This window comes from Nicotiana attenuata, unplaced genomic scaffold (genome assembly GCF_001879085.1).
Source record: "Nicotiana attenuata strain UT unplaced genomic scaffold, NIATTr2, whole genome shotgun sequence".
Classification (NCBI taxonomy): domain Eukaryota; kingdom Viridiplantae; phylum Streptophyta; class Magnoliopsida; order Solanales; family Solanaceae; genus Nicotiana; species Nicotiana attenuata.
The window spans coordinates 227,423-299,511 of NW_017670570.1; the positions used below are offsets into that span (position 1 = coordinate 227,423).

Here is a 72,089-nt window from a genome sequence, read left to right on the forward strand (position 1 = left end):
TTCTCCTTCACGAATTTACTCATCACGTGTTTGAAATAGCATAATGCTTATAATCCCAAAATAACCTCATTCCCGAACTTATGTTGATTAACTTATGATGAAACTTTCACGTACGAAAACGCGAGATGTAACACCAACCCCATCACGAACCGGTGAACCCGATCCTCCATCTTAGATACAATAGTGGGAGCATACCTGGCCAACAAATCAAACTGAAGACTGTACTCTCGAACACTCATGTTACCCTGTCGAAGGGTCAAGAACCTATCAACTCTGGCCCGTCTAAGCTCTGGTGGCAGATGATGATGAAGAAAAGACTCTGTAAACTCCTGCCATACTGCTAGAGGGGCATCCTCACCTCTGGACAACTCCCAAGACTCGTACCAATTAACTACAACATCTTGGAGTCTATAGGAATATAGCTCAACTGACTCAGTCACAGTGGCTTTCATTACCCTCAAAGTCCTCTGCATCCTATCGATTAATACCTGAGGGTCCTCGTTTGGATTTGCTCCAACGAATACCGGAGGGTCCAAATTAATGAAATCAGGAACCCTCGCACTGATGGACCTATCTGCATGACCAATACCTACTTCCTGACGCCGAGCCTGTGCGGATACTAATTGAGTTAATAGTTGAATAACAACTCTCATCTCCTGACCCGGTGCATCTGGCTGAGGAGCTGGTCGTACAGGGGCGGGCGCTGGAGCTGGTGCCCCTCGGATCTCATCTAGAGAGGGCGGGGTATGTGAAGTCTGAGATGGAACTCACTATGAGACTCTCCCCGAGCCCTGGTAACTCGTGGCGCTCGACTAGTAGTCTCACCAGCCACGAACTTGCCCTTCTGGGCGGCTGTAGACTTCGGAGGCATCGCTGAAAATAGAACATATCGTTAGGAAAATAAATCCTTATATTGCACGATCTAAGATAAGAAGGGAGGATAACATCCTATATGTCCTGTAGCCTCCTTTTTATAAATGTGGTGCACAACACATTCATAAACAAGACTCTAATAGACACGATCTGTAGACAACCCTGGGATAGAACTGCTATGATACCACTTTTGTCACGACCCAAATCGATGGGCCGTGATGGGCACCCGGTGCCTTACTCAACCAAGTACCAACATAACGTATCTTTCGTGTCATGCTATCATAGGTAAATGAGCCGAAAAGTCTGTCATGGGATAACTAGAATAAAGCATGAGGGAATACTTGACATAGGATGACCCAACATGATATACCGACTTATACATATGCCATACGCACCTATAAGGCCGGCATAATCCTTTATACACTCAAAACACAGGCCGATAAGGCCATATAAGTATCCGTATACATGACATCTGTCTACAAGCCTCTACGAGTACATAAATATCATAAAGGTTGGGATAGGGCCCTGCCATACCAATCAATACATGTTCTAATCATACTGACCAAATAAGCAACTCCGGAGCAAATGGAGCGCACCAACCTCTTCCGTTGAGCTGATAGCCTACTTGGAGGACTCTCAACCTGTCTATCGGGACCTGCGGGCATGAAATGCAGCGTCCCCAGGCAAAAGGGGCGTCAATACAAATAATGTATCGAGTATGTAAGGAATGAAAATCAGTAGATAATAGACATGGGAGAAACATGGAGTAAAAGACTCAACATGTAAGTCTGAATAGCTCTGTGAATCATTTAATATATATAATGTCATGCATATGCGCATAAATGCCATACCATACATAGGTATATGCGTACATAACATAATCAAGCCTCTGAGGGCATCCCATCATATCATCTCGGCTACTGTGGGCAAATCATCTACATATACCAGCTGATCAGGTGGTGGTGCGTATATAACGCCATAACCTTTTCCCATATCTCATATACATATAATATACGCGTATATAAAGCCATCTGGTCATGGGTCAATGCACATGTATAAATGAATAAAATGCATAAGAAGTGAGTTAATAAGATTTCTCGGTATGTCATAAGCGCAATATGCCTTTTGATTAATATCATAAAATAATTTTTATCAACTTACGTTTTTCTAAGACCCATGAACAGATGATGGAATAATAGGACACATGGAGAATCAAGAACATAGGCACTTCTAGTGCTTTTATGAATAGAGTCATTTATGAAAGTTGTGCATTTGCTCGTTTCGTTAGTATCTTATGGATCATGCCAAAAGAAAATAAGGGATAGCCTTAATATACCTTAGCCGATTCTCTTAACAATCCCTTTAACACACGTCAATTGCGACGGTGGATCGAAGTAGCGGAAAATCAGTATGATATTCATGAGAAAGATTGCACCGTACTCCCTTAGAATCTCAAATCTCATGCTTTATCGTATTATGAAGTTTCAAATGATCTATTTGAGCTCCATCCGCTAGCATGGCCTTAACATACAACATAATTAAGGTAAGAAGATTTCTCAAAATTATTGGTTTTTGTGGGCCCCATTAGGATGACTAAGCTTTGGCCTAAAGGCCCCTAATTATGCCACCTATTTTAATGACTAAGAGTCGTTACTTGAGCTTGATCATGACTTTCTTGGGTTGCCACGTTAAGGGGGGGGGGGTTTAAGCTTATCCAAAAATGATAATTAATTAGCTAATCTCCCACCAAAAATCATATTACCCAATTATCCACATAATAAAGAATTATCTCAAATTACTTGAAATACTACTCACTTTTAACACACTTTATGTACCCTACTATTATGATCATGTGGTACGAAAACACGAAATGTAATACTATTATTTTGGAAGCGGCTATATTATATAATTTTGCTTTATCTTTGTTTACCTTGAAAAATGTGAGTAACAATTGAATATGATTTGTGATTTTAAAGATATGTGATTTATTTCAGTACTAGTGAATGTACAAATAATATTAAGTTTAAGTAAGAAGAATTGATGAACCAAACCAGTGTTGTTAGAGCAATAAGAACCTCGAGCTCGATTATCTCAGGGGTCTCGAGGTGAGCTAGGAGCAATAAAGTATGAACAATAAAGTAAAGACAATAAAGCTGAAGAACAATTGTTGAGCATGGTAAACAAGAAAAGCAGAATAGAATGTTCTATTGCAAAGAATGAGATGATCTTTACAAATGATTAGGGTCTCCTTTATATAGGAGGGGAAAATCCTTAATACAGTACATTTTCAATTACGGTAAAGAATTCTATTGGTACAGCTGTATAACGACCTAGTACGGACTTGTACTATTTCGTACAAATCTTATCCTATAATTTATGCCCTGACCCACGTGTCCTTGAGAAATTGTACTGCCCTCGAGGCAGATCATGACAGGTCCCCGATTTGCTTCTCGAGGTGTGCTCATCCAGGCCCGGCTTGATTCATACTTTGATCTTCCAGAACTCGGACTTGAAGTGTAATCTAACCTTCGAAATCGAGCTCTTCGATTTCTACTGTATACAGATAGTCCCCACGTTTCTTAGAATAAGATGATAAGAAATGATTTGAACCTCGATTTTCCCGAACCACTCATGATGACATCATGCCTGTGATGTAGGCATTTGAAGTGATCGGAAATGTCATGTCAGCGTGCTTCCCCAAAACGTCAAATATGTTTCAGCCTTTGTCGGCCACTTGCGCCGCCGGTCCCATCGCCGGCTTTATATAAATAAGAGGTTACTTGGCTGAACAAAAACTACACTTATTCCTTCTTCATCTACTTTTAGTCCTTTCCCTTCTCTACCTCTTCCTCTAATCACCTATTTCCATGGTTCAAATCTGTGGCCACAAGGTCACATGGTAGCGACTTTACCAGTTACGCCAAGGCTTCCTTTTTCACAGCTTCGGCTCGAGACAACGAGAGAAAGGCACCGAATCCCTCCCGTATCAGAAGATATGCGAACTTTACACTGCTGCTCATCTCTCTTAACTTCAACCTGGTGTGGCACTTCATTCCTTTTGCTTTCCATGGAATGAGGTGGCACTATTATCTACTAACTTTTGTATCCCACATCAGAACAGAGTTCCGAGGATAAACACTCTTGGATTGTTGCTTGTGCATCTTGCAACCCCTTTTGATTTTTTCCTTTTGCTTGTTCTTTCTTAATGTATTGTGGCCCAAAACTTCAACGGAATGTTCAATCTCGGCTGCTGGAGATATAATTACATCTATCGAGGGCCTTCTACTCTATATAAACGTTTCCAAAGATTTGAAATGGTGCCCCCGAGAAGGGGATTTCCAAAGACGATGCTCTCGAGGACGTGGTCTTAAAAGTGGATTAGGTTCTTTGGCTTTTGTTTTTTTGCTTTTTTGTTCCTGTGTAAGTATCCTTCGTGGGTGTCGTAGCTATACTTTGTAAACATTCCTTGGAAGTATAAAAGGATCCTTGTATAACTTTTGGTCCATGCTGAATTTTATTCTATCTTTATTCGTAAAAGACTCGATTATATGGTTTCAATGGTTAGCCCAAATATCAAGCTCAGGACATAATAAACCCTTAGGTTTTTAATTGATCAATATAATACCCTTCAAGGTTCTTGTTAATCCTTGAGCTGAGCTTAAATGTGAACTCGGAACATCGTGAATCCCGAGCCCGAGTTAGGTGAGAGCGAGATCTTGAAACGGAGTTAATCCTTAGATCTTTTTGTAGTCCCTGAGTGAGAAATTTCTCCAACTCAGGTAGCCCTTGGGCTTTGCAGTCGAGCGGGCATTTGTTCGAAATTGTAATAAGGATAGCCCTTAGGCCTTTTCACAGTTCTCGAGCGAGAAACTCCTCAAACTCGGATAGCCCTTGGGCTTAGTAATAGAATGGATACTCCGCTCGAACTCGACTTATAGGCTGCCCTTTATGATTTTCGACGAATTAATCCTTGATGCCTTGGTCCTGATGCCAATACCGTGACATCAGCGGTTGAAACGACTGAAAAGTTGCTTTTTGTGCGATTTCCAAAATCTTAATTGGAGGCGGATGACGATCGGCCTTTTGGCTTCCCCGGCACACTTAAATGACCTCTATAAATAGACAAATTTCACAACCTTAAAAATTTATTCTCATATTGTTCTCAAAGTCTCATTAGCCTTTTTCAACTTCCTTGAACTCTCCCTTCTCTTCACTATCAACACTCTTCATTTTGTTGGATTCTCCGCATTGTGATGGCTAAAACCTCTAAACCGGTTTCCCAAAAAGAAAAAGCTTCTTCATCTTCTCGATCGACCAAGAGTAAACCGGTAGTGCCCCCTCGTATTGAGGAGTGCATCCCCCCGCCATGTGAAACAACATCTGACTTCAAAATCGAGAAACCTGCATCGACACCAGGCCGATACGAGCCCATGTCTCGATATGTTTGTTTGGTGACCAAGGCCGAGCTCGAGCAAGTAAAGGAGGACTGCAAGTGGGATAACAAAGAAATAGTGATTCCTTCCTCCGAGGAGGACATCACTACATACAGAGCGGGGTACTTGAGCGTATATACCTAACCATTTACATTGGGTACTGCAATTCCGGCTCAAGATCCCATAGATCCAGTTATTCTTGACTTATGCCAACTATACCGAGTGACGCTTGGCCAGATCTACCCCTCCTTCTGGCGAATTGTTTACTTAATCAGGTTCTTTTCGAGCTAAGATGAGGGGATGTCTTTTACCCTCGATCATCTGATCAGACTGTACAGTCCCCGACTTTATCGTGGGGGTTTGATAAAATTGCAACGCTGATCCTTAAAATCTCTCTTCTCTAGTATCGATGAGGACAAAGACCGTGGATGGATGAGCCGCTTCGTCCGAGTCAGGACCTCCGATATGATTCCTGTTGATTGGATGTCGTTCCCCGAGGAGTGGAACATGAAACGTGAGTACGTAGCAGGCTTATACCCTGCTTTCTTTTCTTTTCCCCGGCTTTGTATTTTTCATTGGTCTAACCCCTTTACGATGGTGTAGCCGCTACTTGGTTTCCTGGTAGGGTCCCGGACCTCGAGGGATGGGTCCGAAAGCTGGCCTCCGCCTCCTCTTATTTGGAGCGTTGCTGGCGAGATCTGGCTAAGTGTCGATGGGAGGCCAAAAACCATGGTGAGTTCTCTTGTTTGTTTTCTAGAACTTCTGCCATGGGTTACTTACCTCAAGTTCATGTAGGTCTTGGAGACGCCGTTGATTTGCTGCCGGCCCCGGATGATGAAGAAGAAGTTCTGAAGTCTCCTAAAGAAAGAAATAGAAAAAGAGAATCACCCGCCAATCCCCCGAAGCCTAAGAAGAGCATGGCTCGAAGGTCCAAGGTTGATACGGCAGTCTTATCTCCGAAAACGGTCCAACGCCTTCGAGATCAGGAGGAAGAAGAAGATGATGACTGCCTATTAGTAACCCGTTAAAGGAGAAATGTCGGTGCTTCGAAGTCCATCAAGCCGGTGAAGGTCGATGTGGCGCATTCCAGAATCGAAGAAATCTCCAAGGGGAGTTCAAATAAAGCCCCCGAACTGTCGTGCAGAAAAAAGGCACCTCGCCTAGGATGTCATCCGGAGGGTGAGGCCGAACGGCCCAGTCCCAAGCCTCTTCAAAATAAAGAGAACGCCCCAAGTGTATCATTTGGGGTAATCAATGTAGATGACTCACCTCTTGGCCCCGAGTTCTCCGATGGGCAAATCCAAGATGCTCAGAATATGAGGTCTTCTGAAGTGGAAGCAAGCCATGAAGGACATGACATCTTTCGAGAATGCCTTGCAGGGCTTGAAGATGGCTCCGACCCAGACGCTTATTTCATTTTTCGGTGAGGCTCGTAGACTTTTCAAATAAGTGAGTTTCCTGTTTGTTATGCCTGCGCCTGCGCTTTTGCTATTTCTGAATCTATTTTTCCTCCTTTTTTATGAAGGTCATGGTGCTCCACAAGAAGGCGTTTTCCAAGTCTCGAACCGATCTTGCTTGATGTGAGGCTGAGCTTAAAAAGGTCTCAAAAGAGAGGGACGATCTTAAAGCCCTCTATGTTAAGAAAGAGGTGGAGATTAGCGATCTTCGAGTTGAATTGACACAGGCTTGCCAAGGACGGGTCGAGTATGTTGAGAAGGTAATATAGCCTTTGAGGACCTGTTATGAACTTGCTTGTCTTGACGTCTAATACCTTTAATTTTGCAGTTTTATCAGAAGGCCGACTTGGTGGCGCAGCTTCAGGAGGAGCTTAAAATGAAAGAGGCCGAGACCTTGGGGTGGAGGCAAAGCATGGATAATCTCGCCTTCGAGAAAGAAACTCTTCAAGAAGAGCTGGCTTCCCTTGAACGTCAGTTTCAAAGTGTGAAGGAGGAGAGCCTAGCTCGAGGTCATGACATCGAGGAGCTCAAAGCTAAATCTGCTGCTGAGTTGGCTAAGACCAAATCTGATACGGAGGCAATTATGTCTTCGTAACGAGCCGATGCTGAAGCGGTTAATACTCGGGCAAAAGAGATCTCTTCTGCGGCAGAAGTTAAGTTATCGATCGCACTTGATCATGATAGGCGTCAATCTCGGAGGGCTACCCTCGAGGAGGTGCAGGTTCGTGGCTTTGATATCTCAGCCGATATAGAAAGGGCGAAGATTTTGGAAGAAGAGGCTGTCGCTCTGCTTTCTGACGAGGATGATTCAGACAGGGCTCCGAGAGTGGGGGAGATGAAGGTGGAGTCTCCGAGGATGAGGATTCCGAAGAAACGGCTCCCGAGGATGCAACTGCTGAAGATGTGACTCCGAAGTAGTTTTAGGTTTCCTTGTTTTGTTTTTTTGTAGGTATCCCTAGTGAAAACATCCCCTGTAATCATCTTTTGGGAATATAATAGGAACTCTTCATCTCATTTCCGACCTGTACTGGATTCCATATTGTCTTGATTTATGGAATGCCTCTTTTGCATAATTTGAAAGATTGGCCCTGAAATGGGCTCGGGTCCTTAGATCCTTGTTGATAGAAATAGTAATCGTTGAGCTAAGTTTAAATTGATCCGACTAAAGCTCGGGATACCGTGACTCTTGAGTCCGGGTCGAGTGAGAACGGAGTCTTGTATAATACGTTTTCAACCCTTAAGCCTTTCGAAGTTGGCCCTTAGGCTCTTATATATCGGCCCTTAGGCTCTTTAAGTTGGCCCTTGGGCTCTTATATATCGGCCCTTAGGCTCTTTAAGTTGGGCCGATTCGGCCTCTTTGAATGGATATATAATTTTTCCCTCATTTCGGCTTAAAAGACTTAGTGAAAATTTAATTATGCCTTAACATGTGTTTTTTGCACCCGTAGGTTTTTTCGAAGGTTTGACATACCGGAACCTTATTAGTAATTTGTTTGTGTAAGCATAATCGAATACCTCTTGAGGTATTTCCGAAGGCTGATGTTATAGAAGCCCTTGGATTTTTCGAGGGCTGAATTTATCGAAGCCCTTTATATTTTGCTTTTGCCGAGGGTAGCCGGATTTAATCGGTTTTTACAAAGTGTTTGAAGGCGTTTAATTTATAACGGAAGTCGGACGTCTCCGAGCCGCATTATTTGGCCGTAGCCTTTATATGACCGTAGTCTTTTGTATGGCCGTAGCCTTTATATGACCGTAGTCTTTAGTATGGCCGTAGCCTTTGGGTATGTCACTTGGACTTGTTTCCCGATAATTTTCCGAATTTGTTCGAGAAGTTAGTCCCCGAGTATATTGGCCTTGGCCTTTGTTTCGAGGGGGTGCATCTTTGAGGTCTTATTAATCCGAATTTTTGATGACTCGGATGTACTGACTGTCGATGACAGTCTCCGGGTATTCGGGGTGCTTCTATGCTTTGGCTCTTAAGCCGTTTCCCGTAGGATGTAGAGTTCGTGTAATAGTAGACTTCTCTGAGTCACCAAGTGTTTTTGATATTAACAGAATTGATACATGTGTACATGCTTTGTTGTCGGGGCTTGACTACTATATGGACACGGTTCATCTGACCGTTTGGCCCATTACAAAGTTTTCCTACCGAGGTTCTCTTAGGAATGAAGTATTTTCCTTGAAAACATAACCTTCAAGGGTGATGATTTTCCTTGAAAATATAACCTCCGAGGGTGACGCCCCCAATATCTGGGGTTGATTAAAAAGAAACCTTGGATACTATCGAGTTTTCCTTAGGCAGCACATAGTTGTTGCCTTACTAAAAACCTTGCCGGTAAAACCCATTTGGGACAAAATGCGAGCCAAGGGAAAAAGAGTGCAACGCATGCTTTAAAACCTAAGGCCTTCGTGTAAGAAGGGGTGTCTTCGAGATCACAAGCCTTTGAGAGCTTCTATCGTGCCGAGCTTGTAAGATCCTTTACCAACGACTCCGGGGGCTTAATATGGTCCTATCTTGCTATCCATGATCGTGATATCTTCGAGAGCCTTGACCTGGTCGGGGATGATTCTGATGCCCCGATTTGACACCATGAAGCCGAGAAACTTACCCGTGCCAACTCCAAAGGTACGTTTCTCTGGGTTGAGCTTCGTGTCGCATTGTCCCGAAACGTTGACTGTTTCCTGCAAATGAATTAAAATGGTCCTCTACAGGGACCTAACCAGTCATATCATCAATAGAGGCTTTCGTTATTTTACCTGTTTGTTCTTCGAACATCCTGTTGACTGTATGTTGATGCGAGGCTTTTCGAACTGAGGGCCTCCCTTTTTGTTTTACTGGTTTAAACCCGGTACTGTTCCTTAGCCTATGTGTGGTGATTTCCGGCGGAATCCCTGTCATATCTAAATGGGACCAAGCAATGCAATCCATATTATCAATAAGAAACTAAATGAGTTTTTTCTTGAGTTTGGGGGTTAATCCCGTTCCCAGGTGTACCTTTCTCTTGAGTAGTCGGCCTGGTAGCATCGGGCTTCTCGGGAACAACGAAGGTTCGAGGAGCTAGGGAGTTCCCTTCTTCGCCTTCGGTTACCTGTTATCCTGCTTCTGTCTAGGCTTGGAGCTGTGATTGCTACTTAGCTACCTATTTGCTTTCGGGGCTCGATTTCTCCGAGGTCAAGGGTTCCAGTATCGGCACCACTTCCTCGATTGCAAACATCTCTTTTACAACATGCTGTTCTCCGTGGACTGTTTTCACTCCTTCCTCTGTCGGGAACTTCATCATCTGATGGAGAGTCGAAGGCACTGCCCTCATGTTGTGCATCCATGGCCTCCCGAGGAGTGCGTTATACCTTATGTCACCTTCGATGACATGGGACCTGGTGTCTTGTATGGTCCCGGCTACGTGTATTGGCAAGATAATTTCTCCCTTCGTTGTTTCACTTGCCATGTTGAAGCCATTCAACACCCGGGACGTAGGTACAATCTGATTTTGCAGGCCGAGTTGTTTCACGACCCTCGATCTGATTATGTTCGCAGAGCTACTTGGATCCACTAAAACACGTTTAAACTGAATTTTATTTAAAAGGATAAAGATTACCGGGGCGTCGTTGTGAGGCTGGGATACGTCCTCTGCTTCCTCGTCGCAGAATGATAGAGCGTCCTTGGGCACATAGCTCCGAGTCCGTTTCTCCTTTGTGATGGATACTTTGGTACGCTTGAATATAGGTCCCTGTGGGACATCGATTCCACCGATGATCATGTGAGTGACATGTTTTCTTCAGGTTCATTCTTCCTATTTGCATCTCTTTCTCGGAAATGGTTCTTAGCCCAGTCGCTGAGAAATTCACGAAGGTGCCCCTCGTTGAATGATTGGGCTACCTCCTCTCTAAGCTGCCTGCAATCCTCGGTCCTATGCCCGTGAGTACCATGATACTTACACATTAAGTTGGGGTTCCTCTGAGAAGGATCAGTCTGTATTGGCTTGGGCCATCTAGTATCTCTAATTTTGCCAATGGCTGAGAGGATACTCGAGGCGTCGACACTGAAGTTGTATTGTGATAATCTGGGCGCCTCCACCGGTCCCGAGTGCCTACCAAACTCGGTTTTACTCACGAGTCCCCGGGATCTTTGGCCTCGATCTGCTCTTTGATCATTCCGAGGTATGTTATGCCTTGAAATGTTCCTTCGATCTTCGACGTACGGTTGATACCGTTCTTTGTTGAATCTTGATCCCCGGTCTGTGTCCCTCGGGGGCTTGGCTGCGAATCTGTTAGGATGAATTGAGCCCGAGGGGGCTCCCAACTGATCGTCCTCGACCCTAATTTTTGACTTATAACGATTGTGCACATCCGACCATGTCACAGCTGGATATTCAATCAAGTTCTGCTTTAGCTGTCGAGATGCAATCGAACTTCTTTCATTCAAACCTTGCATAAAAGCCTGAACTACCCAGTCATCGGAGACCGGTGGTAATTCCATTCTTTCCATCTGAAAATAGGACACAAACTCCCTTAGCATCTCGTCATCCCATTGTTTTATTTTGAAGACGTCCGATTTTCTTGCGGCCACCTTTATGGCCCCGGCGTGTGCTTTCACGAAGGCGTCCGCCAACATAGCAAATGAATCAATAGAGTTAGGAGCTAAGTTGTGATACCAGATCATAGCTACTTTTGATAGTGTTTCCCTAAATTTTTTCAGAATACTGACTCGATTTCATCGTCATTCAAGTCATTTCCTTTGATTCCACATGTGTATGAAGTAATATGTTCATTAAGGTTAGTTGTTCCATTGTATTTCGGTATATCGGGCATGCAAAACTTCTTGGAAATGGGCATTGGAGCCGCATTTGGGGGGAAAGGTTTTTGTATGAATTTTTTTGATTCCAGACCTTTCAAAATCGGAGGTGCTCCTAGTATCTGGTCGATCCTTGAATTGTATGTCTCCACCTTTTTGTCATTTTCTTCAATTTTCTTTTCTCCGGACTCGATTCTTTTGGTTAGTTATTCGAGCATTTTCATAATAGCGGGGTCAGTCCCCGAGCTATTTTCATCGGGCCTTTCTAGCGTTGGTTCAGCATGCCAAGTATTCACTGGTTCGGCTGTGTTTGGATTTCTATTCTAAAAACTCTGAAGTTGAGCGACGGCGACTTGCTGAGCTTGTAGCATCTCGAATATCACTTGGAGGCTGACTCCTCCTTCTTCCACTCCTCGTGTTTCCTGTCCTCCAGCTCGGGCTTCCCTGTGCGCATTCCTTACGGGGCCTGTGCCTGCTGTCGCGCCCCCTTTTTCCCTTTCCTCGCGGAGGGAATCGGGTTTATGACATTTTGGTTGGTACAACTCTTTCCTTTTGGAAAGGGGGTTTGCGTTTTTGAAGAGTCGCCACCTAACGATTTAAGGTGTGTTAGGGCACCTATAAGGTTCATTTGGTAACCAGAGATAGGGTAAGGGCTTAAAATTATCCTAAGGGGAAGGTGTTAGGCACCCCTCAGGATCCACTAGTGTGGTTCCCGGCCAGACAGTTTTTGTGAATTTGTACAGTTAGCAAATAAGCAAGTATGGCTCAAATAGTAGGGGATTTAAGTTTAAACACACAAGTGTAAGAAAAGGACTGATGAAGAAGCTAGGTTTTGAAAAGGATTACAAGTTAAGCATATTTGCGAATATAAAGGGGTGTCCTAGGTTTGTTTATAATATGGATCACATCAGTACAATGCCCGGTAATCACTCCTTAGAAAGGGGCTATGTGTGGCATTAGCGCACTGGTGATCATATCTATATCTACCCTTTCCCGCCCCGTGAAGGTAAGTAAAGCGAGGATTGGTCTCGAACCTTATTGCATCCTGTTACCCGTCCCTTCCTATCAGTCCCAGAGGAATTTAGGACTCCTATCCAATAAGAAGGAGGTTCTAGGCAGACCCTCAGGTTTAATGGCAAAATACTAAGGCGACATACAAAACAAGTAGGACTGCAATTAAAAGGGAAAACACAGAAGCAAGTAGAAGGCTCAGGTATACCTCCACAAATAATGCACATAGACAGCATGAGTCATACACAATTAAGGTCCACATTCAAATCTTAACAAAGCTTTAAGTGATAACAGTGAATCAGATTTGCCACATGACTCAGAAAAGAAGTCCGAATCAGGTTTGCCTACTGATTTTAACAATTGATAATTAAACACTGATCGCAGAGACGGTTCTGGTTTTATTTAAAATTAATTACCTAAGGCTTGCCTAGGAGTAAAATGGTATGCAGCAGTTATTCAGAATTATTAAAAGATAGTTTGGAAATTATTTCACCCTAAGAGCATGCTGTTCTAGGTGTTATAAAATGCAAGGATTGCTACCAGTTATTTTAAATAGGATAATCAAGTGTGAAGCTGTTTTTACTTCTTTTATAACCAGCAGTTTACAGTAAGTGTGAATGCGAGTACGGATGAAATCCTAAAACATGGTATCTAAGATGCATGTATAAAACTCATGATGCAGAATTCCTAGAGCAGGATTTCTAAATGCATATGGCAGGATTGCATAATTTCCTAAGAGCAAGATTTTTAAATGCACATGGCAGGGTAGAACATAATAGATGATGTTGTGAGGGTGTACATGCTGAAACAATAAACATGGGATCTTAAGAGCATGATTTCTAATGCATGTATGAACCCTAAGCATGGTTTCTATTGCGCAATCAGGAACATAAACCTAATAACATGTTTTCTACCCTTAATAACTATAGCGTGCATATTTACCCAATCCCTTTTCACTAGCCAACCCCAATATTTGTTTACAACAAGTTATTACAGACCAACATTGAAATGAATTACATAAATAGCAATGAAAATAAGAAGTTACACTATAGGAAGCCTGATAAGGACTTCCTCCCTGAGTTATGTAATAAATCACTTCAAGTGCCAAGATTTGCTCTATAGTCTTTCTCATATCCGGGTGTGTCAGAGTACCCTAAGGATCTCAAGGGATCCCGGGCAGTGCTCACACCCATATTTCATAGCCAAGACAGAGTAAGTGCAGTGTGGAAAGGCCAACTTTCATGTGTCCAAGTTCAGAGGGAGCTCAAGGGTCCCAAGGCAAGGCTCACACAAAAGGGGCAGAACCTAGTGGTCTAAGAGTATATGTGAGAGTGCTTGACAAAGAGTAGAGTTGGAAACAGTTTTGAAAGGGGAAGGGGATGGGAGCAACAACAACAAGCACACCCACAGAACTAGTTTAAAGAATAGTACAGTTTCAGAAGTTACAAGCAGGGAAGTAGGGGTTGGGGACATAGAGGGCCCAAAACACATAAACATGGCTGAGAAGAGGTGCATATAGACCACCAAGTGCAAAGAACAAGTAGGGACTGATTGATCTTCAGAACACAGACAATTACTTCAAGGAGTTAACAAGGGAATCATGCTTGAAATTAGAATAGTAACAAGACATAGGGACAGGGTATGGGAATAGTCATTCATGGGTCTATTACACATAATTAGTCATGACTTGGTGTTAACCAAGTACATTAGGAGACATACTAGTTAAGGGACATAAACAGGCACTCAAGTAGACAAGCCGATTACATTTGACCAAGAGAGGGCAGAACTTAAGCATGCTGAGTAAAGCAATAGACAAGAAGTGTAATTAAACAACATAAGTCATTAAGTTAGTGCAGAAAGAGGCAGGGATTGACAAACAATGGAGAACATAGAGTTGAGTTTCAGAATTGAACAAGGAACATACCAGTTAAGGAAGCAAAGTGCAGAAAAAGTAAAGCAAGTAGAGTTCCACAGTCTAGCCTTGGCTTTCAGCCGGCTAGGCAAGCAATAGCACAAGTAGTAGAAAGAGAAGAGAGAGTTTTGAGTGTGTATGTGTGTGTTCTGAACTTATTGTTCGTGTTGTTAATGAAAGGACTTAGGGTATTTATAGCTTCAAAAAATAGGTCGAAAATAAGGTAACAAGTACTGACTTAGCATAATTATAGAAAAAATACGAATCAGAATCAATTAAAGACCTGGACTTCCTTCAATTAGGGAGCCATGGTTCAAACGGGTACAAGTTGTATCAAATAAGGAAAAGAATTGCTTGCAAGACTAATTTTACCGTAATAGGAATAGTAAAAGCATGTAGCATGTAATAAGGACTAAGTACAGAATAGTTTAAACATAAGGAAAGTGCACGTTAATTAACAGCATATTTGTGCATATCGACAAGGTAGAGTACAATTTGAGTCTGAAAAATTAGTTCAGAGAATCACGAATGAGATTGAAAATCACAGGGAGTCAGCACTAACTAAGGAAAGTATCACGAAAGTAAGGAAGCAATTTCGAAAAATCAGTACATAGTTACAAGGAAAATACCCAAATCAAAGATGTAGGTTTAAGGAGATTACATAGAATCAACATAAATTACGTGAACGATCAATAAAACAAATAGTCAGACCTATTACACGATAAATAGCACGGGTTTGGACAAAATCAAAGAAACCTTAAGAACGCATTAGAACAGGAAGCACAAGAGCATATAGAACACATATAAAGCCTAGAATGTTCATGATAGTCATGCAAACACATCGCAAACAATTCAAACTTCGAATCGAACCCAGAAGCATTAGGGTTTCTTGACAAAAATGAGCAAAAAAGGAACGACTCGGGTAATGTTTAAACATGCTAAAAATCAAAGTAATTACTAAAACCAGAAAGAAATCGTTTTTGCAAAAAGGGTTCTGAAACCCTAGTCTGGGAATGAAGAAATCGTTTGCAATCGGAGAAACATTTTGAGGAAAACAGGTGAAAACCTTAAGAAACCCATAGATCCATCACAGGTCTAAAAAGATCGGAGGATTTATGGCTAGGTTCTTTTCAGAAAAATAGCAGAGACAAAGAAAAATCGGTTAAAAACTCATGGATACACCTAAATCTAAGACAAATCTAAAGGGAAGTGGAAAATCTCAAGATTGAGGGTTTCAGAGAACCCAAAGAAGATGAGAAAATATTAGATCGTTACCGGTCTTAGCCGGAAAAGCCATGGATCTGACTCGAACAGCCATGGATGGAAGTTGAGCAAGATTTGGACTAGATCTCTTCGAGATCTTTCCGCGAAATCACAAAAACGGGCAACCAGGAGACATAGGAGACAGGTATACGTCTCAAACAGCCATGGGAATCCATGGATCGAGTGAGGATCAAATGGGATTAAGGCTGGTTTGGGTGGTGGCGGCTAGGGTAGATTTAGGTCTCGGAGAGAATTGGAGAGGAAAGGGGATTCTAGGGCGGCGGTTTGGTAAGAAATGAATTAGGTTAGAGGGTCATTCAGGTTAAATAAGGTAAGAGGGAATAGGGGCCGTTGATCTTAGAGATCAACGGCAAGGATGAGAAGGGTAGGTGGGGACCCGGGTTTGGGTATGGGTTAAAAGGGCGTGGGTCGGGTTTCAATTGAAATTGGGCTGGGAAATTGGGGTTTGATTTGGGCTACAATTGAAAGCCAATCTGGCTATATTTTAAATAGCCACTTTTCCCCTTTTTAATTTATAAAAAATAGTAAATAGTTTTTGACAAATAATTTATAGTACTAAAAATGATTTAGAATACATAATTAACAATTTAATAATACAGGATCCAATTTTATGCGTATAAAACATAATTAAATCTAAAAAGGCTATTATTGTAATTATGTGCAATTTAGCTTTAAAAAATACTAAATAAAATTGTAAAAATATGTAAAAAATTACTTTAGCCATATTTTGGCATAAGTATAGAAATACAATAGGTGAATTATCAAAATAATAATTTTGGAAATAATTATTGCGGATTTTATGGATAAAGAGGGAGAAAAATAAATCGATTTAAACCCTTAAAATTATGGGAAAAATAATAAAAACCTTGGGGCATGCTTATATATGCATATATATGCTATTTTGAAGGTTTTTTGCATATTTAAGATATATAGGGAAAAATTGGGTATCAACAGCTGTCCCTCTTTACCCGGGAAGGATGAAAGAGTTTTCGGCTAAAGAAATGATGGCCAATTTTGACCGAGCGAAACGATTTGGGAAGATTTAGGCTGCACCCTGGCTTCCGAGCTACCTACATTTTACAGGAATCAGGCCGTATGTAGTTCAGGATTCACCTGTGGAGTATACCGATGAGGCGATTTCAAGAACGAACGCAACATCTAGGGTTGTGTGTGTGGATGGTTTACGGGAATGGATAGGTTTGATATGGCTGAGGGAACTGGAGCGGGATCGCTCCTGCCAGGATGGCCGTTGTTCATCGGTTTACCTGCAAATAAGCAATACAAGCATATATTGTGCGTAAATTTAAACATGATGCGAATTCCCGTTGGACGATGAATGTTGTCTTTGGAAGATGAGGATGATGTCCTTAGACCATGATATCCTGGTCCATGGGTTGTATGATAAAGGATTCGCGGGCCATGAAATGATGTTCTCGGGCTATGAGGATGGTGCCTCCGAACCATGACGCCTTTCAATAATGATATGCAAAAGATTGAAAGAGATCCTCAGGCATGACATGGTGTTCTCGGGCTACGAAGATGGTGCCTCCGAACGATGACGCCTTTGGATGAGTTGGCGATATTTCAGCCCATGAAGGATGCAGTGTGGCGATCTTTCAGCCTATGAAATGCAGTATAGGGCGATCTTTCAGCCATGCAGATGTAGTATGTGGCGATCTTTCAGGCATGCAGATGCGGTATGTGGCGATCTTTCAGCCATGCAGATGCAGTATGTGGCAATCTTTCAGCCATGCAGATGCGGTATGTGGCGATCTTTCAGCCATGCAGGTGCAGTATGTGGCGATCTTTCAGCCATGCAGGTGTAATATGTGGCGATCTTTCAGCCATGCAGATGCAGTATNTGAAACCAAAGAATCTTTGACAAGAAAAAGTGTGAAGAATAACGTGTGTTATCAGAAAACTAGCACTAAAATAATCACTATTATCTTTAGCCCCACGGTGGGCGCCAAACAGTTTACCTCGAAAAATGTGAGTAGCAATTAAATATGATTTGTGGTTTAAAGATATGTGATTTATTTCAATACTAGTGAATGTACAAATAATATTAAGTTTAAGTAAGAAGAATTGACGAACCAAACCAGTGTTGTTAGAGCAATAAGGACCTCGAGCTCGATTATTTCAGGGGCCTCGAGGTGAGCTAGGAGCAATAAAGTATGAACAATAAAGTAAAGACAATAAAGCTGAAGAACAATTGTTGAGCACGGGAAACAAGAAAAGCAGAGTAGAATGTTCTATTGCAGATAATGAGATGATCTTTACAAATGATTGGGGTCCCCTTTATATAGGAGGGGAAAACCCTTAATGTATAACGACCTAGTACGGACTTGTACTATTTCGTACAAATCTTATCCTATAATTTATGCCCTGGCCCGCGTGTCCTTGAGAAATTGTACTGCCCTCGAGGCAGATCATGACAGGTCCCCGATTTGCTTCTCGAGGTGCGCTCATCCGGACCCGGCTTGATTATTACTTCGATCTTCCAGAACTCGGACCCGAAGTGTAATCTAACCTTAGAAATCGAGCTCTCCAATTTCTACCGTATACAATCTTTTTGTGATAAGTTATCGTTTTGAACCCATAAAGTTAAAAATATAGCACATTTCTGTTAGAACTTTTTTACCCTCATCACTTGAACTCATGACGTTTGATTAAGAGTAGAAAAATTATACTCATAACTCGAACTCGGGTGCTTGATTTATACCTAAGACTAGAAAAATCATAATCAGTGTTACTTGTAGTATCGTAGCATAATTGGTTAGCTCGTTTCTATCTAGTGGACCAACCGACTATAATTCCAATAAAATCCCATGTATTTTACGTGTAACATATGACCCCTTTTTAAATCTTTTTCAATAATATAAACTATACTTTTTCTCTCCTTTGTCTCCTTCAATCATCAAAGCTAAACAAATTCATTGCTGGAAAAAAAAGATCAAATCTTGGAAAAATGGGTTCATTGATGAATGAGAGCGAAATGGAAAGGATAGGAGATGAGCCAAAGGAAGCAATTTTATATATTAATGGAGTTCGTCGTGTGTTGCCTGATGGGTTAACTCATTTGACTCTTCTTGAGTATCTTAGAGGTCAGTTAGTTTTTTGAGCTTTAAGTTTTCTGTATAGTTTCCATAATTTACTTATTTTTTTTTTGCAATTTTTGATGATTGCAAACAGTTTAGTTTTTTGGGGTTCTCTTTTTTTCTTGTCAGAAACTTAGAAAGAAATGGATAATTCAACTTCATAATCGGATTAGTCAGTAGTAGTTATATAACTCAAAAAGGAAAAAAAGATTGAATCTTGAGCATATTTTGCTGTCTCCTTCTCTCTCTTGCAATTATGATTGAGTTAGTAGCTCTGTGGAGCTGAGGATGTCAAGTTTAAGTGGATGGATTGAAAGGGAAGAAAATCTGAAAATTAATAGTACTTCAGTGTTAATTTATATTATTAATTTTGTTGATTCATTTTTTGTGTGATTGATGATGATTTGGATGTGTTAGTTTTAGTGTACTAGTTTATTTATTGTCATTATTAGCTGTTGAGGTAAATGAAAAAGAAATGAAGTGTATATAAGTTTGTGGCTTGCTGTCTTAGCAATCAAATGTGGTTTGTACTTTCCCTTTAGTAATGCAATCATACCCATATGGTGTTAAAATTTTGGTGAGTCCAGTTTCGAGTTGCTGCAAAGTTGTTGCGTTATGTGGCAATCAAATGTTTTTGTACTTTCCCTTTAGTAATGCAATCATACCAGTGTGGTGTTAAAATTTTGGTGAGTCGAGTTTCGAGTTGCTGCAAAGTTGTAGCGTTATGTGGCTGTTAACTGAGTGATTTTTGCATTATCTTCAGAACTCAGCCTCTATGTTTTGCCCAATTCTTCAAGAATTTGTACTTTATATTTCTGTTCAGATAATTGATCTGGATTTCTATGCGCTCTCTCTCTCTCTCTCTCTCTCTCTCTCTCTCTTAATTTGTTTTGGTGGTTTCTCTGAAGTTGCTCTTTCTCTTTGGCAATACAGAGATAGGCTTGACAGGCACCAAGCTAGGCTGTGGTGAAGGTGGGTGTGGGGCGTGCACTGTGATGGTCTCTTATTTTGATCAGAATTTGAAGAAATGTGTGTGAGTCTCTTTCCATCTCTTTATCTATTGAATGATTTTCTTCTGAACAGTTGCGTGATTACCCTAAGAGCCGAGGAAGTAAATTTTTAGTAGATTTCCTTTTTTCTCAATTGATTTTGTATCCTTCAACAGACGAGTTAAGCTTTCTTGTAAAGCTGGAGAGGTGGAAAGTCATACACTTTAGCATTCTGTATTAGTTCAGGGAGACTAAGCTGTTACAATTTGTGGACCCTTGGCTTCGGCCTCACCTAATACTAGGTTAACCTAGAAGTCAGTGTGAAGGTACATGACAAAATGAATAAAATATTCTTGTTTCTCATGATTCCTATGCAATGCTTTGGCTTGTACTTAAACTCCCCTCCCAAAAGAAAACACACACCGCCAAAAAAGAGAGGCCGCTACTACCAAAACTTGAAATGACCAATTATGTGCAAGATAATATTCTTCATTTTACGATCCATAGAGAATGAGCTTGTTGTAACACTGTTAGTACCTTGGACTGTGATACTATTTCTTAGTGGAAGTTCTCTTGGAGAGTGGAATGCGAGTCTTCAGCGAATATGTTTACTTAGAGAGTAAAGAGAAACTAGTGGAGAATATGGATAGTTAGGAGATTAAAGAGAACATAATGGTGATACTATTACTAGAAATAATCTGGTTAACAGGAAGTCCGCTTGATTTGATTGGCCCCGAGTGCATCCATTCAATTGAGCTAGTATATGACCATAATAAATTTTCCATAAATCATATCCGGTTTCTCAGTTATATTTTCTCTGTAGGCACCATGCGATTAATGCGTGCTTGGCTCCTCTATATTCTGTGGAAGGGATGCATGTCATCACAGTGGAGGGAATCGGGAACCGCAAAGCTGGATTGCATCCAATTCAGGTGTGTAATTGGCTTCACATTTTTGATTTTCATCGCATGGTTTTCCAACATAGTTTGTGAATGCAAATATTATCTTTTTATGGATGATGGATGTATGCGATCTTCTTTTTAACTCCTCTGCTTTGTCCATTACATTCTAAAGGAATCATTGGCTCGCACACATGGCTCACAATGTGGATTCTGCACTCCTGGTTTCGTGATGTCCATGTATGCATTACTACGATCATCTAAAGAACCGCCTTCAGAAGAGCAAATTGAAGAAAGCCTTGCAGGAAATTTGTGTCGATGTACTGGTTATAGGCCAATTATTGATGCATTTCGAATATTCGCAAAAACTAATAATGCTTTATATGCCAACACATCTTTGCAAAGCATTAGTAGTGGTGAGTTTATCTGTCCTTCAACGGGTAAGCCCTGTTCATGTGGGCCAAAGGCTGGAAGTAGTGAAGAAAATATTGAACAAAATTTGAGCAATGACTGTGACTGGCGTCCATTTTCTTACAACGAGACTGATGGAACCACCTACACCAGCAAGGAACTTATTTTTCCTCCCGAACTTCTATTAAGGAAATTGACTTATTTAAGTTTGAGCGGATCAAATGGACTGAAGTGGTATAGGCCCTTAAAACTTCAACATCTGTTGGATTTAAAAGCAAGATATCCAGATGCCAGGTTAGTTGTTGGAAATTCAGAGGTGGGAATTGAAGTCAGGCTTAAAAGAATTCACTATCCTATATTAATATCTGTTGCATATGTTCCTGAACTTAACCATATAAGAATTGAGGATGACGGCTTAGAAATAGGTGCTGCAGTGAAATTGTCACAGCTCGTGGAGGTATTAAAGAAGGTAAAAAACGAGCGTCCTGAGTATGAAACATCATCATGTCGAGCTCTCATTGAGCAGATAAAGTGGTTTGCTGGAACACAAATACGGAACGTTGCATCAGTTGGTGGGAATATCTGCACTGCAAGCCCAATATCAGATTTGAACCCTCTTTGGATGGCAGCAGGAGCAAAGTTTCGAATAATTGACTGCAAAGGAAATGTTAGAACATGTTTGGCTAAGAATTTCTTCCAGGGCTATCGTAAGGTGGATCTCGCAAGTAGTGAAATTTTACTGTCAGTGTCGTTGCCTTGGAATAGGCCATTTGAATTTGTGAAAGAGTTTAAGCAATCTCATAGGAGAGATGATGATATTGCCATTGTCAATGCTGGGATGCATGTCTGCCTTGAAAAGAAAGACCAGAAATGGATTGTTTCAGATGCTTTGATTGTATATGGTGGGGTTGCTCCTCTTTCATTTGCTGCATCGAAAACTAGTGACTTTCTAATCGGGAAAAAATGGAATAAAGAGCTGTTATATGGTGCTTTGAAAATTTTAGGGGATGAAATTGTGCTGAAGGAAGATGCACCTGGCGGGATGGTTGAATTTCGAAAATCATTAACGTTTAGTTTCTTCTTCAAATTTTTCTTGTGGGTTTGTCATCAAATGGATGGACAACCATCGTTTCTTGAGAAAGTTCCAGCTTCACATGTTTCAGCTGTAGATTCATCTCTTCGACCATCCATTAGTTCAATTCAGGATTTTGAGATCAGGAAGCACGGCACTTCTGTGGGTTCCCCTGAGGTTCATATTTCGTCAAGGCTTCAGGTGACAACATTTATAGCTTGAAAATTATACGTAATTTTTTTTTTGTCTATCCGAGTACTATTTAGATTTTGGAGACAATGAATTGAATAAAATTCTAGATTGCGTGTGGACAGATAAGAAGAAAAAAACTGCAAATATTTTAAAGAGTTCTTGATTTCCTAGCATGGCACGAATTCTTACACCATAATAGACATAGTGGCTGGGATGACCTTTGTACTAATGAGATTCCTGACGTCTCTATTATTATGCTTCCGCTACTCTGATGAAGAACAAGCACACATTCATCTCTTATTGGTTCATAACAAAACCGAATTTTGGGTTTTTAGGTCCTTGCTGCTGCTCCTCTCCTGTTTTATGTATTGAGATTGAATCTGTACTAACAGCATAGGGAACATGGTGTCACTTTTGAACTTTTTTTAATAAGATAAATCAGCTTTATTATTCAGAAATTGTGTTTTGGGTAGTGATGTCACGTTTTACTTTTATCCTCTTTATTTGTTTTGTGGCTTGTGTAGGACGTTTTACTTTTTCCTCTTTATTTGTTTTGTGGCTTGTGTAGGAGCATATTTCTAGTGATAAACGACGTTTCCCTTTAAGATTCTTGGATCCCATAAGCAAATGGATTACTGTAACAACATTGGGTCCCTTTATTGCTTCTGCTTTTGCTTTGATATAGCTCTTCCTTCTGTGAAGAAAACTTTTTCTATAATCATGACGTTTATAATGTACGAGCTGGGCCTACACATAGGTGTTGGTATTTTTAATATTGTTTGGCTATTTTGAACTGGCATACTGATGAAATAGTTATCCTTTATCAGATCTGTTTGGCCAAAATTGCCACTCATATTTTGGCTGGATAACTTGACCATTTTCAGGTTTCAGGAGAGGCAGAATATACTGATGATGTGCCAACTCCACCCAATAGTTTGCACGCTGCTCTAGTATTGAGTAAAAAACCTCATGCTCGTATACTTTCAATAGATGATTTGGGAGCCAGGTCCTCTCCTGGATTTGCGGGTATTTTCTTTGCCAAAGATGTACCTAGTAAGAATATGGTTGGACCAGTTATTACTGATGAGGAACTTTTTGCCACGGAGTTTGTCACTTGTGTGGGTCAGGTATGATGTTATGCTCAGAGATTTTCTTTTCACCTTCTTTTGCAAATGTTAAGTGGATGAATACTATTCTTTTGTAGGTTATTGGAGTGGTTGTAGCTGACACACATGAAAATGCAAAACTTGCTGCTAGAAAGGTTCATGTCGAGTATGAAGATCTACCTGCAGTTTTATCAATAGAGGATGCTATACAGGCTAACAGTTATCATCCTAATACGGCAAGGTGTCTGACAAAGGGAGACGTCGAACAGTGTTTCCAATCAGGACAATGTGACAATATTATAGAAGGAGAAGTTAGGGTAGGTGGTCAGGAACATTTTTATTTGGAGCCTCAAGGGACTTTAATATGGACAGTGGATAGTGGCAACGAGGTGCACATGATCTCATCCACCCAGGTACTTCAACTTAATTCTAGTAATTCTCTCTTAGTTCCTCAAATATATCTAGGTTTATAGGACATTTGTTGTGGTGTTGGGCTCTTTATTTTTTCTCCCCCATAACACCTGTACTTTGCTTGTTTAGATGTAAGTGTTAATAATCCTTTCAAAAAAGGTGGTAATAAAGGAAAATGCTAGTTATCGGCCATTGAGTTGACAAAGTTTGTCTCCATAAAGCCTTGATCCTAAGTTAATTTCAGTTAATAAGTTGCTTTAATTTCAGTTAATAAGTTGCTAATATACCCAAAGAGCAATAGTTGTTAATATATGTTTAAAAACCACCAGTGTACCCTGCATGTGTTTGCCATACTTGAAATTCTCAGATGACACATATTTGACCATTATATGCATTTTAACATGCTTATTCTATGACTACTATTACTTTTTGACACAAAGTCAAAAATGTTTCAAAAGCTATCTTTAACTAGAAAAGGCGTAGTTACCCTACTAAAGTTCTTGGTTTTGCTCTACAGACTCTTCCTTTCAGACTCACATGATGTATGAATAATCAACCATAATCATCTAAGTTTGGCATTGTCAGTTTAGATAATATTATCTTTGACTTCGGTTTTTGATAGTTCCTTAAAACTGGTTAAGATTTCTTCCAGCTCATTATTATGCTGTGAGCCAAGTTTGGTTTGCCATGTGGATTAGGTTAAATCCAGCTTAAAAGGCTACACAATGTGATTTACTTGTTAGGGAAGGGCGAATGTCTTTGCTGCAAATTCTGTGACGGAATCATTGTTTATCTTGCAGGCTCCTCAGAAGCACCAGAAGTATGTTTCTCGAGTTCTTGGTCTTCCAATGTCAAAGGTGGTTTGCAGGACTAAAAGGATAGGTGGTGGATTTGGAGGCAAGGAAACAAGGTCTGCTTTCCTTGCTGCTGTAGCTGCTGTTCCATCATATCTGTTGGATCGTCCAGTGAAACTCATTCTGGATAGGGATATAGACATGATGATAAGTGGGCAGCGACATAGCTTTCTTGGGAAGTACAAGGTGAATAGCTTGTGGTCATGTAATACGCAGCTAGATGCATCCTAAGTGGCGTTTTGTGGCACGAAAAAGTTTGTTTAACTCATTCACTTCAGTGGTATTAATTGCTCAAATGTTTGTGTGGAACACATGATTTAAATTTGAATTATTGTGACTAGTATCTGGTGAACAGCTTTTGTTATTTGAGTGTGTCAAACCTTTTGGGATGCGTTAAAGTAGTAAGTTTATCATATATATTGGGATAGACAAATATGTATACTTACCAATTTACTGATAGACATTGTTGGGCTGCATAAACAGATATGACTTAGGATTGCGATGTAAAAAACAACAATTGGAAAAGAAATTGATTACTTACACCAGGTAAGAACTCGTTCAGTTCTTTCCTCACCTGCTGTTTGTTTTTGTTACATGGCCCACTCAGTATAATATTTGACATATATAAATAAGTGGACTATATAAACCTCCTCAAGGGAAGGTGATAGAAAGGGCATGATCTAGTTTTATTTGTTTTCCTAATATGTCTTTGATAGACATTGCTTTACTGTCGTTTTCTATTTTGATTTTTATTAGCATTTTCTTTTGGATTTGTGGAGAAACAATTTTAATGTTCTCTATTATTTTCAGGTTGGCTTTACAAATGATGGGAAAGTACTTGCCTTGGATCTTCGTATCTACAGTAACGCTGGAAATTCATTAGACTTATCACTTGCTGTACTCGAACGTGCTATGTTCCATTCGCACAATGTCTATGAAATACCAAATATGAGGGTTAACGGGAATGTCTGCTTTACTAATTTTCCTAGTAATACAGCTTTTAGAGGATTCGGAGGCCCACAGGGTATGCTAATTGCTGAGAATTGGATAGAGAGGGTTGCCGTGGAAGTTAACAAAAGCCCAGAAGAAATAAGGGTATGCCTTGTTCTTCTGATGATTGTCTTGATATTCTTTCGTCATAAAGGATGCATATCAGCAGCTCCTCTGTTCCATGTTTTCTTTAGTATTGTAGGTTATGATGTATATGAATTGTTTCTCTTTTTCATTTTTCGACCAGGAAATGAATTTTGTTGGTGAAGGATCAGTCTTGCATTATGGTCAAAAAGTTGAAGACTGCACCTTGGGACGTCTCTGGAATGAATTGAAATCTTCTTGTGACTTCATTAATGCTCAAAATGAAGTTGAAAATTTCAATCGCCACAATCGGTGGAGGAAGCGAGGTATCGCCATGGTGCCAACCAAATTTGGAATATCTTTCACTACAAAATTTATGAACCAGGTGAGTTGGTGTCTTTGTTGTACATCCTAGAGTTGCTAACTGGGTCCCTGTTCCATTGACTAGTAAAGCTTTTAATTATTGCCTCTTTTTTTCTGGACTCTGCGTTCACCAAAGGTTTGCTAACCAACTCAAGCGGCTGGATATATTTTTAAGCTGCTTCTTTTAGTACCAATGAGCATGATAATAACCTGTTAACTGACTGCTGTAATTGGTTAGGTTCCACTTTCCTTGTATAGGTTAAACAGAAAATAATTCTATTACTATATTAGAACCAACAGGCCACCGCCTCCTTTCAAGTGATTAAAAACATATAACTCCGACTGACCTTACAAAATTGCTAATTCTACCGCTTGCATTTTGTGATTTTCTTGATAAGAAAATCACAAAATGCACTTTGATTTGCTCATGTAACATTTCATACCCTTAAGTCCCAACTGTTTATTTTCCAACCATTGCACAACTGGATAACTCATACCATTCTCAGTAAGTTCCGATATCCAATAGTTGGCTGCTTAAGTTTTAAATTTGTTTCTGTGCAGAAATTGTTTTGTCTTCCCTAGGTTAGACCCATGGAGATGAAGTGCACCTGAATAAGATGAGTAGTAGATGAGAATAGTTCTACAGGAGATATAGGTTTCGTTTCTTTGTAAAGAGCACTTTGTTGGATGTTGAGTGTTTCATATTTTCGTTTCTATGAAAAAATTAATAATCCCAAAAATCTGTGTTGGTTATTTACTGACTGATTGACTACAGGCGGGTGCTCTTGTTCAAGTTTACACTGATGGAACTGTGTTGGTCACTCATGGGGGTGTGGAGATGGGCCAAGGTTTGCATACAAAAGTTGCCCAGATTGCTGCATCTTCCTTTAATATTCCTCTAAGTGCAGTATTCATTTCAGAGACAAGTACTGACAAGGTATGGTGTGACATGAATATCAATATATCATTGTTTGAAGGTTCTAACTTTTTGTTGGTGAATAAACTGAAAGGACACGTGGAAATAATGTGGCGTAAATGTTTTTTTTTATTTCTAAAGTTAGGCTGCGACGAGGGACAGAGACGAGATGGCAATGAGAGAAAATGAACCTAACCAGAAGCTGAATAACTAATATTAAAAACTTGAAAATGTTCCGCATTATATTCAGTTTCTCTTATGTTGAGCTTTAATACTGCCTTCAATTGCTACCTAAATTTTTTGAAGAATATAGTAACTAATTGGAGAAGGCAAAACTGACCTTCCTCCGCCATGAGGTGGTTTTGTTCCTTGGTTTTGGGGTGGGGGTGAGGGTCTAGCATATCATGTTGTTTAAATCAAATTCCTTGTGTTTCATGTCAATTTTGTTTTGCAGTATATGAAAATTATTAGTGCCTGTCTCATCTGCTTTTTCCCCAATTTAGGTTCCTAACGCTTCACCAACAGCTGCTTCTGCCAGTTCTGACATGTATGGAGCTGCAGTACTGGATGCATGCGAGCAAATAAAAGCACGAATGGAGCCTATTGCATCCAAGTATAACTTTAACTCGTTTGCTGAGGTATCTCTTCTTGTCCTGGCTTTTAAATAATCTTTCTCTATTTTGTATGTGGTTTTATTTCATTCCTTATCTCGTCTTGCCTATCATTTGAAATATGATGATGACTCATACAAGAACAAGGATAGAATATGGCATGAGGAGGAAATAATAAATATGCACTACTGGTAAATTTCGTTCATTTAGTGGCTTAATGGGTACAGTAAGTGATGCACCCTCCGTTTCATTTTATGTGTCTTAGTTTGACTGGGCATAGAGTTTAAGAAAAGTAAAGAAGACTTTTGAATCTTGTGGTCTTAAACTAAAGATGTGTATAATGTACCAAAATACCCTTGATTCTTTTGGTCTTAAATATGCGATATGGAATGTTGGAGTGAAAGAGTTACTTAAAATAGAAAGAGGCATTCTTTAGAAACAGACAGTAAGACACATAAGTTGAAACAGAGGGAGTACTAAATTAAAGAGAACAACATACTAAGCTGTTGTCAAATCAGTTGTGGCTGGTGATCAACCTTATGATATTGTCTGTTTAGTTTCTTTTTCCTCCTCTTCGTTTTCTCCATTTTGCTGGATCTTTGAATGCTTATGAAATACTATTTCTAATCTGACCTCATTTTTCAGATAGGGAGGAGTATATGCATATGTCCTGATACAACTTCCTTTCCCACATTCAAATTAACTTAAAATCATGACCACCAAACAATGGTTTCCTTCTAGTCTTTGACACGAATAGACTGAACTCCTTATGTGCTAGTCACACTTCTTCAGGGTTAAGAACCAATTGTGAATAAGTTGGCATGGCATTTTATCATTTGGAAGAAGATAATTTATCTTTATCACTGTAAAGTATATTAGAGTATTGAAGACCTTAAATTTGTTTTATCTTTTGCTTTTAAGTTTTACCTAACTACTTGAGTTTGAAAAGTCCGAGGAACTGAAGCGTACGACCAGTACATATGCACTTGAATGAAAATAAGGGATGTAAATGCTGTAGTTTAGCCCTGTCAGCCGGTGAGGAGGTATTAAGTTCCAGGCATAATTAGTCGACGCATTTATCCACTATTTCTTCATAGCCTTGTATGGGCTAGTTTTGACCAGGCTTCTGTGGTTATTTCTATATGATCAATAGGGATTTAAGGGCAAGGAAAGAGGCAAATATTTGTGAATAATACAAGCATGCCTATAGCTTTTCCAGGGTCATGGGAGGATGATGTATGCTATAAGGGTTCTTAGGTTGCCGAGGAATCGAAATGTCGAAACAACAAAATTTTGCAGTGGCTGTGTCAGATATCTTAGGTTGGAAGAGAACGAAATGCTATATAATAAGGAGTGCATGGAAGATATGACGTGTGCGTAAAACCAAATAGATGTTGACTGCACAAACTATATTGCTTTCAAGTTCTTAAATATTCCAGCCTCCTGCATTTGAAGTCAAAGGATCTAATTCTTCCACACCTCGTGACAGTTGTACTAGGCATGCAAAATTTGTAAAGGAGACGACAGGAGGCACTTAAAAAAACAGGTGGAGAAGGGATTTGTTCATCTAGGAGGGCAGATTGTATTTAGTATAAGATGCAGTGAATATGGCAGCTGGTGGAGGACTTAGCGACATGGTTATGTAACAAGAGAGAGTGGTAGAAGGATCTTTTTAGGTGAAATGCTGCTAAGCTGTGAACTTTAGAAACAATATATTGATGAATCATGACATTCCTAACATGAGATTATAGAAAGGCTGGATTAATGAGTGACCTTTTCAGAACTTGACCTTTAAAGAAAGAGCTTTTTCACTTTAATCACCTGCTTTATTCCTTGGCTCACTAACAAGGCTGATGTTTTAGCTTTGGTAATTCAGTACATAGTGATCAACACAATATACTTTATTTATCTGTCTTAAATTTTATTTCTGCCTCAAAACTGGACTCTGAGATATTGTACTTTGTCTTTTTCTACTGATTTTGATGATGATGATAAAGGACATTGACCATTAATCAACATGTCTTGTTCTTTGGTTTACTATCAGCTTGTCAGTGCATGTTACATGGAGAGAATAGACCTTTCTGCTCATGGGTTCTACATTACACCTGATATTGGCTTTGACTGGAAATCTGGAAAAGGCACTGCATTTAGGTACTTCACCTATGGTGCTGCATTTGCCGAAGTTGAAATTGACACATTGACAGGCGATTTCCATACTAGGAGAGCAGACATTATCCTAGACCTTGGATTCTCTCTCAATCCAGCAATTGATGTTGGACAGGTCATTATTGCTCTCACCGTACTGTTTACGTGTAAATTCTGAATTTTTCATTGCTTAACTAGCCCGCTTATTGACATAATTTTATTTTTATGAATTTAAAAGTAGACTATTGATTAGTAATGCTGAAGTAATTGATGATTGACGGTCTGCAAGTTGTTGCTTTTGCCAGATCTATCTATGTGCAGGGGCGGATTTAGGGGGGCGGAATGAGGTTCACCTGAACCCTCTTTGCCGGAAAATTACACTGTATATATAAGGCAAAATTCATTTTGTGTCTCTATATATCATATTTTGAATCCCCTTGACACAACCCAAACACATAACTCAATGGTCAAAGGGGGTTCAAAACCTTTTTGAGGTTGCTGGTTCTATTCCCACTGGTCACAGTCTCTTTTAATTTTTTAACTTTTTTCTTTTTGAACACCCTTTGAAATCCTGCCTCCGCCACTGTCTTTGTGTACATAATATTTCCGTTTCATTGTTTTGAATGGTAAGCAAGAAGGAAGAACATAATTGAGATTTCTAAAGCATACCTCCCTTTCCTGGAATTGAGAAGTTTCCCATTTGTTTGTACTGCACTCAGTTGGGAACTTCTCAGATCTTTTTGTTTCCTTTTCCTAATGTTCAGATATTTACAAAGATGACCTGCATATATTCTGTCTAGCGCCATTAGTTACCAGTTGTAGACTTCCAGCTAATTGTCCACCTCACTGGATCTTGTATCTTCCAATTTGAAATGGCGCCTGCTAATGTTTGTGCATACTCCTTATACTTTATGCAGATTGAAGGAGCGTTTGTACAGGGTCTTGGATGGGTAGCATTGGAAGAACTGAAATGGGGCGATAAAGCGCACAAGTGGATTCCACCTGGCTGCTTATTCACTTGCGGACCTGGAAATTACAAGCTTCCATCTTTGAACGATGTGCCTTTCAAATTTAATGTCTCTCTTCTGAAAGTAAGTTCCACCACCATCTCTTTCTTGACATTAGGTGTCTAGATTTTCTTATTCATTGGCTAAAAACTTCTATATCATTTCCTTATTTGTTACTCCCTTAGTTCCAATTTATGTGAACCTGTTTGACTGGATACGGAGTTCAAGAAAAACTGAAGACTTTTGGAATTTTTGGTCCTAAACAAGTCAAAAAGGGGCTCAGAGTATTTGTGTGGTTATAAAAGCTTTTCATTAAGCGTAGAATTGTAAGTTTAAGCTAAATTGTTACCAAATTTAGAAAGGGGTCATTCTTTTTGGAACGGACCAAAAAGAAAATAGGTTCACATAAATTAGAACATAGGGAGTACTTTTTTTTCCGTTGTGTTCCACAAAACTTGGTTAAGCATAATACATCATCGGTGAGCTGATATTCACTGTTTCTTGAACTTGCTTAAAATTTAGGTAGATTGTTATTGGTACTAGCTGCTGTTTATTTTTCTTGAATATTTGTCGTGTTTTCACACAATACTCTCTATTTTATTTGGAAGTCGATATGCTTTTGCACATGAAATCTTGACTTTGCAGTTAACAATTTTCTGTTGACATTTGTTAACAGGATGCCCCAAACACAAAGGCTATCCATTCATCTAAAGCAGTAGGGGAACCGCCTTTCTTTCTTGGCTCAGCTGTCTTATTCGCAATCAAGAACGCCATCAAATCTGCAAGGGCGGAAGCTGGTTACAGTGACTGGTTCCCTCTTGATAATCCAGCCACTCCAGAGCGTATTCGAATGGCTTGCACTGATGAATTTACGAAGTTATTAGTGGAGTCTGATTTTCGGCCAAAGCTAAGTGTTTGATGGTTGAACTATACTTCCAAGAGGAGTCTGATTTTCGGCCAAAGCTAAGTGTTTGATGGTTGAACTATACTTCCAAGGTGAAAGGCTTGGAGCTTCTTGTATGCCTTCTGTACATTTTCCTGTAACATATTATGTAACACTATGGTAACTTGTTAAATTAGAATGTAATTTTGATATATAAGTGGCTTCATTCAAATTCTTGTGCGGCGCGAATCTGAATTTATCGGTCCAATGAATTTCGAATATTGGATAGTTAAAATAAAAAAAAGAAGTTCAGATCAATCATTAGAAGCTGTCCCATGCCATCCAACCTAAGTCTTGAAGAAAACAACATAAGAAGAGGGCAAAGCCTATAAGCCTCCTGGAGATAATTGTCAATGCAAATAATCTGGACACAACAAAACAGCTTTTAACACCCCATACTTTAGACAGAGTCCCACATTGGCAAAACACAAGAGGGATGTTGGGTATATAAGTTGACAAATCTTAGACCCTAGTGACACGTTTTAATCCGATGAGGACCTAAGCCCAGAGCGGCTGTCACATATGGTATTAGAGCCACTCTTCGACTCGGTTAGGCCCTCAGTGTTGAGTCTAGGCAACTTTTGCTTAACTAATTCGAAACCTAGACAAATTTAATAAGATATTTGCATAGAGCATGAATATTAATGAAGTGTTTTTCTGAACTTTTAAAGCCGTCCTTGGAAGTTCTTCATAGATATGTAAACAACAAAGAATCAAATTAAAATGTTTATATGGTCATGACATATTCAATAAATTAAATTTATAGTTGGTCCTTTTCTCTTTTCATGCCGAATGCACATTTGGCTAGCTCCATTTGCCCTTTGCATATATGGCAATTGACTTGGTCTCACTTTAACCATATTCACTATTGATGAACAAGTCTACCAACTAGGGGCTGTAAGCTTCATTGTTCACTAAAATATTGTACCAAAACTTGATGAGAAGACTATATAAAGGGACATTCTCCATCTTTATGCTCATCAAATTCAACTCATTCTCTTCATACCTCTTAGAAATATGGCTTCTCTTTGGCCAAATGTTATATGGTTTATGGCAATACTTTTCATATCCAAGAATGTAGAAGCAAGTCATAAACCCTATGACTATTCATGGAGAAAATATTATAGTTACAAGTCATCCCCAAAGTCAGCACCAGCATCTGCACCTTCTAACTCTAATCAGTCACCACGTCAACCATCTCCATCACTACAACCACCAAACCAGAACTATTATACTTCGCCACCATCACCTTCAGAATGGTTCTCTCCTCAGCCTTCCGCAGTTCCTTCACCTACTTACAATGACAAGAATACTTCAAGTTCACCAACCATATCGCCATCTCGATACAAGTATAGTTCCCCGCCCTCACCTTTAGGGAGGGCTCCATCCCCGTATCATTATTCATGGGCATCATCTCCTCAATCATCGCCTGTACTTGCGCCTTCTTACCCTAACCAGTCCCCACCATCGCCTTCAGAATGGTTCTCTCCTCAACCTTCCTCAACACCGTCGCCTTCTTACTATGACAAGACTCAAAGTCCACCGACTCCATCACCATTTCCAAATTACTATTATAAATCGCCACCTCCTCCATATGTTTACAACTCTCCACCACCGCCATCACCATCCCCGCCTCTTCCTTATTACTATAAATCTGCTCCCCCACCGTCACCTTCTCCACCTCCTCCTTATTACTATAAATCTCCTCCCCCGCCGTCACCTTCTCCACCTCCTCCATACGTTTACAAATCGCCACCTCCACCGTCCCCTTCTCCACCTCCTCCTTATTACTATAAATCTCCTCCCCCACCATCACCTTCTCCACCTCCTCCATACGTTTACAAATCGCCACCTCCACCGTCCCCTTCCCCACCTCCTCCATATTATTACGTGTCACCACCCCCACCATCCCCTTCGCCTCCACCCGTTTACTATTACAACTACCCACCACCACCTCCATCTTACTAAAATTTTCACATTATTCTCTGTTCCAAAAACATAGCAGTATACTATTGCCAATTACCTCCGTTTGAAGTGTTATTCTATCTACTTTTCATGACAGCTTTCTTTTATTTGTCCAACAGATCATCTATCATTTGCATGTACTTCTTTTGATTCTTATTTATTTCAATATACGTATCGGCCTCCTCTTACTAATTTTGTTGGTATGAGATAAAAAGTTGTTCTGAAATGATGATCTTGTAGTTCTTCTAATATCTGCGTTTGCACAATCACAGCAGTAATAAACAAAATAATGGGCTGACATAAAATAATAAAATAAATTCAAGAAACCTAACTAAATGAAAATTTATTTTAGCTGTCACATTATATTTGTCTGGCTACAAAAACTTGTTATTTGTTATAAAACAATAAAAGAAGAAGAAGAGTATTGCACAGAAAAGTAGAGGGAGAGAATTCTTATTGATTTGGGATGAATTACAATAGAATAGAACCCTCTATTTATAGGGAGAGGGTGACTTAGCCACCAAGTAATAAACCCTAGAATCTCTCTAAATATAGATATTCACCATAATAAAATTCTATTTATAACACCCCCCCCCCCCCTTGAATGTCTATTCAACGGATAATGTGCCTCGTTAAAACCTTAACTAAAATAAAACCCAGTCGGAGAAAAACTCTAGAGAAGAAAAAAGAGTACACATATCTACAATACGCCTTTTGGTTGCCTCGTTAAAAACCTTGCAAGGAAAACCCAGTGGGACAAAACCTTGTAAGGGGAAAAGAGTACAACGCGTATTAACTCCCCCCTCATGAGAGCATCATTTCACATCCTTAAGCATTTGCATTCCAATCTTGTGCACCATCTTCAAAAGATCTTTGGTAGATATTTGATAAACAAATCAGCCATATTAACTTGAATGAATATATTGCACCTTGAAATCATCATTCTTGATAGAGATGAATTGTCTTCATATGATCTTGTTGGAATCGTCAGTTCAATATCTTCATATAGAGGTGAAAACTCTTGCTATCATATTATCATGCTTATAGCTATAGCAAGATACATATGTGCACAAATTGCATTCTATATGCTTTAAGCAATTTAAATCCTTCAAGGATTTTTAAGTCATATAAGCCATATAATAGACTTTAGATGCATATCAAGTTTTCATCTCATGCTAGACATATAAGATATCGAAAACTGATTGCACATACCATTGACTTTATACTTTCAAGTGTTTGAACTACATGTTCAAAACTACATGTGTTTCATATGAAACCAATTCTATTCGAATTGTTTCTTCAGACTTAAGATCCTCATATATATATATTTAGCGCTATCATAGATGTCGTCGACAAACATTTTATATCAGTTTTAATATTTTTTCATAAAGACATAACATAGAGATCTCTTCATTCATATTTTCAGGTACCTGAATCTCTCTTGAGATTTTATGAAGTGTTATGTCATGTGATCTTCTAGATCACTTGCCTCCTTTATTATGATCATTTTGATCATTTGCTCATCTTCTTTATCAAGAAGTTTATTTGAAACCGATTTGTCTATATGCTTTAAGCGTACTATAGAATTTGTCCTTCTAGGACTTATTCTAATAGGAGCATTTGCAATGAGAATATAGTTACTTTCTTTGGGTCAGCAAATGCGTCTGACATGCTTTGCAATATATTGCAAATGAATTATCCTTTTATGAACTTCAAGTTCATATTATTTTATTCGGGGATATAGATGTATAAATGATAATTCATTCCATGTAACTTTTTCTCAACTGTTGTATCTTGTCTCCCCCTCATGTTAGAAAAACTAACTTGTTTTCCTCAACTTTGAGAACTCATCTTTGTGCGTTATGGTATTAATCAAAATATACCCCGCACATCAATAATAATAAGATGAAATTATTTGGTTCCTGACCCTGAACCACTTGTGAGGGGAGAAAATAATATAATTTGGTATATAACGTATACCCAATTGATATAGATAACTTTGTTCTCATAAGCAATTATTTAGCTATTAAGTGGAGGCACTCAATAAATCATTTTGCTAAACCAATTGTGATGTAAACCAACTTATCAAGATGAACTATCTTGAATAAAAAAATCTGAAAATTATGCTCTAAATCAAATTATTGAGCAAGTTACCTCGCAAACACCATGTTGCGGGTTAATAATAATCGCACATGTAACCATCTCATAGATGCATTTATGTGGTATACATGGCAGGTGAACGGGCCCATATTCACCTTTGATATTTCCAGCATTCATGGGACTCAATCCCAATTTTAGTTGGTCCATTAATTAATGAGAACAAGCAAAATAAGAGGATTCGTAAAGAACTTTCTAGTTCTTTAATATTTACCCACGTGAATTCTCTTTTATTTTTGCAGATCATACTTAAATTAACATGGCTAAACCAATTATGCCAACTGCATAAATTATCGATATTGATAAAGTTCGAATTTACACCATGACGTGTGCAATTATTAATAAACTCCAAGTTTATTTTGATGTGGGTTTTTATATCAATAAACATCCACTTTATTGTGGTATTCTTTTATTTGTGTAGTACAAAATGGAGAATAAAGCGGGTAACTTTTCACATACATATTACCCCCAAGTTGTAGTAATAGAAGATATTAAATCTTTCCTTTATTTATAGTCTCAATATAATCAACCGCTTTCGCGTATACTTTGGAAACTGAATAAGTTTCTTTGAGACTTACTACAACAATTTTATTTCTCCAAAATAGTAATAATTGGCTCTTCCAGAGCTCTCAATTAATTTGGTACTACCACATATTCATCAACATCAATATGGTGAATATCTCTTTTAAAGAAAAAGTCATACCATTATGGTTATGGTCAAAGTTATATGCAAGATCTGTTTCTTGCATTACCGTGTACATGACCAATGACCATTTACGCTATAATAATGACATTATTTTCTTATATCATCTCAAACCTTCTTCTAGAGGTGAGTGTGGTATATTCACTACCACTAGCACATTCATATTCTTCCAAAAATGAATATGTATTAATAAATCACATGTTGTCACATTCACATCATGAATGGACCATAATCATTTATATGTGCTTTAAAAAATCTCATGTCGAATCGACGACAAATATTACTTTCACAAAGTGAAGGATTATTTTGAGAATCCTTGTTATTCCCATTATCACAATAATGACGATTATAATTTCGTCTATTGCCACGTCCACATCCATTGATACCTTCACGGTAATAATTTTGTCTTCTTTCAGACTTATCACATATTGCTATCACATTCTCTTAAGGGAATGAGAATGGAGCAAATTTAATGGGACTGGTTTTCACTTCTTGTGCTCACGATCATACATGACTTTGATCATGGCAAGACATAGAAATTTTACCACTTCGGGTAGTTATAATTTCTTACAAACTCCTTTAGAGTTATAATCAAACTTTGTTGTCTTTGCTTGTATATAAAATCAAATTATAGAATTTCAAGAGTTTAAAAGAGAAAAATAAAGTAAAATACTTACCTTAAATCCAGAATTTAATCATGAAGGAAGTTCATGGAATAATTGACAATCATTATGCTCAATCCCAAAACTTCTACTCAATTGGTTAGAGTCTCGTGCTGATAACGTGTTATAAAACAATAAAAGAAGAAGAAGAGTATTGCACAGAAATGTAGAGGGAGAGAATTCTTATTGATTTGGGATGAATTACAATAGAATAGAACCCTCTATTTATAGGGAGAGGGTGACTTAGCCACCAAGTAATAAACCCTAGAATCTCTCTAAATATAGACATTCACCATAAATAAAATTCTATTTATAACATTATTAAGGATAAATAAGAAATTGAAATTGAATTGCTTCTAAATTTAGAAAAATATTATTCTTTCGGAACAGAGTAAAAAGGAAATACATAGAATCAACGAATGAAGTATTACCCTTTACTTCGCATATGAAAAAAAAGGCTAGAATACAAATTAAAGGTGAAAATTTAAGTACAATCACTAAAATACATGGTGCAAAATTGTGAAACTTTTAAGACTACAATGTGAAAATATCTACCAAACACATTGTCTAAATGTTATATAGGTTAATATAAGAAAAATATTATAAATATATTATATTATGGATGTTTATTTAGTACTTCTTTGTAAATAAGCTTCCTGAAGAAGCTTATTCATATGGACTCCGCCGTAAATATGTTTATCTGTTTAGTACTTTATTAGAAATAAGCCTCCTGAAGAAGCTTATCACTTCGGCACTCCGTTATGGATAAACCTTACCCCCGATAGAAGATTATCTATATCTAGTACAATAACAGCTTACAAGCAGCTTACAATAGCAGCTTACACAGCAGCTTGCAGTTGTTTAACCAAAAAATAGAAATTTCGGTCAAAGCCTATTTTTAGAAGTACTCTGGTTGCTGATAATCAAGGAATCGATATTCTTGTGGTAAGAAAGAAAATTATAATAGCAAAGTAATTAGTAGGAAGTAAAAGTAAATAATTGTATTCTAATAATAATCAGAACGTATCCATACAAATGACATTTCTTTTCCTTATATAGTCATCGCTAAGTACAACGTCTTTTCCCTTTTATGATCGAGTCATTATGAGCATTAATGACATTAATGAAACGTTATAATTGGTAATCGTAACTGTTTCGTGAAGATTCTGTAACGTTTGTAATCATTCATGCTCATTAATTGAATACCAATGAATCTGCCCTTTTTATTGTCTTGGTTCCACCGGTGCCTTTTCAAATCGCTAAAGAGACTCGAGCAACCGTTTCTTCTCGTCTCTTAGACATTTTGCTCGTACCTATTAAGACTCACGTCTTTTTTAATACCCTTCTCCAGTTGTCGCTTTTCTAGTGATCCACATGTCTTGCCATGTCAGTCACTTAATTAATTCCATGTATAAATTTATTTTTCCCAATACAGATAGTACCCCACTTACCAATTATTCAATAATTGAATATTTGGGAAGTGGATCTCATTTAAGGCGGGAATTTTTGCCGCCGTTTCTCATGTACCATTGTACCTTCTTCTGAACTGATGTGTCGTATGCCACTTCCATTTAATGCATGTGATATGTGGCAATCATTGATTGGATCTGCAACCCTACAGCGAGTTTTAGGGCTTTTTTTGCGACTGCATCAGTCACGAAGTGACAGTTTTCATAATGACGTTTCCATCATTACCTTTGATAGGTTTTCAATATCTTTGCCTCATGTTTTGACGATCTAACAAACTTAATGTCAAGAACCAGATATGGAACCTGACTCACTTGGATTACACTGCATCTAACAGATTCCAGCCAAATGTGAACTTCCTTCAGCTTCAGGAGGTAAGAACCCAAATAAGGACCTGATACTCTTGTGGGTTCCTCACGGCAGTACAAAGTCAATTGGACGTAACTGGAAATAAATATTCTGCTGCACTGCACTGTTTCCAGAGCCCACTCATTCTCTGACCAACTAAAGTGCTCACATCACTTCAAGTGATGTGATCAAGGTGTACCTACAATGAGTTTATACAAAACATCATTCAAGTTACTCAGCTCAAGACAATCTGGGCAGTGTGCACAAGAACCAGATTAGGAACCTGATCCCTTGGTGCTCTCCTGACAAAAGTACAAGTCAACTATACAGCTGGAACGCAACTGCAGAAAGTGAATGTCCGCAACTGTACAAAGAGGAACACAACAGGGACCTAGTCCCTTAGGGTTCTCTGACAGAAGTACAAGTCAACTACAGCTGGAAAGCAACTGCAGAAAGTGATTGCCTGCAACAGTGCAACAGTCACTTTCCATTGAGATTGGACATCACCATTGTGAATTGACATCACTAAGGTAATGTCTTGTGTAGTATAAACCTCATGCAAGGTACAAGATTCAGCTTCAACACTTGCAAATACAAAAAATGAAAGTTCTCTCAAGTGCTCAAGAACCTCTCTCAAGAACAAAGCTGTTGCAACCTCAAGGACCTGATCCAAGATTGATGATATCTTAAGTCCTTAGGGTTGTTGAGTCTTTGTTATGTGTTCTTCCTTGTAACTCCTATCCGGCTTTCTTAGAAGCGTTGATTAGGAAACCTTTGTAAAACCGTAAACTCTCCCCGAGTTTATGTTGTGGCTAGGATTAGTCATAAGCAAAAGCCTTTGTGACCGTAGTGTGACGAAGTGGCTTGTGGTGGAAACATCACAAGTTAGTCAAAAGTCTTTGTAACTAGGATAGTTATGGAGTGGCTTGTAGTCGGTGCATCACAAGTTAGTTGAAGTCTTTGCAATAGGATTTTGCAAAGTGGCTTGTAATAGGGTTTTTATAAGTTAGTGAAGTCTTTGCAATAGGCTTTTGCAAAGTGGCTTGTAATAGGGAGATTGCAAGTTAGTGGAGTTAAAAGCCTACAAGAGTAGATCGTGGTTTACCAGCATTCACAGCAGAACCCCATGAAGGATCAGGTACTCTACTAATTGGTGGACTCACACAAACTTAGCACTTTACCAAACTGATATAGGACCAGATCGCTATACAGTTTGGTTCATCAGTATTTTCAGAGGAAACACATAGAAAACCCGTTTCTCTATACAGTCTGGTGGACGCACAGTTTCTAACAAGTGGTATCGGAGCAGGTTCTTTCTAAAAGGCTAACACCTAGGAAGGATCCTCATGGCTGCTCCACCAACTTTTGAAAGGAGAGAACCAAAGAAGGAAAAGTACCTGGTACTTAAAGCTGATAACAATGATTCGAGTGAGGAAGACAGTGACATGGCCTACTTAACCAAAAGGTTTCACAAGATGGTCAGAAGAAATAGAGAAGTGCTAAAAAGGGACAGATCTAACAGATCAAAGAACTATGATCTTTGTTACAAGTGTGGAAAGGCCGGACACTTCATGAAAAATTGTCCTCTCTTGAAGCAAGAATTCTCCAAGAACTTTAAGAGAAAAAGATCAGCTGACAATATGATGAGACAGGCTCTTGCAGCATGGGGGGATTCCTCCAGTGAGAAAGATGATGAACCTGGTACTGGTGATAGTTCCATGATGGTAGTTGAAGGCGAGGAGATGAATATGACTCAACTTTTGCTTTAATGGCTCAATCAGATGATGATGAAGACGATGACAACAAAGAGGTAAATTTCAGGGATGTTCAAAGAAATCTGAAATCCTATTCTCCAAGAAAACTCATGTCTTTAGCTAATGTATTAATCAATGCCTTTCATAGTCTTGTGGAGGAGAGGGATTCTTTGACCTTAGAATTAGCAGAATCTGAACAAACTAAAGACGACTTAGTGGCTGTAGTTACTGACCATAAAAAAACCATTAAAATTTTCAGAAAATAAAAGAATGATCTTTTGGCAGAAATTACAGACCTAAGGGAAACAATAGTGAAACCTTGGACTAAGTTAAAACCTGAAAATTCTGGAAAAGGAAAGGAGATAGCTAGTGAGGAGCACATTAGGCTTGAAAATGAGTTGAAAGCTGCTAGAACTAGGATATGTGGTGAACTCGAGAAAAATAGGCAGCTTCAAGCTGAATTGAAGAGAGTAAAAAGTGATCTTGAGAAATCTCTCGAATGGACCTGGTCCTCAGATGCTGTCACTGCCATGTACTTCAACAATAGTGGAAACAGGCAGGGAATCGGGTTCCAAAAGGGGAAAACTCCTTACAACCCTCACAGCAAGTACGTCACAGTTCCTGATAACTGGCTGTGTACCCACTGTGGGAACAATGGACACTTCAAGAAAAATTGCCAGGCCGGAGCTCAATCTGTTCAAAAAAACAAAGTGTTTATTGACAAAGTGACTACTAACAAGGGACTAGGTACCGCTCGCAAGAAACCAATGTTGCCTGCATGGACTAGAAAAGCCCTTATCCATCCCTTTTATCATAACAAGGGATCCAAACTAGTTTGGGTTCCTAAGTCTAACCCATAATTTAGATGTGCAGGGAACAGTGGGAGGAAGCGGACTGCAATAGATCATGGACAGTGGATGCTCAAAGCACATGACTGGAAATACCATGGATTTTCTCTCACTGAAAGCCCTGCAAGGAAGGGATGTACCCTTTGGAAAATGGAAAGAAGGGGTACATTCCAGGTATGGGGAAGAAAACAAGGTAGAAGTTCGTGTCTAAGCTGGTGATATGAGCTGCTTGAATGCAGTTGATAATGATTCAAAGACTTGGCATAAAGGATTGGAGGGATACAAGTTTCTCACTTCTAGATATATTGATGAAGAAGGACCTGGTCCATGGTCTGTCAAATTCAAAGTTCAAAGAACACGAAGCATGCAATTCCTATGGGAATACTGAGCAGGAGTGAAAAGAGGTGCATGATCAGACCTCTCCTGAACAAAACCCCCTATGAGTTGTTGACTGGAAGGAAACCCAAGCTGACTCACCTAAGAAAATTTTTGGTACAAATGTTATGTTCTCAACAATGGAAAGGATCAGCCTGGTAAATTTGATGCCAAGAGTGATAAAAGAATCTTTCTGGGATATTCCTCTTAAAGCAAAGTCTACAAGGTTGCAACAGAAGGAGACAGGTGAAGACAATGCAACGTCTTCTTTCACTTCTCAAGAGGAACCTGGTACTTCAATTACTACCACTGAAGCTGAAGAAAGAGTTGGAGATGCAGTGCAAGGCACTCCCCAAGTGACAGAACAAGGAGTGCAGGGAAATCCATTTAACTTACCTAGTTTCTCTACCAATCAAACTTCAGTCCCAAATTGGAAACACAAAAGCTCCCATCCACTTGACAATATAATCACCCCCTTGATTCTGGAGTTTAGACAAGATCAAAAACCAGAAATTCCCTAGCCTCTCAGCATTTCTATCCCAAATAGAACCCAAAAATATCAAGGAAGCCTTGAAGGATGCAGACTGATTACTGAAATGCAAGAAGAACTACATCAAATTTGAAAGAAACAAGGTATGGAACCTGGTACCTAGACCCTCAGACAGAACCATCATAGGGACCAGGTGGGTATTCAGGAACAAGCTGGATGAACATGGAAATACTACAAGGAACAAAGCAAGGCTTGTTGTCCAAGGATACAATCAGGAGGAAGGGATCGATTATGATGAGACTTTTGCCCCAATAGCTCGCATGGAAGCTATTAGGATCCACATTGCCTTTGCTTCACATATGGAATTCGCCCTATTCCAAATGGATGTGAAGAGTGCCTTCCTGAATGGTTTTCTCAAGGAAGAAGTTTATATCAAGCTACCTCCAGGTTTTTGAACGTCATGTATGTCCTGAACATATATTCAATATTGGATAAGGCACTGTACGGATTGAAGCAGGCCCCTAGAGCCTGGTACGAGAGACTATCCAAGTTTCTCTTGGAAAATGGCTTCACAAGAGGAAAGATTGACATTACATTGTCTTTGAAGAAACAGGGAAGGAACTTGCTCATTGATCAGATTTATGTGGATGACATCATATTTGGAGCTACAGCTAACTCATTATGTAAAGAATTTGCTAAACTCATGGGAAGTGAGTTTGAAATGAGTACGATGGGGGAACTGAATGTCTTCTTGGGTCTTCAAGTGAAGCAGTCCATAAAGGGAACGTGTATCAGTCAGAAATGCATCAAAAAACTCTTGAAAAGGATTGATATGGAAGCATGGGTATTATTGGATCTCTACTCTACCTTACTGCCAGCAGGCTATTCATTGTATTCAGTGTGAGATTACGTGCAAGGTTCCAATCAAATTCTAAGGAATTTCATCTGAAGGCTGCTAAGAGAATTCTGAGATATTTTAAGGGCACACAGAACCTGGTTCTGTACTATCCTTCAGGTGACAATTTCAGCCTTATTGGTTATGCTGACGCTGATTATGTAGGTTATCTGGTAGACAGGAAAAGTACATCTGGAATAGCTCATCTCCTTAGATCATGCTTTATCTCATGGGGTACAAGGAAACAAAACTCAGTAGCTCTCTCAACAGCTGAAGCAGAATATGTTGCAGCTGCCTCGTGATGTGCTCATTCACTGTGGATCAAGAAAAAATTAGAAGATTTTGGTGTATACATTGATTGTGTACCGCTTCTATGTGTAAACACCTGTGCTCTCAACATGGCAAAGAACCCGGTTCAACACAAGAAAACCAAGCACATTGATGTCAGACACCATTTTCTCAGGGACAATGTGGAAAAGGGTCTTATTTGTATAAGATTGTGTTGCACAGAAGATCATATTGCAGATATCCTCGCCAAATCTCTAAGCAGGGAACACTTTGAGAAACAAGATGGCACTGGGATTACTTAAACCTAATTGAGAACCTGGTTCTACAGACATGACTACGATAGTCACACTAAGTTAAAATTGGCTAAAGTGTTTTCTGACTAGGCCTAACTCACATCTATACCGTTGCAGGTAAACACGCATGATGATCATAGAAGCTAAAGGTACAGTGTTGAATTCCGGAGGAGAGTTGCAAAAACCCTTTACAAAAACAGGTCAGGAACCTGGTTCCTGCACCACAGGTTAGTAGTAATGTGTTTTTCGCATGCTTGTTCAAAAAAAAAGGGTAGCAAAATTAATTCAACTGCCACATCATCCGACTTTTCAGACCAGCAGTTCTAAACCATTGTCTCCCTTTGCATCTTTTTAATTTTTCCTTTAGAACTCTCTACCACTTCTCTCACCATGGCCAACAAACAATCGTCTTCTTCTCCTACCATCAACATCACTCCCACATCTCCACCTCCCTTAACACCACCACCAGAAACCCACTTCTTCACTATCCCTGATACTACTGTACCCATCAGTACTTGAACTCCTCCGTTCTAGGCTCAGCGGCTCCCACGGAGTCACCAGAAAAGGAAGCGGCACTAAATATCATTGCTATCGCTGTTAAGAGTCTTATGAATGAAGGAGCCTCCCCTCTGCCTGAATCTCAGGGGGAAGAAACTTCATTCTTAGGGGATAAAAGGACTCTGGTGCTTTTCGAGTCTCCGGTTCATGACACCGTCACAGAAAAACCTGTTGAAGAACCTGATTCTCTTTCAGCTGAAACAAACCAGGCAGTTGCTGAAGAAAGAGGCTTTTGAGTCTGCCTTGCAGAAGAGTAAGCAGAGTATTAAGAAAAAGAAGAAGAGGTTGATGAAATAGGGGGAAGTTGTGGCTGACAAACACATTCCAGTGGTTGAGGTTGATAAAGAAGTTGTGGAGGAACCTAGTTCCTTAGTGAAAAGATCTACAAAAGTTTGTGGTTGAGAAAGATTTGTTTGAAAGTGACATTGTGGCTGTTGCAAGCAGGAACGGGAAGGTTGTTGAAATGTCTAGAAAACAAAAGTGGGAAACTGTGGGAGGACCTGGTTCAATAAAGACCATTCCAAGTGACAGTGGCCTTGGGCAGGAGAGTCTGAGCACTCAGAAAAGTCTTGTGGGGATGCACGTTTGACCCGGCAATCTTGGAGATGGCAGGTATGCGACAAGTTCTGGACTTAGGCAACAAGTAGAGAACCTGTAGGAGAAACTACTTGACTAATAGCTGTCTGCAAATGCCCGCATGGACCTGGTTCTCAAAACCATTACAGCCTCCTCTTCCAAGCCTCCTCTTCTAGTGCCCCCTAGGATCCTCTCCGTGGCCAGTTATCTTTTGCATTGATGTTTTGTGGCTGTTGTTTTCTTTTTGTTTGTCTTTTTGCGATGGCATGTTGGATTTCACCGTTGTTGCTCCTGTTGAAACAGTTTAATTTCTTATAAATGAAACAGCTCTTCTTTTTCCTGTACAATGCTTGTTTTCCCTTTTGCTTCTTTTTTCTATCATGTTGTGTGCACATATGTGGCATGTGTTAGCTTTGTTAGACTTCTTTATGCCTTTTTGTCTGACTGTGTCTTTTTGTTGATGTCAAAAAGGGGGAAATAGAATTGATTAAACTGAAAATATAGCAAGTAATCAAGGGGGAAGCATAGAGTCAGGGGGAACATATGCGGTTGCTCTGGTACCTTATCTGGTTAAGTCAAATAGTCATCAATGTCAAAAGTTTGTCATCATCAAAAAGGGGGAAATTGATGGGCTTAAGGTCTTTTAATCTATGTTTTGATGATAAAACAAACTTTCTGTATAGAACCAGATAAAAGACCAAGAATGATAGTAAAAAGTCGGGGGGAACATATGGGGAAACATATGTAAGTAAGGGCATAAAGTTAGGGGGAACCTGTGGTCTCCTGTTATTCAATCTGGTTCTCTGAACTCTAACTTCTCGTTTTCAATGCTAAGTTTGTCATCATCAAAAAGGGGAAAATTGATAGGTTTTCAATATCTTTGCCTTGTGTTTTGATGATCTAACAAACTTAATGTCAAGAACCAGATAGGGAACCTGACTCACTTGGATTACACTGCATCTAACGGATTCTAGCCAAATGTGAACTTGCTTCAGCTTCAGGAGATAGGAACCCAAACAAGGACCTAATACCCTTGTGGGTTCCTTACGGCAGTACAAAGTCAATTGGACGTAACTGAAAACAAAGATTCTGCCGCACTACACTGTTTCCATAGCCCACTCATTCTCTGACCAACTAAAGTGCTCACATCACTTCAAGTGATGTGATCAAGGTGTACCTACAATGAGTTTATACAAAACATCATTCAAGTTACTCAACTCAAGACAATCTGGCAGTGTGCACAAGAACCAGATTAGGAACCTGATCCCTTGGTGCTCCCCTGACAGAAGTACAAGTCAACTATACAGCTGGAACGCAACTGCAGAAAGTGACTGTCCGCAACTGTACAAAGAGGAACACAACAGGGACCTAGCCCTTAGGGTTCCCTGACAGAAGTACAAGTCAACTACAACTGGAAAGCAACTGCAGAAAGTGACTGCCTGCAACAGTGCAGCAAACAGTGCAGTAGACAGTGCAACAGTCACTTTCCATTGAGATTGGACATCACCTTTATGAATTGACATCACTAAGGTAATGTCTTGTGTAGTATAAACCTCATGCAAGGTACAAGATTCAGGTTCAACACTTGCAAATACAAAAAACAAAAATTCTCTCAAGTTCTCAAGAACCTCTCTCAAAAACAAAGTTGTTGCAACCTCAAGGACCTGATCCAAGATTGATGATATCTTAAGTCCTTAGGGTTGTTGAGTCTTTGTTATGTGTTCTTCATTGTAACCCCTATCCGGCTTTCTTAGAAGCGTTGATTAGGAAACCTTTTTTAAAAACGTAAACTCTCCCTGAGTTTATGTTGTGGCTAGGATTAGTCATAAGCAAAAGCCTTTGTGACCGTAGTGTGACAAAGTGGCTTGTGGTGGAAACATCACAAGTTAGTCAAAAGTCTTTGTAACTAGGATAGTTATAGAGTGGCTTGTGGTGGGTGCATCACTAGTTAGTTGAAGTCTTTGTAATAGGATTTTGCAAAGTGGCTTGTAATAGGGTTTTTACAAGTTAGTGAAGTCTTTGCAAAGTGGCTTGTAATAGGGAGATTGCAAGTTAGTGGAGTTAAAAGCCTACAAGAGTAGGTCGTGGTTTTTTTATCCCCTTGTGTGGGATTTTTCCACGTAAAAATCCTCTGCCTTGTTTACATACAGCTTTACCAGCATTCACAACAGAACCCCATAAAGGATCAGGTACTCTACTAATTGGTGGACTCACACAAACTTAGCACTGTACCAAACTGATATAGGATCAGATCACTATACAGTTTGGTTCATCAGTATTTTCAGAGGAAACACGTAGAGAACCTGGTTTTCTATACAGTCTGGTGGACGCACAGTTTCTAACAACCTTTTTTGCATGACGGTTGCTTCTGCATATAAATATATCCTTTGCCTTTACTTTCACGAAAAAAATTTCTTTAGTGTTCTTTATTCTCATCTTGTTCTTGTTCTTCAACACGTTCTACTTCTTCATATAACTATGTCTTCTTCAAATCCTGATCCTCGAAAAGTTCTCATTGTAGACGAACTTCCCCTTTATTCTGCTCCTACTAGAAGTAGGACAGGTGGTAGGTTGCGTAGTTTAGGGTCTGTTTCTGTACGTGGTTCTTCTTCTTAACCCAGTTTTACTCCTCCGTCTTCTTCTAGAACTAGGGCTTCTTTTTCACATAGATCTTCTACTAGAAATAGAGATTTTAGTGAACCCCTTCGTGAACCTACTATCGACGAGATTATTCCTGCTGACCTTTCCTTTGTCACAGATAGAGAATCAATTAAAAATCAGGTTACTTCCATGACTTCTCACGATCGCGCTGATGTTTACCCTTCCTAGATCACTGAGAACGTGAATCTCTTCCTGCTGGTCCCATGTAAGGTTCGTACCTGTTCTTACCGGACCTTTTTCAGTTTCTGGTCGCCTCGAGCTTACTCTGTCACCCCCCCCCCCCCGTGACTGAATGATAGTATTTTCTTCTATCTGCAGCTTCGTGCTATACCTGTTATAAACATCATTCCAAGTTGTTGCAGGGAATTCTCGTAAGCTTTCTTTGAGTCTCGTTGTGGCTTTTGAGCTTTTTTCGTTCAAATTACTTGCAAATGCCATAGCAGCCCAATTGTCAGGTACACGTGGTAACATCATTCTTTCACATTGGAATCTCTCCACAAATTCCCTAAGTAGCTCTGTATCTACTTGTTTTATTTTGAAGATGTCTTCCATCCTCTTTTCAACTTTTTGAGCTCCCGAGTGTGCTTTTATAAATGAATCTGCAAGCTCAGCAAAAGAATCAATAGAATTTTCAGGTAAAAGAGAATACTATGTTAGTGCTCCCTTTGTGAGTGTTTCATCGAATTTTTTGACCAGCACTGATTCGATTTATTGCTTAGTCAAATCGTTGCCTTTCACGCCAGTTGTAAATGCGGTCACATGATCTCGTGGATCGGTTGTCCCATCATACTTCGGGATATCGGGCATCTTAAACTTATTTGGAATAGGCAAAGGGGCGGCACTTGGCTTCCAAGGTTGTTGAGAATATTTATCCATATCCACTCCTTTGATTATAGGTGGAACACCAGGTATCTGCTCTATGCAATCGTTCTGCTCCTTGAGCTGTCTCTACAAAGTTAGTACTAAACTTTGTAAATCAGAATTAATTGGGATACCTGACCCTCCATCGCGAGATTCGCTAGGAGTTCCTCCGCTGCCCTAATTGGCGAGTCCTAAACGTGGATTCTCTATGGTTGCGGTGTTTTTTGGAGGCGGAGTTGGTGGTACAGTTGGTAATCCGCTAATGAAAGCTTGAAGAGCATTGATCACATGTTCTACAATTATTGCTTTAATGTATCATCAACATTTTGATCGTCCCCTTGTTGATCATTAACATGTGATGTTGATCTGTCAGGTGAGTTGTCTCGGGAGTGTCGAGGAGTATTTCAAGGTGAAGGGACTGGGGTGGCATTCTCTTGTTGATTTTGTTGGCTTAGCTGGTCTTGCTGGTTTTGTTGGTTGTTGTGGTTAGCGTTTGACATGATTTTTTGGCAGAAAAGTGAATTTGGAATGCGAAAAGATTATTAGATTCCCGACAACGGAACCAATTTGTTTAACCAAAATATAAGAATTCCGGCCAAAGCCTATTTTTAGAAGTACTCGGGTTGTTGATAATCAAGGAAATCGATATTCTTGCGGTAAGAAAAAAAATTAGAATAGCAAAGTAATCAATAGAAAGCAAAAGTGAATAATTGTATTCCAATAATAATCAGAACGTGTCCATACAAATAAAATTTCTTTTCCTTATATAGTCATCTCTAAGTACAACGTCTTTTCCCTTTTATGATCGAGTCATTATGAGCATTAGTGACATTAATGAACGTTATAATTGGTAATCGTAACTGTTTCGTGAAGATTCTATAAAGTTTGTAATCATTCATGCTCATTAATTAAAGATCAATGAATCTGCCCTTTTTATTGTCTTGGTTCATTCCACCGGTGCCTCTTCAAATCACTAAAGAGACTCGAGCAACCGTTTCTTCTCGTCTCTTAGATATTTTGCTCGTACCTATTAAGACTCGCGTCTTTTTTAATACCCTTCTCCAGCTGTCGCTTTCCTAGTGATCCACATGTCTTGCCATGTTAGCCACTTAATTAATTCCACGTGTAATATTTATTTTTCCCAATACAGCAGTAGCAGCTTACATAGCAACTTCCTTTCTTTCTAAGCTTATCACTTCAGTACTCCGTTATGGATAAACATTATCCTCGATAGAAGATTATCTATATCTGGTACAACTACAACTTACAAGCAGCTTACACAGCAACTTGCAGTAGCAACTTACACAACAACTTCATTTCTTCTATTAATAGAGGAGATTTCAGTTTATTATGTACATCAGTTTGAAGTTGAATAAAAATTTCAATCTCTCTCTATACTTGTCTTCGGTTTATTTACTTTATAGTCTTTATTTTATAACACGTTATCAGCACGAGATTTCCATTTTGAGCATTTACTTCGAATTTAATTTCTATTTAAGTGTTCATTTGATGTAAGGCGACACTCTTACGTCCGTGGTTAGATCTTATTTATTTCGAGCATCATAAGGCGAATTATATCCTTGAGGTGGTCAGCTTCTTTTCTTGGCAGTAGTGATGTGGATATCACATATGTCTGGAGTGGCCAAATTTGTGTAAAGTAATTTGAGCCTTTTGTTTATATTTGATTTAATATCTTTATCATCGCTTGCGTGGTTATATGCTACGTATACAGTACCTATTTTGGTATTTGTTTTCATCCTAATTATCTTAATAAAGAATTACAATGGATAACATTGTTAAATCCACTTAAACTCTAGCAGAGTTTGCAAGAAATATACAACCACCAAAAGTGGTTATGTTTCGTATATCTCATTTCAACTAAGTTTTGTTAACCGCCAGAAGTGGTATATGCCTATGACCACCAGAAGTGATAATTTAGGCTTTCTATGGTTATAATTGAAGATAAGCTAGAGAAATATTCTCTAATATTACATGCACACCTCGATTTGCTCCTGAAGTAGTAAATATTCTAAAAGAGGTTGAAGCATCACAATTTGATGTGATTAATGCGTGTTCAGATAATTATGTTCAATTTCCTGAAGGATGAGATTTTTTTATAAATATTAATTCATTCCCGGAAGTGAATGTGACAATATTAATAAAGCTCGCGAATATGAATGCGCTTGATGTAAATATATTACAGTTCACCTCCAAAAGAGGTAATATAATTGAGAGAATATATACTCAATATTTCGTATTTTAAATTTGCTCTTGAAGAAGTAACGCAATTGAAATTTCCTCCTAAAGTAGGAAAATTATGAAGAGATATTTTCTTGTGCTTAAACAATTGTTTTATATTATTTATTTGGTTATGATTTTCTCTCGTGATACTAAAAGTGTTTGAGCAATATTTGATAGTACAAAATGTATCAACTGTTTGTCTAGAAGACACACGACACCAGTAGTGTCTGATAAATATTTATATTTTGGATAATAAATGAAGGCTCTCGAAGAGCTTATATACAAATATGTCATTCATATTATATGATTATGGTCAAAACATATGTTATAGTAAACCTGAAGCTTACTAATACAAATGGCTATCATATTGAGCCTACAAATGACTGGAAGATTGAGAATCTTCATATTTCCACAATCATAGGGGGTAAAATAATATGTATGTGAGAAGTTACCCGCCTTATTCTTCAATTTGTACTATATCATGTATCACACTAAACCAGAAGTTTAATAATGCAAAAGCAGTCACAGTAAATCATAAGTTTTACTGAGGCAAAAGTAGCTACAGTAAATCGGAAATTCGCTGATACAAAAGTAGCCACAGTAAATCAGAAGTTTACTAATGCAAAAATTTATGCCATAGTAAACTAGAAGTTTACTAAGAGATAGCACATGCCATGATAAACTCTAAGTTTTCATTTGCCATTTTTAAATGAGCTATTTGAGAATTCAGATAAGCATATACTAAAGAACTAGAAGATTCTTCAAGAATTCTATTGTGTTGCTTGTTCTCATAATTAGTTGATTATACCAGCTAAAGTTGGACTAAGACCCCTGAGTTCTGGAATATATAAAAGGTGAATATAGGCTCATTCACCTATCATGTGAATCACTTATAGATGCATATATGAGATGGTTATATGTATGTTTATTGTCAACCTGTATTTTGGCAATTAAGAGCATAATTTTTAGATTATGAAATTAAGATAGTTCATCTTGATGATGCTGGTTTATATCCAAGCTAGTTTAGCATTGAGTACCTCCTATTAATGGCTAAACTATTGCTTATGAGAAGAAAGCTTCATGTGTTGGTCTAAGATTTTCTAAATTGCATGCAACAGCACTTGTATGCATCAGACCAATAATATATGATAAGTCCTCCCCTCACAATTGGTTTAGGATCAGAAACCAAATATTTTTATTATCTAATAACTTTTGATGTGTGGTATATGATTAGTTTCTCTACCAAAATGCACAAAGATAGGTTTCCCAAAGAAGATTGGGGATATATGTTAGTTTTTCTAACATTTGGGGGATGAAATAAACAGCTGGAAAATATGCTATATGAATCGAATTATCATTAATATGATCATCACTTAGAAGATAATTCAAGTCAAATGCCAGAAGCATTTGCTGATCCAAAATTAACTATTATATTTCAGCTGCAAATGCTTCCATTAAAATTAAAGTCCCTGAAGGATAAATTTGTCACGACCCCAAATACCGGTCGTGATGGCGCCTATCCCATTACTAGGCAAGCCAGACCAACTATCAACCACAACCCATATTCATTTAATAATTCATTTGCTAACACGGTTTAAATACCAATTATCATAATACGTGTTTAAAATAACAGGAAAACATATGTGGAAATCAACAAGGCATAGAAACTACACAGCCCAGACTGATCTGGTGTCACGAGTCTAGAGCCTCTAATACAAGTCTGAACAACCTACTACATAGATGGTCTAAAAATGCGGAAAAGTAAAAGGATAGAAGGGAGAAATCGGGGCCGCGGACGCCATGCAGCTACCTCGAAATCCCCGGCAAGTGCTGGAAAAACAGCTGAAAGCTCTCACTCGGCCTCTCGGGCACCTGTATCTGCACACAAGGTACAGGGAGTAAAGTGAGTACTCCAACCCAGTAAGTAACTAAAGTAAATAATGGACTGAAAGCAGTGACGAGCAGTTCAAAACATATATTCTAAAATCAGTTCTGTCATAAATTCATTATTTTTAGGTGAACACTTGAAATCACTTACTTGACAATATGTCCAACAGAGGCTTATTTATAAAAAAAATGAAAACAGTAGAAATATCATAACAGGGGCCCCTTGGGCAAGAAGTCACTCGAAATATAGCCCCTCGGGCAACCTCTCAGTCACACGTGACTCAACTCTAGTCACACAATACTCACTATCAGCACTCGGCTCAGTATTAACTCATAAAATAACCGCTGCGGCGCGCAGCCCGATCCGTATATTTATAGTCGACTACGCTCACTGGGGGTGTGCAGACTACGGAGGGGCTCCTACAGCCCAAGCGTCATATCGTTGCGGCGTGCAGCCCGATCCATATAAGTATCGCTGTGGCGTGCAGCCCGATTCATAACATATACATATAATATCGTTATATGATTTATATATATATATATATATATATATATATATATATATATAATCCTCACGATTAGGTCCTCAACCTCTCTCAGTCATTAGCCTCACAACCTCTCGGGCATGACAACAGATATTAGGGAACTCAGCCCAAACAGTCCTCACAGTAGGAGTAGAATGATAAAACCAGTTTAAAACATTTAACAGGTCAAAACAGGACTGAGGCTATGCTATTAACAAGTAAAGTGAGGAAAATAGTTAAAAATGCCCCTAAGGGTTGCTACAGATCGGCGCAAAGGCCCCAAACCTGGCATAAAGCCCATAATACATTATAAGGATCCAAATTCCAGAATAATATATCGTTTCCAAATATAAGACGCGACTTAATAGTCGCTACGAGACGGACCAAGTCACAATCCCCTACCGGTGCATGCCCACACGCTCGTCAGCTAGCATGTGCGTTACCGCATTTATCAAATCAAGTCAAATACCGGGGTTTGTACCCTCAGTTCCAAATTTACAATGGTTACTTACCTCAAACCGGTGAAAATACTACTCCGCGACGCCTTTGCCTCTCGAATCGGCCTCCACTCGCGTTGAATCTAGTCAAAATCAGAGCGAATACGTCACAATATGCTAAGGGAACAAAGCCCAAGCGAAGACAATCGAAAAATACCAAAAATCCCGAAATTAGCAAAACCCGAGCTCTGGGCCCACTTCTCGAAACTCAGAAATTTTCACATCAACGGATTCCTTATCTCCCCACGAGTCTATGCATATAAAGAACACCAAAATCGGAGCCCAAATGACCCCTCAAATCCCAAATCAAAACCCCAAAATTCCAAGCCCTAGTTCTTCCATTTTTGTTCAAATTTCCATGAATTCCTAGGTAGATTTCACAATAGAATTGAGTTTTAGTTCCGAAATTCTTACCTCCAAACGTTTCTCCTTGAATCCCTCTTTAATATCCTTCAAAAAGCTCCCTAAATGACCAGCTATGGAGGAAAAATGACCCAAAATCGCGACTGATATGACTTAAAACATTCTGCCCAGGCCTGACTCCCCCTTCTTCGCGAACGCGGTCAAACCCTCGCGTTCCCTAAGCACAAACTTACGTTGACCACTTCTTCCTCTACGCGAACGCGACACGACCAACGCGAACGCGATGCCTTGCTCAGACCACTCTTCGCGAACGCGCTTGCCCTTCCGCGAATGCGGTGACCAACTACCCAATCCCTCCGCGAACGCGAAGCCCCTCTCGCGAACGCGAAGGCTTAATTTCTGGCCTTCCTCAAATCATTCTACGCGAACGCGATGCCCACTCGCAACGCGAAGGTATAAATCTCTGCAACAGCTGAACTTCAAAATCTGCAACTTCTCAAACTCCAAAATGGTCCGATTGACCACCCGAAACTCACCCGAGGCCCCCGGGACCTCAACCAAAAGAACAAACACATCCTAAAACCTTATTCGAACTTGTTCCAATCATCAAAACACCTCAAACAACACCAAATTATTCAAAATACATCGGATTCAAGCCTAAGTTCTAAAAATCTTCCGAAATATGCTTTCGATCAAAAACCCAACCAAACCACGTCCGAATGACCTGAAATTTTGCACACACATCCCAAATGACACAACGAAGCTACTGCAACTCTCGGAATTCCATTCCGACCCCAGGATCGAAATCTCACCTACCAACCGGAAATCGCCAAAATATCAATTTCGCCAGTTCAAGCCTAATTCTACTCCGGACCTCCAAAACCCATTCCGATCACACTCCTAAGTCACAAATCACCTCCCGAAGCTAAACGAACCATCGGAACTCACATCCGAGCCTTCTAAAACATAAGTCAACATGCGGTTGACTTTTTCAATTTAAGCCTTCTTAAAAGAGACTAAGTGTCTCAAACCTTATCAAAATCATTCCGGATCCAATCCGTCTAACCCGATACCTGTCACGACCCCAATCCCGGTCGTGATGGCGCCCAACACTGATGCTAGGCAAGCCCGACCAATTAAATACTCTCAACCCAAATACGTAATCCGTTAACAAATAATACAATTAAGATGTCAAATGTCAAGGTTCCAATCCGAATCTAAATAAAATAGTACGAAAAATAATAACGAATATTCCAAACATTTCCCAATAGATCTGGAGTCACGAGTCTAGAGCCTCTAGGTGTAACAGAGTAATATATCCATAGTAATAAAGAAGTCTAGGATATGGAAAGACAAATAAAATAAAGGGGAGGAGTTGGGTCCTGCGGACGTCAGGCAGCTACCTCAACAACTCCTGAAAATAAACTTCAAGAAAACAGCGAACAGCTCCACTAAGTCTCCGGGGCACCTGAATCTGCACACATGGTGCAGGGAGTAAAGTGAGTACTTCCAACTCAGTGAGTAATAAATATATATAATGGCTGAAAGTAAGAAATTCCGAAATATCACAATATAAAGCTATAATCAGCGATTCAGCATAAAAAGGTGGAACAACAACAATACCAGGACAAATAAGACAAACAGGTATAAATGCATGAATCCAATGCAATGCACATGACAGCTGCGGCGCGCAGCCCGATCCATTTGGGTACCCGCGCTCACTGTGGGGGTTCAGACTCCGGAGGGGCTCCTACAGCCCAAGCGCAATATCATCGTAACATTCGTTACGGCGTGCAGCCCGATCCACACTCAGTCCAGATATATATATGCATGCAAGCCACTCGGGCACAGTCAAATTGTTCATTTTTAGTTTCAATTATTAGGAATTATAGAGCTAAGTGTATAAACCTTTATTTGTTTACTAATCATTTCGAGGCAGTGTCTAGCTCAGGACTGATATCATGAAATATGCTAAGCATCATGGAAACAGTGATAAGGAACCCTGAAGGATGCACATGATAGGCACAAAGCCCCAAACAAAATTCATAAAAATTCAAGTAGGAGGATTACCAAACAATTTCTAGTCAGGAACACGGTACGAACATCAATCGGAACGGACTAGGTCACAATCCCCAGTCACAATCGACCCCGCACTCGTCATAGAGTACGTGTCTCGCCTCAATATAGCGTCACAATGTGATATACCGGGGTTTCAAACCCTCAGGTCATCATCTACATCTATTACTCACCTCAAGCCGGCCACAAGTCTAGCTCGCTATGCCTTTGCCTTTCGAATCAACCTCTTCGCATGCTGAATCTGATTAAAACCACAACGAATACATTATAATAGGCTAAAGAAACATAACCCAATCGAAAAGACTCGAAAAACACCAAAATTCACTAAGTTGGCAAAACCCGAGCCCCGGGCCCACTTCTCGAAAAATTACGAGATTCACATCACCGGATTCCTCGTCTCGCCACGAATCCATACATATAAAATTCACCAAAATCGGAGTCCATTTGACCCCTCAAATCATCAATTTAAGCTCTCTTAAGTTTCAAGCCCTAACCTCCATTTTTGGCATTTAATCCCTTAAATTTCAGTGTTCAATCCATGATTTTTCACTATATAAACATAATCCGAGTCCAATAGTTCATACCTGATGAAGTCCCTTCGAATTCTCTTCAAAATTGCCCAAGAAACCGCCTAAGCCGAAGTCCAAAATATTTTTCTTCTCTTTCAAAATCGTGAAAACACTGTTCACTTAAACCCAGACCGTTTTCCGTTTCTGCGGTTATCATGCCGCACCTGCGGTCACCGCATATGCGACCAAACGATCGCTTCTGCGATCTCACTTAAATTTCTCCGGACCGCTTATGCGGTCTAGAACCGCTTCTGCGGTCGCCACATTTGCGGATCCACATCCGCTTCCGCGGAAATTGCCAAGCCCTCAAGGACCGCTTCTGCGATCGCTCACCCGCTTCTGCGGAACCGCTTCTGCGGAACCGCTTCTGCGGTCCATTTCAGCAGAAGCGGAAATACCAGATGACAGCAGCAACAGACCTGCAACACAACTCAAAACCTCTCGTTCAACCACCCGAATTCACCCCGAGGCCCCCGGGACCTCAACCAAAAATACCAATACATCCTAAAACTTCATTCAAACTTGTTCTCATCCTTAAAACACATCAAACAACGCTAAAACCATCAATCACATCGAATTCAAGCCTAAGTTTCTTAAAAACTTCCGAATTACGCATTCGATCAAAAACCCAACCAAACGACGTCCAAATGACCTGAAATTTTACCCGCACATCCAAAATCACCTAGCGAAGCTACTGCAACTCTCGGAATTCCATTCCGACCCCCGGATCAAAATCTCACCTACCAACCGAAATTCGCCAAAATTCAATCTTCGCTAATTCAAGCCTAATTCTACACCGGACCTCCAAATTCAATTCCGATCGCACTCCTAAGTCACAAATCACCTCCCGAAGCTAAACGAATCACCAAAATTCAGATCCGAGCCTTCTAACTAATAAGTCAATGTTCGGTTGACTTTTCCAAACCAAACCTTCCTTAAAGAGACTAAGTGTCTCATTTCCTACCCAAACCAATTCAATTCAACTCTAACTCACCCGTTGCTGATAATAAAACATGAAAGAGTAATAAATGGGGAAAACGGGCTGTAATGCATGAGACGACGGGTTGGATCGTCACACTCAAAATACAGATGAACAAAGCAAATAGAAGCAGAAATGGGGGAAACGGACCGGTAACTCATGAGACGACCGGCGGGGTCGTCACAATATTTTATTGCACGCATAAAGCGTAGTAAATCTATCGGTTCCAAAGGTAACAGTCCTTGAAAAATGATAGGAAGAAATGATCAAAATGATCATAATGAGAAGGAAATGATCTCTAGAAGATCCCGCGACATAACACTTCATAAAACTCCAGAAGAAGTTCAGGTACCTAAAAATAAAGAAAGTGATGAGATCTCAAAAAGTTATGTCGCTTAGGAACCGATATAAAATGATTGTCAATATATTTGGTATAATATAGTGCACAATATTATAAAAGATTGTGAGGATCGTACCTGTAGTCCAGACTCTTGAAGATGTCATGCCATTTAAATGCAAGTCATAACCTATATGCTCATTTGATTAAATCTATATGAAGATCCAGGAAGGATTTAAAATGCTTGAAGCATATAATTCAAAGTCTCGAGAAATGTACTCGATCAAATTACAAAGATCTTTGTATGGTTTAAATCAATCTGGGCGCATATGATATAATCGCCTCAGTGAATATTTGCTGAAAGAAGGTTACAAAAATAATGTTATTTGTCCATGTATTTTTATAAAGAAAATGGCATTAAAATTTCTTATACTTACTGTTTATGTTGATGATATATATCTTGTTGGAACTCCAGAAGAGCTCCAAAAGGCAATTGAACATCTTAAGAAAGAATTTGAGATGAAGGATCTTGGAAAAATGAAATTTATATTGGTATGCAAATTGAATATTTGGCAGACGAGATCTTCTCCATCAATCTGCCTACACAAAAAGGGTCTTTAAATGCTTTTACATGGACAAAGCGCACCCATTAAGTACACCAATGGGTGTTCGATCATATGTGGTGAATAAGGATCCGTTCCGACCTCCAGAAGAGGATGAGGAACTTCGTGGTCCTGAAATACTCTATCTCAGTGCAATTGGTGCACTTATGTATCTTGCTAATGCTAACAAAGGTGGTGCAAGTCATATTGGTTAAGCAGATGCAGATTATTTATCCGATCCCCATAAAGCTCGATCTCAAACTGGGTATGTGTTTACATGTGGAGGTACTGTCATATCATGGTGCTCCACAAAGTAATCTGTTGTTACTACTTCTTCAAATCATGCTGAGAAATAGCTATTCATGAAGCAAGTACGGAATGCGTATGATTGAGATCGGCGATTTATTTTATTCGAGCAAAACATGTGTTGGAATATGATAATAGACCCACAATATTATACGAAGTTAGTGCTACATGCATAGCCCAATTAAAGGGAGGATTGATTAAAGGAGATAGAACGAAACATATTTTACCAAAGTTATTCTTCACACATGATCTACAGAAGAATGGTAATATCGATGTGCAGCAAATCCGTTCAAGTGACAATCCAGCAAATTTTTCATTAAATCTTTACCAACTTCAACTTTTGAGAAGATGGTATACAAGATTGGAATGTGGAGACTCAAATATTTGAAATAAGGTTTTTATCAGGAGGAGTAAAATACGCGCTATACTCTTTTTTTCCTTACTAAGGTTTTTCCTACGGGGTTTTCCTTATAAGGTTTTTAATGAGACAACTAGTTATGCGTATTACTAAATATGTGTACTCTTTTTCCTTCACTATGATATTTTTCTCACGGGGTTTTTCCTAGTAAGGTTTTAATGAGGCACATTATCTTTTAATGAACATCCAAAGAGGAGTGTTATAAATATATTATATTATGGATGTTCATTTAGTACTCCATTGTAAATAAGCTTCCCGAAGAAGCTTATCCATATTGGACTTCGCCGTAAATATGTTTATCTATTTAGTACTCTATTGGAAATAAGCCTCCTGAAGAAGCTTATCACTTCGGTACTCCGTTATGGATAAACATTACCCTCGATAGAAAATTATCTATATCTGGTACAATAATAGCTTGCAAGCAGCTTACACAGTAGCAGCTTACACAGCAGCTTCCTTTCTTCTAAGCTTATCACTTTGGTACTCCGTTATAGATAAATATTACCCCTGGTAGAAGATTATCTATATCTGGTACAACAACAGCTTACAAGCAGTTTACACAGCAGCTTGCAGTAGCAGCTTACACAACAACTTCATTTCTTCTATAAATAGAAGAGATTTCAGTTCATTATAATAAAAATTTCAATCTCTCCCATACTTGTCTTCGATTTATTTACTTTATAGTCTTTATTTTATAACAAAAATATATAATTGGTTTGACATATTTTAGGTTTCAAGAATTCTACGTAAGCAAATCACGTCCTTCTACAACTTAGAAATTTGGCTGAACTATTTTTAAATATAAAAAAATTAATAAGAAATTTTCTTAAGGTATTAAATATTAATGAGTGTTCCTTTTTAACTTCTGAAGCCGTCCTTGCAAGTTCTTCATAGATATACAGTAAACAACAAGGTATAGAAAATGGTTATACTGTCCTGACACGTTTAACAAACTAATTTTATACTCCGTTCCAATTTATATGATGCAGTTACTTTTGGAAAAGTTGAAGGAGTTTTTCTTTGACTGCAATTTTTTATATCTTTTAAATATTTTGAATTGTTACTTATTGTGACTTATAGTATTTTTATGTTGTTGCTTGATAAATGACGAAAAATGCATATTTTTTAGTATGTTTATATATTATTTCTTATGTGAGTTATGGGAGATCACATGATTTTTGAAGTGAAAATATGCTCATTACGTGTTCTTATGTGTATGAATAAACATGCGCGAAAAAGGATCAAATGAGAGAAAAATTGGTGAAAAAGATCTGAAGAGAAAAGTCCCGGATAGCGAAGCGAGGTTCACTTCGCCAGACCGGGACCGGAGTAGAAAAAACCAGCTTCTCCTATCCGAAATAGGAGAAGGAAAATCCGCCCCATACAAACCTTAGTCACTATAAATACATCCTAAAACGTGATTTTGAAGAGGGAGACACTACTTTGGAAGGAGAGAAGACTTTAGGGAGGCAAGAACATGCTAGGAGCAAGAAGGAGAAGGATTCAACTTCAGGTTTTTCCCTCTTTCTTCCTCTATTTTCATTATTAGTTATGAATTCTAGTATTGTAGTTTCGCATACTATTACGAATATCTAATTTTTTTTATCTAGGGTTTTGATGGAACCTTTTGCAGGTTGAATTCCTTTTTATGTTTTTATATAATTGAGCCGTTGGATTTCTCTACTTGTTCAACTACGTGTTTGTTGCTGTTGATTGAATGACCATCAACTGACTGTGCCTATTTAGTGTGTATTGCTTGGAAAAGGGTATATATTCAGGTAGTTGTTGAACAACATCACTCCCAACGTATGTGAGGGATAAATACACAGGATTTAAAGGTGGGATTAGGAATAATGAAGTCTTGATGCGATCTTAGTGAGCGGTGCACTAGTGCCAGCTAGCGTAATTCGGAAGAATACATCTAGTAAATTGTGGTAGTTGCTCGGAAGAGAATTACAACATCCGAAGTACTCATGATCGGTAGATAATACTTAGGCGAAATTATAGAAGACACAGCGGGAAGGATTCCGACAATTGGAAAAATCATAACTCTAGACCTCTGTAATCTTGTCTATAATCATTATCCTTGTTAATTGATAGTTTTACTGCTTTTTAGATTTGTTAATTAATTAGATAGAAATAAACATTATAATATTTATAATTAGGCAATTTTTTAGACTTTTGTTTCTTAGTGATATTGAACAACTGTAGTTAAGCCTTAGTTCTCTGTGGGATTCGACTCCGGACTTATAAACCAGATTATATTTGCAACGACTGCTTAGTCCTTTTTATAAAACATAGTTGGACATGATCATTGCTAAATATATAAATTTTATTTGAAAAATATGAGAACTCTTCACTAAAGTATTGTACCAATACTTGATGAGAAGACTATATAAGGGGACTTAGTAGGCGTTTGGACATGAATTTCAATTTATTTTTTTTTTAAATTTGAAATTTCACTAAAATTTGAATTGAAGATGAAGTTGTGTTTGGTTATAATTTTTGCACTATATTTGGATGTCTTTTTTTTCAAAATCATGAAACATGATTTATACCCCACAACTTGTAAAAATATCAAAACCACCCCAATTTGATTATCCTACTTGAAATAAACAATCAAAATGCTATTGTTTAACTGTTATCATAATATGCTTTACTGCAATACACAGAAGATGCAAAATCAGCGAGGACTGATGTTCCACCATCAGTCGCCAAAGATGTATCTGCCAAAGATGAAAAACTAATGGGGTCATTTTATAAATTTTAAAAATATAGGGTAAATTGATAAAACTAAAAACTAACAAATTCCCATTTTCAATTGAAAAAGTGGTGAGAACCACTTTTTCAAATTTGAAAAGGAATTTTCAAGTGAAAAAGGAAAAATTGGTAAGAATGGGATAACTAAACATTATTTTCAAAAAAAAAAATTTTAAAAAAAAGGAAAAATTTTATATGTCCAAACGGGCTCTTAATTTCTCCCTTTGTCTCAAATTCAGCTCATTTTCTTCGCACCTCTTTTTTGTAGCGTATTTATTTACCATTTGTTGCGACTTAAATAAAGGGACTTAATTTCTCCCTCTTTTTCCACCTAGATTTTCACTAACAAGACTTAATACTTTGTTGTTCATTTATTTGAATAACATATGAAATGTCCTGTTTTTTGGACATTTACGTGAAAAGCCCCTCAAAAGACACATCTGACTAGAACATGAGATGTAACATTCTTTTTGGTATCAAATAAACCATTAAAATTTTACCCACCAATATAATTCAACATCCAAAATGTAAAGTACTGCATTTTATTGTTAATTATGACAGTTATCCGCAATAAAAAAATTAAATGTCTAGATATATTTTATGGGGCAATTTTATTGTCCAAAAATTGGTTAAGCAAGTGTAAACCTCAACTGAATATCGCATTTTTCTCCTTTATCGTACGCATTTTTAAATATATGCCATCCAAAAACCTGAAGTATTATACTCTATGAAATATTCAATGATTCAATTTGGACAGTATTAATTTAAGACTGTCCAATATAGAAAGATAAAAGTCAAGAGAAAAAAATCTTATAATGTCATTACCTTTAGTTGCTTTTGGCACCTTTCCTTAACACAATATAAGCCCTGAACATGTACAATACAAATTGAAGTGCTACTCATAAACTACAAATTATTCTACTAATTTCTTGTCCTTTGATATTTTGTGAAGTATTTTTTACTATCATCAGTGTGATTTAACCAGCTTCTTGACGACACAGGCTAAGGTTGCGTGCAATGTAATTCGACATTTTTTGCACTTCACATAAATCGGGAGGTTAGTGCATCGGACTGTCTTTTTTTGGTATCTCTAAACAATGTATAATAATAGCTTAGTATTATTTGCCTAACTTCTTGAGAGGATATATCACTATATAAATATGTACTATAGTAGCATTTTATCCTCACAATCACTTCAAAAATATGGTCAGCTTTTGCCTTCAACTAGCATTTTCAATAGCAGTAAATCTCCTATTTGTTGTAGAAGCTCGCATTTCTACCAGCATGTCTCCGTCGTTGCCCCTAACACCCAATACACCACCTCCATCTTCGCCGTCACCATTACCACCGCCTCGTGTTCGTAAGCTACTGTCTCTGACACCACCATTATTATTATTATCTTCCTCGTCACCACCTCTATATCCGCTATATCTGTCACCACAACTTTCACACGTGCTGGAATCTCTATCATCACGATCGTTGATTATTCGTCTACGTTCCTCGCGTCTCTTGAAACTACCTTCATATGATTTTGAAATTTCTTTGTTGCAATACTTGATGGTAAAGTTGTTTCTTGTCAAACTTTTGTTACTTTTTGTAGCTATAATTGATGTATGTGATGGATTTGAGTAGGAGGCTACTTTTTTCTCTTCATTAAGTTAATTATAGGATTTCTTTTGGGAAATGACGAGTGTGTAGCCGCTCTTAAAATCATAGCCGAAAAATGTATATATTTTGTATAGTATATTATATAAAAAAATCTAAATTATACACTTTTGCGGTTACTGGATGTAAATAGTTTCAGCAGTGAGTTAAAAGTGATCTTTGCCCTTTTCTTTTTGGTGTTCCCTCAAAAGTGAAGTGCAAGGTTTACTTAAAGGCCCAAACTATGAACTTCGTGTGAAAATAGCACGGGCTAGCTATTTTTCGGATTGGTAATCGAAAAATAGCCAGTGTTTGCAAAATCATTGAAAAATAGCCATTGTTTTGCTGAAACACGAAAAGTTCCAGCATAATATGCAAGATTATGGAGCTCCTACGTATAAACTTCCAGCATATTATGTTGGAACTCCAACACACGAAAGTTCCAGCATAATATGCAGGATTATGGAGTTCCTACATATAAACTTCCAGCATATTATGTTGGAACTCCAGCACACGGAGTGTTCCAGCATAATATGCGGGATTATGGAGCTCCTGCGTATAAACTTACAGCATATTATGTTGGAACTACAGCACATTATGCTAGAATCTAATATGCAAAAAGATCCGAACTCCAACATATTATGCTGGAATTTCCGGATTTTTAAGGGTGTTTTTGTTTAGAGTTTATTTTTACATGAAAAAATGGCTAAATTTCGATTACTTTTGAAAGTTTGGCTATTTTTCAATTACCAATTGTGAATATGCTATTTCTGATTTTTTCCCCAAATTCCTCAAAGTCTACAACCTTTCACGGCACCTCATGCATGAACACTTGCACAGTTCCAGCTATATGTGTAGAATTATTAAAACACATTTAAAATAGGATTAATCATAAAGAAAAGAAGAATTTTTTTACAATCTTCTTCCTACAAAAGCAATATTAAGCACTAGCCATTTGGTTACTGAAAATATGTAAAACTTTATAATATAGCAGTGGTATCCCAGCTTCAGCTTATATTTTTCTGTCAAATAAATTATACAACAATTGTATCAACTTTTCACATATAACAACAACAACAACAACAATATAGCTAGTGGGATCCGGGAAGGTAGCGTGTACGCAGACCTTACTCCTACCTTGTAGAGATAGACGGGTTGTTTCCGAAGTAAGATACATTTGGATAATTTTATAAACTACTAAATTTAACCTAAACATATTGCTGATATTTCATAAGCCAAATCATGAACAGCAAATCAAAAGAAAAAAATGAGAAAGTTAGTGCCACCAAAGAATCAATGAATCTTGATCTTCAAAAATTTCTTGTAAAAATTCCAGCCCTTCTTAGTCCTCCTCTCTAATTTGTATGATCAAATTACCCCTATATAAACCAGTTAAACCATCTTAAATTTCATCATATTATCATGCTGGTAGTAGATTTTCCTCCAATGTATTTCGCGGAGGTACTTTAGGAGCAATAGATTTTTCTGACTTAGAAAAGACAATGAGAATCTGCATCAAGACTAGGACGAAGACCAAGAAAACTGCACAGAATACAACTCCTCCCCAAGAGAATGGACACCATTCGAAAAATTTTATGGCGCTGAAGAAAAGGAAACATGACCAACAGATAACAACCTGCATATCAACAAGATAATGTAGTTGTTGTTAAACAGATGAACAGAATGGAAGTGACAAGCTGTGGCTATTTTAAAATTTTTGCTCTTTCCTCACCAATAAGGACTTTTTCGGTCTTCCGATATCTTGACATTCTTGATCACCAAATGTACCCGTAACAAGATGTCGTTCCAACAAAGTATCCTATCGCCAGTGAAAAAGAGCATCAATGGGTATATAATAATTAACATGAGTAAGTGAAAGCTAATAAGGAGAGCCTTGGCGTAACTAGTAAAGTTGCTGCTGTCATCTGACCAGGAGATCACGGGTTCGAGCCGTAGAAACAGCCTCTTGCAGAAATGCAGGGTAAGGCTGCATACGATAGACCCTTGTGGTCCGGTCCTTCCCCGGAAACCGCGCATAGCGGGAGCTTAATGCATCGGGCTGCTCCCTTTTAAGTGAAAGCTAAGTACTTTTTGACTAATTTACATGCTATACAATTTACATAGATTAGCTTGACATTGTTTTCTGTAGAAAGTTTATCTTGTTTGTATCAGATTCTACAATCAATAAACTAGGCCTCATTGTATCGATATTCTACCTTTACAACAAAAACATCTTTGCACCATTGTGCAATGCCACTCTCATCTTCTGGTAATTCATGCATCAAACGGCGTTCAACACGCACGTGGACCTACAAGGAAACAAATGTCAAAATCTTCATGAGGAGAAACTCAGTCACATATCCACAAACTGCAATGTATAGAATTATTAGTCAGAAACAACAGCATAACTGCAGCCTCAGTTTTATTCAAGCACCAGTTTGCCTCTATTGCGAACAAGGAACATTGAACATGAAAAGAGGGAATGTTAGTGAAGAGAGACACAGCAAGGTAAGTGGACAATATAAGCCATTCTAATCAATCTAGGCTCAAAAATTACTGATGAGAGGAGCAATTTCAAACTAATTAGTAAATTAGCTGCAAAATGTGCAGATCGCTGCACGTACTGTGCATATTTGCAGTCACAAGCATATAGTGACATAGTGTAGAAATCTTTTTTCTCAATAGAATATAGTGTACATTAACGTGTATAGTAAAAATATCAGGTTCGGAAAGTAAAGAAGTATGTAGGTATTAGCTTACCACAGAAGAACATCCTCTAAGCATTCTTAGCAATGTCGGTCGAGGCTTATCTTTAGGAATTGCAAATGTTATATTATAGATTGCTGGAACAAAGGAACGCAAATGGCTTACTGCTGCAACAAAACCCTGAGGAAGAGAATGCGAGCAGATGAATATCTATGGAAAATTTCTCTTTGATCATACATATAAAAAAAAGTACATGTTGTCAGTGTTACGAATCATTCCTCTGAAGTTTCAATCTAGGATGAGAAAATGTTAATGTCACCAAATCCAAATCAGAAAGATGTTACAAAAGATTACATCACCTTGGTTCGAGGAATCAAAACATTCCTTGGGATAGGTAATCCTGCAGAAGTAGCATATTCTTGGGCTGCTAAAAGCTTTGCGTGCGTAAAGCGAGTCCCTTCTACAAAAACAGCCAACCAAAAAGGTTGGTGGAAATCATTTAGCTGTTGGAATCCTGACTGCAGTGGAAGACCGAGAGAAGAAATAAATGCAACAAACATATGTAGAAGATTACAGTCCGAACTGATAAAGGTTCGATAATAGTACCTTCAAGGTGTTTTCATCCTTGGCCCAGCTTCTCTCGAGACTGATATAACCAGAAAACCACATTGACCATCCCAAAACCTGAAAAGTAAATATTTCATTTACCATTGAGCTTATGAAGATAGGTTAACGCGCTCGTCAGCCACCTAGTAGCATTTTCCCCTAATGCTGTAGCACAACGAAGAGTTGATTTTATATCAACTCACGAGGTCATTTTACTAGAGATCAGTTAAAAGTTTGGCCCAGATATGTCCCTTTGATATCATACACTTAAAACTAAAAATTTGACAGCTACACTTACTGAAATTAAATGTTTGAAAAATGGCGAAAAATGGTCTAATATTAATGTGTCTTTGTAAAGCAATATCTGATGCGCACTCTTTAACCGAACACTATAAACTTTAAATTAACACAAAATATAACTTGCATTCAGTTGCAAAATCCAACTTAACAACAACTAGCACCAGAGAACATAACATAGTGAATAATTCTGAAGGTGTCAGAAACTTACAGGAAGATATGATATTGATTTCTTTGCCAACGCAATTGTGCTACCGAGGCAACCAACTCTCTGTAAATAACCATAAAGGAAAATTTCAAAAAGCAGATCCTTCTGCAATTCTGCTTTAGTGCTACAATTATATACAAAAAACATAAAATCCATACGATGTTTGAGTTGCTCGCTTAGATGGTACCAATGCTTAGATCGAAAACCCATTTTCCCAATCTACTAAATAATCATTTACTACATCCATCAAAGTTCTCCGGCTTTACTATTTTGTTTTATTAATTTTTCTTCTATAGGCACACTATTCTAAAAGAGTAACGTTTTGTTCTTGAGCAATGACAACAGCATGAGTAATCATCCCACCACATTGTCCGAGAAGCAAGCAACGCAGAAGAATGATATGAATATGATACTATGTTTCCTAATAAGCAATCCTTGCCACATTATTAAAAAAACGAGTGAGAGCGAAAAGAAAATAGAACCATTTATTCTTCTCAACAGAAAGTGGAATATCTTATCTTTAAAATGGTTCTGAGTTAGGGTCTCTGTTAACGTCTATATGCTTAGGCAAAGATCATCATTTTATAACATTCTTTTTTATAAGTTGACATCATTTCATTAATTCCCCAAGATGTATCCCAACATTTTTTAAGCAAACTATCAGAAGTAGGCATTTAGATACCTAAAGAAACCTCTTCCATCAATCTACTATGCCGCCAACCTGGACCTTCTTCAGTTCTTAGTCAAATAACTATGGGGATATTCAAAGTTTTCTAAGGCAAAGAGAGAAAATGACATTTCAAGGTTTTCTTATAAATGGATGCTTCAAGAAAGAGAAAATTTTAAGTTGAAGTAGACAAGCACCTGAGCTATAACCCATCCAACAAGCCAGTCAATGTCACTTCTATGGTTGGAGATTACTAGTGCATGCTCTTTTCCTGAAATCGGTTACTATCAATAAAGCTTACACATGAAAAAAGAAGATTTAGACAACCTTATCTCGCAAAAGAATTCAGGTAACAAAACTGACAGAGTTTTCTTACCCATCAACCCAAAAGTTTCTTGATCTGTGTATAGTTCAACCTAGCAGGAAGCACAAAATACGCACATAGTTAGTCTTAAAACACAATAGAAATCAGTATGATGGAATGTTTCTAACGCAACCTTTTCCTCGCCTAATCAAGAAATTCTTCTTCAACAAAACTAACTTAATTTTTGTATTCCACATGCATAAATAAAAAGGCACAGCGCCTGCTGCCACATGCATGGTCCAAGTCACGGAAAAGTACTTAGAGAAATGGGATGAACTTCTCCTTTTCTTCCTACAACAGACCAGCATATAGTCGTTTTTATCTAATGGAAAAGATTGTGTCACATTTTTCTTGAGCTATTAAAGAAAGCAGGAGTTGGATATGTTACTTCAGATGTGGAAAATATTTTATCACATTTATGTAGTTATGACATCTAGCACAAAATGTGAATAGTTAGAAATGCATATAAGTAAACAATCATATTTAGTACTAATAGTCTTCAAACACCTTAACATTTGCCCACCAGTCGAAAAGCCATATGAGTTCCAACCATAACAATTCTGTAACTTCTTTATTGATTCTTCTGTATATGTTTTTCGAACAGGGTCGAACTAGAATGAAAAGAAGTGCCTGAAAATAAAAACAAGTTGAAGATTGTAATGGATGAAAGATGTATCGTCACCAAATTACATTTTCACATGCTATAGCCCGCGATATCAAGGATTCTCTTCATAAGTATACGCCTATATTTTTAGTTAATTACATTTGTTGGTTCACTGATTTTCTGGAAACTACATAAATAGCATAGCAAGCTGCAAAGCCACTTTGCAAACTTAAATAAATTTAAACAAAACTCTAAGAAACAGGTTGTCAAATAACCAAAGAAAAAGTTATAATTATATATACAGATAGTAACTACTAATATTTTTGACAAAAATGAGCAACTAATCATAACATTGAACAATGACAACCATAAAGTCTCAAATTCAAATCTCAGCGGGAACCAAAATCACTAGGTGATTCTTCCTATCTGTCTAAGCCTTGGTGGGCAGAGTTATCCTGTACCACTGCTAGTGGAAGGTCGCAGGTACGCGGTGGAATAGTCGAGGTAGGCGCAAGCTGCCCCGGACACCACGGTCATAACAAAAATCCATTGAACAATGTGGACATGAAAGGGGCAAGTCTTTAAGTAAATCAAGAATTTAGAAGCCATAACATGCATAAAACAACACAAAAATGAAAAAAGCAACGTGGGATCTAATCCAAAAACTTATTACATCCAAAAAAAAAATGGTTACAATAATATGGATAAAATGGGGGTACCTGAATGAAGTTGACAATGAGGCCAGATAAAAGGAAGAGAAGACCAATAGGAAGAATAATGGCGGCTGCGATTGCCATTTCTGAGATATTAACCACATCAATGAAAGAATAAATTTGGATATAAAGATTCAAGAAATGGGAGACAAGTTGGGGTGGTGAAAGAGAGATAGATGTGTATAGTTGGCGATCCGACCGTTTGTACGAAATACTACGAATGAATGATTAGTTTAATGGGATTCGCAAATGAATATGATTAACACGTACTGCGACGCACGTTGCATTGCTAGTTTTTAAGAATTTAAAACTTTAATATATACACTCCTAGTACTTTGTTTTGACAAAAACAATATCATGAACTTGGCTCCATTTATTCAATACGCATTTAAATTCAAATTTATACTCTAGACTTGGCAATTTAATACTTGAACTCCTCTGGACGTATCACTTTTTAAATAAAAACTTATTACTCTAGTACTTTTTAAAATCCATCATTTTTTTGTTGGACCAAATGTGTAAGAAATTTGGTCAAAACTCGGGCAACCTGATGGATTAAACTCTCTCTATGTGCGGGGTCCGAGGAAGGGTCGGATCACAAAGGTTTACTGTGTGCATTCTTACCCTCTATTTCTGCAAGAGGTTATTTTCATGGCTCGACCGTGACCTCCTGATCACATGGCTACATTTTTTTTTAGGGAATCTTACAGAAATGTCTCAAATAAGTCTCACCCTAACAACCTCTAGCCATTAATCATAGACTTACCAAAACTAGCCAAGCACATATAAAAATTGAAAGCCCAAATAAATGAGGTTCTTTCTCTCCAAGAATTACACGTTAAGATCTTCCTCCATATTCTTAAGTGTGATTAGCAACATTACATGCAAGACGAAAAGGAAATTTCATGGATGAGGCAGCAAGCAAGGTGATAAAATACTATATATATATATATATATATATATATATATATATATATATATATATATATATATATATATAGATATATATATAGATGGTTAGAGTTACTTAAGGATTATGACATTACTATTCTGTATCATCCGGGGAAGGCTAATGTAGTGGCCGACGCGTTGAGCCGGAAGTCGGTGAGTATGGGGAGCTTGGCATAAATTCCAGTTGAGGAGAGGCCATTTGCAGTTGATGTTAAGGCCTTGGCCAACCGATTTGTGAGGCCAGATATTTCGGAGCCCAGTCGAGTGTTGGCTTGTGTGGTCTCTCGGTCTTCCTTGTATGACCGTATTAAGGAGTGTCAGTATGAGGATCCGCATTTGCTTGTCCTTAAGGACAGGGTTCAGCATGATGATGCAAGGGATGTGACCATTGGAGATGATGGTGTGTTGAGGACGCAGGGCCGGATTTGCGTGCCCAACGTGGATGGGCTTCGGGAGTTGATATTGGAGGAGGCCCATAGCTCGCGGTATTCCATTCATCCGGGTGTCGCGAAGATGTATCAGGATCTTAGGCAGCACTATTGGTGGCAGAGGATGAAGAGAGATATTGTGGAGTATGTAGCCCGGTGTCTTAATTGTCAGCAAGTGAAATATGAGCATCAGAGACCGGGTGGCTTACATCAGCAGATGGTTATTCCTGAGTGGAAGTGGGAGAGGATCACTATGGATTTTGTTACCGGACTTCCACGGACTCTGGAGAAATTTGATGCTATTTGGGTGATTGTGGACGGGCTGACCAAGTCCGCGCACTTCATTCCGATTTGTACTACTTATTCTTCAGAGCGGCTGGCAGAGATTTATATTCGGGAGATAGTTCGATTGCATGGTGTCCCAGTTTCCATCATATCAGATCGGGGCACTCAGTTTACCTCTCAGTTTTGGCAGGTTGTTCAGCGAGAGTTGGGTACTCAGGTGCAGTTGAGCACAGCTTTTCACCCTCAGACGGACGGGCAGTCCGAGCGCACCATTCAGATATTGGAGGATATGTTACGTGCCTG

General features: G+C 38.7%; 3 protein-coding genes across 4 annotated transcripts; 2 read left to right on the forward strand and 1 right to left on the reverse strand.

Annotated features, from left to right (window-relative positions):
• Positions 1 to 18,548: 18,548 nt before the first annotated feature.
• LOC109241093 (xanthine dehydrogenase 1-like) lies at positions 18,549 to 32,027 on the forward strand. The gene is made up of 15 exons (XM_019407807.1): positions 18,549 to 18,866; positions 19,794 to 19,893; positions 20,673 to 20,781; positions 20,924 to 22,432; positions 23,308 to 23,550; positions 23,628 to 23,942; positions 24,741 to 24,980; positions 25,605 to 25,889; positions 26,032 to 26,253; positions 27,007 to 27,168; positions 27,651 to 27,785; positions 29,803 to 30,039; positions 30,821 to 30,994; positions 31,587 to 31,837; positions 31,894 to 32,027. The coding sequence occupies exons 1-14, from the start codon at positions 18,731 to 18,733 to the stop codon at positions 31,827 to 31,829; spliced, it is 4,110 nt and encodes a 1,369-aa protein (XP_019263352.1). The 5' UTR covers positions 18,549 to 18,730; the 3' UTR covers positions 31,830 to 31,837; positions 31,894 to 32,027.
• Positions 32,028 to 32,821: 794 nt separating this feature from the next.
• Positions 32,822 to 34,044, forward strand: LOC109241094 (extensin-2-like). Its single transcript, XM_019407808.1, has one exon. It carries the CDS (start codon positions 32,871 to 32,873, stop codon positions 33,819 to 33,821), a length of 951 nt encoding a protein of 316 aa, XP_019263353.1. The 5' UTR covers positions 32,822 to 32,870; the 3' UTR covers positions 33,822 to 34,044.
• Positions 34,045 to 64,930: 30,886 nt separating this feature from the next.
• Positions 64,931 to 70,316, reverse strand: LOC109241095 (1-acyl-sn-glycerol-3-phosphate acyltransferase PLS1-like). Of its 2 annotated transcripts, XM_019407810.1 has the most exons (11): positions 70,129 to 70,316; positions 69,313 to 69,435; positions 68,818 to 68,857; positions 68,639 to 68,712; positions 67,778 to 67,837; positions 67,270 to 67,347; positions 67,023 to 67,181; positions 66,718 to 66,843; positions 66,174 to 66,266; positions 65,690 to 65,776; positions 64,931 to 65,593 (listed from the first exon to the last, which is right to left on the reverse strand). In XM_019407810.1, exons 1-11 carry the CDS (start codon positions 70,204 to 70,206, stop codon positions 65,378 to 65,380), a joined length of 1,134 nt encoding a protein of 377 aa, XP_019263355.1. In that variant the 5' UTR covers positions 70,207 to 70,316; the 3' UTR covers positions 64,931 to 65,377. The 2 variants fall into 2 exon arrangements, with proteins under 2 accessions (XP_019263355.1, XP_019263356.1); XM_019407811.1 differs by lacking the exon at positions 69,313 to 69,435.
• Between the last annotated feature and the right edge of the window lie 1,773 nt (positions 70,317 to 72,089).

What these genes read in the sequence shown, in the direction of transcription:
- LOC109241093 (XM_019407807.1), top strand. Translation starts at nt 18,731, where the DNA reads ATGGGTTCATTGATGAATGAGAGCGAAATGGAAAGGATAGGAGATGAG. An exon ending in CTGGATTGCATCCAATTCAG is followed by an intron (nt 20,782 to 20,923) that starts GTGTGTAATTGG and finishes TACATTCTAAAG; the next exon opens with GAATCATTGGCTCGCACACA. An exon ending in CTACAAAATTTATGAACCAG is followed by an intron (nt 26,254 to 27,006) that starts GTGAGTTGGTGT and finishes GATTGACTACAG; the next exon opens with GCGGGTGCTCTTGTTCAAGT.
- LOC109241095 (XM_019407810.1), bottom strand. Translation starts at nt 70,206, where the DNA reads ATGGCAATCGCAGCCGCCATTATTCTTCCTATTGGTCTTCTCTTCCTT. An exon ending in AATCAATATCATATCTTCCT is followed by an intron (nt 67,348 to 67,777) that starts GTAAGTTTCTGA and finishes TTTACTTTTCAG; the next exon opens with GTTTTGGGATGGTCAATGTG. An exon ending in AAGATGTTTTTGTTGTAAAG is followed by an intron (nt 65,777 to 66,173) that starts GTAGAATATCGA and finishes CACTGGCGATAG; the next exon opens with GATACTTTGTTGGAACGACA.
- LOC109241094 (XM_019407808.1), top strand. Translation starts at nt 32,871, where the DNA reads ATGGCTTCTCTTTGGCCAAATGTTATATGGTTTATGGCAATACTTTTC.